This window comes from Euphorbia lathyris, chromosome 4, assembly GCF_963576675.1.
Source record: "Euphorbia lathyris chromosome 4, ddEupLath1.1, whole genome shotgun sequence".
Classification (NCBI taxonomy): domain Eukaryota; kingdom Viridiplantae; phylum Streptophyta; class Magnoliopsida; order Malpighiales; family Euphorbiaceae; genus Euphorbia; species Euphorbia lathyris.
In genome coordinates, this window is record NC_088913.1 from 22,885,947 (window position 1) to 22,958,035 (window position 72,089).

Consider the following 72,089-nt stretch of genomic DNA (forward strand, 5'->3'; position numbering starts at 1 on the left):
CTCTGGGATTTACGAGTCGAGCATGACCACCGATGTGGTGAAGATGATGAAAGGAGGTTTCATCCCGGGAATGGGCTTAGGAGCACACCATCAAGGGTTGTCGGAGTTTCCGGATTTTAAGAGTCAGAAAACCCGGAGGGGTTTGGGATATGAGCAGGGGAGTCCATCCAACATGAGTGCAGAAGGAAAAATAGGCTTGAGGAAGCATTTTGTAAGCGAGGGGCATGGAAGGCCATATTCGGGAACGTCTGAGTCGTGGACTAGCACGGAAGGAAAGATTCTGCCAGGGTTTGAAATCTTCAATGATGTCGCCGACTGGGGAAAGGAAAGGCAAGCTGCTTTGTCGAGGAGATCATGATGCTGGATTCAAATGCCGAGGAGCAGGTCATTACCATTGAAGCGGCTACAGGAGCTGAAATTGAGCCTAGTACCTCGAGAGTATATGAGAAGTCCGAAGATATTGAGGATGAAAATTGTATTACTGCTTTGTTTGAGTCTGATGATGTAATCACCCACGCTATCAATGAAATGAATTCTGATTTTGCTTACTTGCTTGATGTTGATCATGATCATTCCATGCATTCTCATTCATATAACATGCCTACATTTGAAATCAATACAATAGAAATGTCAACTTTCAATCTTGGTACGGATGAAAATCCTAAACTTATACAAATTGCTCAAGAATTAACTATTGAAGAGAGAAAAGAATTTGAGAGAATAATTAAAAAATACGAAATTGTATTCGCGTGGACATACGAAGACATGCCTGGAATCGATCAATCAATCGTAACTCACCGTATTCCAACATATCCCGAGGCGAGGCCCGTAAAGCAGAAGCTCTGACGTATGAGACCCGAATGGGCAGATAAGATCAGAGAGGAGGTGAAGAAGCAGTTAGAAGCAGGATTCATCGAAGTGATCGACTATCCCCCTTGGGTCGCAAATGTAGTGCCCATCGCGAAAAAGGATGGCAAAGTGAGGATGTGCGTGGATTACAGAGATCTTAACAAGGCATGCCCCAAGGATGAGTTTGCCTTGCCTCATATCGATGTATTGATCGACAGTGCAGCATCAAGCGTCTTACACACAAATGTGGATGGTTTCATGGGCTACATGCAAGTTCAGATGGCCGAAAAGCACAAAGCGAAAACGTCGTTCACAACAGAGTGGGGAACATACTATTATAGAGTGATGCCGTTTGGTTTGAAAAATGCCGGGGCAACCTACCAGCGAATGGCCACAGCCCTGTTCACATAAGCACTCTTCAAAACCCCAACATGGCCTTGAGTTGAATATGTCCGGACCTCACTATACCTCACGCCATCAATCTGGATGCTAGGCTCAACCTCCACTCGCTCATAGCCAACCTCAAATGACATGTCCCGGTGCCATATATCAACCCAAATTGGAGCGATCCTTTGAGTACTCTTCACAACCCAAACATGATTTTGAATTGAATATGTTCGGCCTTCGCTTTCATTCATACCACTAACCCGGCTACCGTGCTCAATCTCTCCTTGCCCATAGCCCATATCAAACGGAATATCCCGGTGACACTTGTCAACCTACTTCATAGTGAACTCAAGCCCACTTAGATTAGCTCCTCCCCCACCTTAGGTTAACAATCCCGGAACTTCAAGACTTGCCACTTTACTAACTTGGACATTATTCCCTAAGTCTTGAATTTCTTCTATCTTCCCAACATCTCTCGGGCGGCCATCCCCATTCATCAATGACTTCATAAATCCCACTCTCTTCACCACAAGATCGCTTCTCATTGACTCCTTATAGGGTTGATGCTTCCTCAACAAGCACAACATATACCCCTACACATACATGTCAATAAAGCACAAAGTAATGAGTTCCGAATTTACTAAGTCTTGACTTCCTTCCATCTTCTCTATATTCCCCGGGAAGCCATTCCCCTTCAATAAACGACCAAAGCCCACAACAAGATCACCCTCATAGGCCCATCACATGAAATGTTCTCCATCAACATAAAGCTCACATTCCTCACAACAAGATCACCTCTCATGGGCTCATCATAGGAAAGGTCCTCCCTCAACATCCGCCTAAACTGGGAAAGCCACTTCTCCTCTATGTAGCAATTGAGGAGCGATCTATCGGAGCAATGTTAGCTCAAGAGGGAGACACCGGTGTGGAACACGCGGTGTATTATTTGAGTAAGAAGTTCCTAGAGTATGAGCTCAAATACAACATGATCGAAAAGACATGTGTGGCAGTGGTGTGGTTGAGGAAGAAACTGCGGCACTATTTCCAATCGTATAAAGTGATCATTATTTCTCGGATGGATCCCGTAAAGTATCTATACCGAACTCCATCCTTGACGGGGAAGTTAGCCAGATGGTTGTTGCTTTTGTCCGAGTTTGACATTGAATAAGTGACAAAGAAGGTTATCAAAGGAAGAGCCGTGGCAGAATTTTTGGCTAACCAACCCCTGAATACAGAAGAAGAAGAGATAAGCTATGATTTCCCCGATGAACATTTGAATGCAATCGAAGTTATACCGTGGAAAATGTTCTTCGACGGAGCAGTTAATTCGAATGGAGCCGGAGTAGGAGTACTACTTATCTCCCCAGAAGGAGAAAGAATCCCGATGGCGAAGAAGTTATCCTTCCCCCTTACCAACAATATGGCCGAATACGAAGCATGCATTTATGGTTTGGAGTCCTTAGCAGCACTGGGAGCGTCATATGTCGAAGTTTGGGGTGACTCCAAGTTGATCATCGAACAGGCACAAGGAAACTGGGAAGTGAGAGAAGAAAGGCTACGTCCGTATCTAGATCAGCTAGAAGGGTTGGCATTGAGATTCCAAGAATGTCGCTTCTATCACATTCCTCGAGCTCAGAATCAGGCCGCGGATGCCTTGGCCACTTTGGTGTCAGTTTGGGACAATCCCCGAAACCTTGCTTCGAAACCATTGGTATTGAGAAGATCTCACAAACCGTGCTACGAAGACGTAATGCTGTTAGGGGCAGATGAAAAACCGTGGTATTTCGATATCGTGAACTTCATGAAAGATGGAACATATCCGGCAGAGTCAGAACCTAGGGATCAAGCTTTGATTAGAAGGCTAGCTCGTCAGTTCGTCATCCATAACGACTTGCTTTACAAAAGGCACATTGACGGATTACAACTAAGATGCTTGGATGCGGGGGAAGCCCGCGAGGCGATGGAATCAGTACATTCGGGAATTTGTGGAGCCCATATGGGAGGAGCAGTACTAGCTAAGAAACTTATCAGACAAGGCTTCTATTGGCTCACCATGGAAAAAGATTGTAACGAGTATGCGAAGAAATGTCACGATTGTCAAATCCACGGCGATTGCAGTCATCTTCCGGCCATGGAACTACATGTGCTAGCACCTATTTGGCCATTCGCTGCCTGGGGCATTGACATCATCGGTGAAGTAAGGCCTAATGCTTCAAATGGACATAAGTTTATTGCAGTCGCCATCGATTATTTCACCAAGTGGGTAGAAGCAGAGTCGTTTAGCAAACTGGGATCCAAGCAGATGAGAAAGTTCATTGAAAAACACTTGATCACCAGGTTCGGAGTGCCTCATCACATGATCACGGATAACGGAGTCCAGTTTCAGGGGGAAGTAAGGAATCTTTTCCAAGAATATGGCATTGAACATCACAGGTCTTCTCCGTGCCGTCCACAGGCTAATGGGGCAGTAGAAGCAGCTAATAAGAACCTTAAAAGGATCCTCGTAAAGACGGTAGAATCACATCGGAACTGGCATGAGCACCTCCCACTCGCGTTGTGGGCTTATCGCACGACAGTCAGAACCTCGACTGGGGCAACACGATTCTCTTTGGTGTATGGCACAGAAGCAGTTTTGCCGATTGAGATCGAAAAGCGATCGTTGAGAATCGCAGTAGAAGCAGAAATTCCCGAAACAGAATGGGTGAAGAGGCGATGTGAGCAGTTGGCTTTAGTTGATGAAAAAAGGATGGAAGCCCTTTACCATGTACAGTTATATCAAAGAAGGATGGCTCGGGCTTTCAATAAAAAAGTCAAGACCAGCCCTATCAAAGAAGGAGATTTGGTGCTGAAACAGATCCGTGTGACGCACACCGACCCGAGGGGGAAGTTCAGGCCTAACTGGGAAGGACCATTCGTCGTAAAGAAGATACTAAGCAAAGGAGCGGTGAGGTTAACCACAATGGACGGCATGGAGTTCTCCGAACCTACCAATCTGGATAGGCTTAAGAAATACTTTTCGTAAAAAAAAAAAAAAAAAAAAAAGAGAGAAAAAAAAAATAATAAAGAAAAATTCCGGGATCCGAAAACCGAAAGGCGGGTCCTGGTAACAATAGTTATAACTTGAGCAATTACAAAAACAATGTATAAGAGACTAAGTATTTATGTTGTTTGTAAATAAATAAAGGCATGAATATATTTGACGAGAATGATTGGAATCATCATAATCTACTGAATGCATGGTAATATGAATCACGAGTTATACATTTCCTATCCTACTTTTCACAAAAAGCCTACCTACTATCCACCCCACTCCCTATACATCAGCTATACATCGGAGAAACCCTAATAAAAGCTACAAAGCAACAATGAAAGCTACGAGCCTAATACGGAGGGAAGTCCCAATAGTTCTCAAAATCTCTCAGGTGAGATGCCCGCTCCGCAGATAGAGTCTCCTCGGCAGCACGCGCTCTCTCATCAGAAGCTCGCGCTCTCTCATCAGAAGCTCGCGCTCTCTCATCAGCAGCTCGTGCTCTCTCCTCCGCAGCAAGGCGTCTGATCGACTCATCACGCGCCCTCTCCTCGACGGCAAGGCGACCCTCAGTCTCCCGTCGCATCACCCCCGACCAGTGGTCGTTCCTCTTTTGATACACACGACCAACTCGGGCATCAGCTTCCCGCACTAGCTCACTCTGTCTTCGCTCATGGGCATGAAGATCACTCTACAAAAAAAAAAAGATAAGAGGCAGCATAGGCAAAAACATAAATCATACATACATGCATACATTTCACTACACTAAAGTACAATGATGATACATACCAGGTGGTCGGTGCAGCGCAAGCTGAGGCAATCTCGTAGGAAGCCGGATAGATCCACGTAGTCTGTACAGGTCTCCTTAGTGGTCAGTGAGAAGATAGGAGGGGCCACCTCAAATCCCGCATAAGGTTTCCCAGACTCGTCATAGCGGATCGTAGCATAATCCCTCCCGTAGCCTGGTATAGGCACGCCTATGGACGATCTCTCCGGTCGGGCTGCGCTGGAGGACTCGCCGACGAAGTAGGGCTGCTCGCGCGCTGGTGTCTGAGTCTGAGTGCCATCGAAAAAATCAGATAAGTGGGCACTCCTCCAAGATCCCTCCTGCAAAAAAAACACACAATAAAACCTCCGAGCATATCATGAATAAAATGAAAAGAGGGCGGAATCACTGACCGGAACCTCCGCCTGACCAAAGACGGCCTCGACCGCCTCTCTCGAAAACACGTCCGCCACTGGATCTACCTCCATCGCTCCCGCCGGGGCATCCCTCGCGCTCAGTAAAGTAGACAAATAAGGCTCGCGGCCCCCGGCATGAATCCAGACCACTCTACCAATAAAATGGCGGGTCAGATCTCGACGAATAGTCGATAAGGGCAGAGTCCGTACAGGAAACATGGAAACGGGAATCTCCCCCGGCGTCCAGTGAACATCACTCACTCCGATGATGCCTCGATCTCCCAAATACCATGCCCGCACACAAGGGCCGGTGAGCACGCACTGCTGCTCCTGGATCATCGATGCGTATGCATAATCAGGGCCGAAGTCAAGATCATCCCACCTGAACTTAATCTAAAGAAAAATGCACAAGGAGAAAGTCAGAGGGACTCAAACAAAAATCTAGCTTGATTAGGCAAAATCTACCTGTCCCAGGGTCAGTGAGTCGATCCAATCCAGAAGTCGTGATACTATCCGACTCCTCTCAGCGCTCAAGTCGAAGTCCCTCCATCGAGTCATAAATGGCGGCCTCGGCACTCTCGGTCGAGGTCGAGACCGGCTAGGAAGGATGTGTCTCTCGTATGCCCACACCTGCGATAAAAACAAGGACTAGGAGTGTGAAAAATGCGAAAAAGATAAGACGGATAAGTCGAGAAGGCGCCACGTACCAACAGGGCAAAGGTATAACCGCCGAAGTCCTTGCGCTTCCGGCAAGTCAGATCCAAGAATTTGTAAAGAAAGGCTAAGCCTGCCCCTGCCCAATCATAAGAAGCCGCTGCATCCAGATCGCTAAGTGCCTGAATGAGACCTGCGTGTACCTTCCCGCCCTTCGTGCGAAAAATCGTCTCACTCAGAGCATACACTAAGAAACTACGAACCGCCAGGTCGGTAGCGTCAGTCTCGCAGAAATCGCGTCTACTCAAGAGGCTCGCGATAGAGACAAACTTCACCGGAGTAGACTTGGCGCATAAACGAACTCCCGGTCCAATCAAGGCGGCAAGCCTAGCAGGGTCGACCCGTGGTCGCATCATACCAAAGTGGAAAGGGACGGGATTGTTGCTCCCTCGCAATCCTGTCAACAGCGAAAAATCTCGAGGCGAGATGGTCATCTCCCCAAAGGAAAGGTGGAAGGTGTGGGTCGAGTCAACCCACCGCTCGCATAAGGCCCGTAGGCCAAAAGGATCACACACCCCGTTGGTGCGGGGCAGCGCTGCAATAAAGGGCTCGAAGCCCAACTCGCGCACGCGGGCTCTCGCCGCGGCACCTAGCCTATCATACCATGAGAGAACCTCGGCGGTGGTCCCCGAAATCTCAATGAACTAAAAAGGAACAAGACAAGAAAATTTAAATACAACTCCTAAAGCCGGCAATTGAAAAGAACGCGTTAAGACTAGGTATTCTTCCATTATCTAACCTAGAGACATCCGGTCAGTTAGGACCAATTTTCGGTAAAAATCTCTCCTGTAGGGTCATTCACGTAAGGTTTAGTCAATTCTTTAATCCACCCTCGTCTGCGGTAACGAGGAGCGTAGATTAAGTTTTTACTATTCACGTTTTTACTATTCACGTGCACTATTCACGTCGTTTTTCACTATTCACATGCATTAGCTAAGTTTTTACTATTCACGTTTTTACTATTCACGTCGTTTTCACTATTCACGTGCATTAGCTAAGTTTTTACTATTCACGTGCACTATTCACGTTCTACTATTCACGTGCATTAGCTAAGTTTTTACTATTCACGTGTCACTATTCACGTGCACTATTCACGTCCTACTATGCACGTGCATTAGCTAAGTTTTTACTGTTGACATTGTCACTATTCACGTTTTACTATTCACGTGCACTATTCACGTTTTTACTATTCACGTGCACTATTCATGTTTTTACTATTCACATTGTTTTTACTGTTAACATGCATAAATTCGTAGTGTACTATTCACACGCATATAGCGCGCATTCTTACAAAAACAAACAAGTGTTACGTGTAAATAAAGGAATTCACGTTTTCTAGCTAAAGTCCTCTAAGGCAGTCTAAGAGTTAGCATGCAAATCATGTTCGTATAGGAATGCTAAAGTCTAGAGTTCAAATCCAATAAAAGTGAGAAACCACTTACCTCGTTGCAGCGTGTCCTGCTCAAATGTGTCGTAGGGTCGTGGAAGGTATCCACTCTATCCAGGTTCACATAAACCTCGTCCATGCCTCTGGTGCCATCCCATTCGTCTAAATCCATCCCGAGAATAATCCAAATTGAAGTCTAGTGAGAGAAAGAGGAGAGAGAAGGTGTGGGGTTGAAATGAAACCCCACCACCTTATATAGGAAAAGGGAATGGCATTCCCGTAAATAGGAAAAAAGTACGATTTGACATAAAGGTAAAAAGTAAATAATTAATTACCAGGTGCACAGACCTCCGATTTGCAGTCCGTTTCAGCCTGCATCTCTCCCAGACAGCGACTAACATTGTCAAAACAACAATTCCAGACAACAGCTAATTTTTACAGAACAGTGACACCAGTCAAAATACAGACGACAGTCAATAGAAAAACAATTAGTAGTCTATTTCGTTTCGGACTCAGACGTGTGCCCATCGAATCGTCGAGATGATGGCTCTAGTGAGAAAATACAGACAACCGTGTGGTAAGAAAATCCAGAAACAGAACCCGCTTTTGAGCCATTTGACTCTCGGTCGCAGACCGGAGTTGCTTTTGAGCCATTTGACTCTCGGTCGCAGACCGGAGTTGCTTTTGAGCCATTTGACTCTCGGTCGCAGACCGGAGTTGCTTTTGAGCCATTTGACTCTCGGTCGCAGACCGGAGTTGCTTTTGAGCCATTTGACTCTCGGTCGCAGACCGGAGTTGCTTTTGAGCCATTTGACTCTCGGTCGCAGGCCGAAGTTGCTTGTTAGCCATTTGACTCTCGGTCGCAGGCCGAAGTTGCTTGTTAGCCATTTGACTCTCGGTCGTGGACCAAAATTGCTTTTGAGCCATCTTCACCGCAATTTTGAAATAAGGTAGCTGTTTAGCCATTATCCCCGTAATCTTGAAATAGGGTAGCTGTTTAGCCATTATCCCCGCGATCTTGAAATAGGGTAGCTGTTTAGCCATCATCCCCGCAGTCGTAAACCAGGATAGCTGTTTAGCCATCATCCCCGTGGTCTTGAAATAGGGTAGCTATTTAGCCATTATCCCCGTGATCTTGAAATAGGATAGCTGTTTAGCCATTATCCCCGCAATCTTGAAATAGGGTAGCTGTTTAGCCATTATCCCCGTAATCTTGAAATAGGGTAGCTGTTTAGCCATTATCCCCGTGATCTTGAAATAGGGTAGCTGTTTAGCCATTATCCCCGCAACCTTGAAACCAGGGTAGCTGTTTAGCCATCATCCCCGCAGTCGTACACCAGGGTAGCTGTTTAGCCATCATCCCCGCGATCTTGAAATAGGGTAGCTTTTTAGCCATTATCCCCGCGATCTTGAAATAGGATAGCTGTTTAGCCATTATCCCAGCAGTCGTAAATCAGGGTAGCTATTTAGCCATTATCCCCGCAATCTTGAAATAGGGTAGCTGTTTAGCCATTATCCCCGCGGTCGTAAACTAGGGTAGCTATTTAGCCATTATCCCCGAGGTCGTGAACTAGGGTGCAGCCCGAAGCAGAGTCTGATGCAGTCAGAGAGCAACGCCGGAACGTGCAGCGCAAAGGTCAGGTATGTTTCCTCCTACTCGTTACGTGTCTTTTACTTTTATATATTTTACATTGCATGTGTTACGTTAGCAAAAACGTTTTCGAACCACACATATCACTGTCAAAATAGAAAAGTAGGGGCAACTGTAGACACCGAGTCGGAGGACCTGTGACGAAAACCTGAAACAAGACGGTCGAAACGATTGATTCCGGAAGTTTTGAAAAATATATAGAAAATAATAAGCTGAGGAAAATTAACGGCACGGCGCGGGCACACAACGGCATCCCGCAGGCGGACGACGATGGTCGAACGCCCGCTTGACGGCTCGAGACGTGCGCGCAGCGTCCGTCGGACGCACCGCGAGTGGCACAGTCTCGACGCCCGAGCAATGCCTGGGACCGCTGGCGGTGCGCGCCCTCGTGGGCCGTTGAGCACACGTGCCTAGCAGCGCGGAGTGCGCGTTCGGCGGCCGCGACGTGCGAGCGTCTAGCTGCGCAGAACGCGCGCTCGGTGGCCACGGTGTGCACGCGTCCGACGGCGCGGGGCACGCCCCGATGGTCGCCGGGCGGGCACCCAACCGCGTCGGGCGAACGCCCAACGCATCGGGCGGACGCCCGACGAGGGTTGGGCGCGGGCGCCCAACCCCGCGTTGGGCGCTCGCCCAACGAAAGTTGGGCGATCGCCCAACATTGTTGGGCGGCCGCCCAACTATTGTTGGGCGGTAGCCCAACACTAGGTTGGGCGACCGCCCAACCACAATGGGCGACGCCCAAATTTTTTTGGGCGTCGCCCATTGTTCCGGGATCCGTTTCCCTATATAAGGGCACGGATCCCAAGGCAAAAAAAAAGAGGGTGGAGGAGAGAGGAAGAGGAGGCATTTTGGGAAAACTTTCTCACTCTTTTAGAGAGAGAGAGTGGATTTTTTTGAGAAAAATATTTTTTTCTCTCAAAAATTCTAAATTTCCTAAGTTCAATTTTTTACTAAATTTTCATTAAAAACGGAAGCTCGCGGTTCGTGGAATCAATCGGCTTCGACTGTCAGATACCGAATTAAAGGTATTATCCGAGGACTAGACTCTTTATTTTATTTAATTTATTTCTCTCCTTCTATTTATTTATTTTTTTTTATGCTATAGTTTTTATTCCTTTAGTCATTTATTTATTTTGTCACGTTTTATTTAGTTAGTATTTATTTAATTTTCGTTTCGCGTTAGATAAAATTCGGTTTTGTTTTAAAATAAAAAAAACCTCGTCTTGATATCCCAATACGAACCGTGATCCGATAAAAAGGTAGTTCGGGTGTCGAAAACGTTGTAATTATAAGTTTCTAATTTAAAAAATATTTCCAAATAACGTTTTAAAATAAAAACATCGTTTTAGGAACTTCCTTTTTCGACTATGATCCATTTTTGGTAGTTCGGAAGTCCAAAACGATTGAATTAGATTTAATTTAAAGCTTTTGAACAAATCTGGAAAATATTGGAGTGCTGCTGTAATTTGCCAATTCTGTCACTAAAGGCTGTTTACCGACGGATTTTCCGTCGGTAAATCTGCCAAAATGTAAAAAATGTCACTTCGGTCCCTTTTTCTTAACTTTTAGACTTTCAATCCTTAGTATATATATATATAATTATGTAATATATTCTTTTCAAATTATTTTAGAATTTTAGCATCTATAATTATTTTAGGATATGTGTATATTATTATTTGTCCCATTTCACAATATAAATATAAGTATATATATGTATTCTTTTTATTAATTTGGATTATGTTTTAAATATTAGTTATTTAGTATTTTGGGGGAAATAATTAATATATATTAGCATATGGTATTTGTGGTATTTAAAACTATATTAGTTGTGTATATGTATAGTTTTGAAACATTTGGGTTATTTTGGTGATTATTGAATAAAACTATTTTTGGTTAAGAATTATTTCATTAATTATAGGATTTGTTTCCTATTTCCCTATTTTTAAAGTATATATATATATTGTACTCGTTATTTTTATATACATATAGTCCATTTTGTATTAGCTTTTATTCTCATATTCTATTTTTGATTTTAAATGTATATATGTATGCATAAATTACTTTCTTTATTCTTTTGGGCCTAATCTTATGTCCATATTTCAAGTGGGCTTTGTTTGAATGTGGGTGGTGGTTTAAATGGGTTGTTAATATAATTATGATAGTTAGAGAGTCCGTTAAATAAGTGGGGAAAATAAATCACAAAAAGAGAGTTTTCAATTAAATTATTTAAGCTAATGAGCTTTCTTAGATTTCTAATGTAGGTAAATGGAGTCATTTTTGTTGATATTTCCAAATCGTCTTCAAAACACCACGTTTTAAAACCTTAGTCCGTTCCAACGACGGATTAAGCGAACATTGTAATCAAAATCGTTTTCTTTGTTAATAATAAGAGTTTTGAACCATTTTCTTAAAGAATTTTTACAAAATAAAATTGACTTGTATGTTTAACCATGTTTTCTTATTAAAAGGCTTTTACTTTAACGTTTTCAATTACTCGAGTCGTTCCAACGGCGATTCGGGTAAGCTTCATCGAACGGGGTTTTAAAACGCACCTAAATCGTTCCAACGGCGATTAAGGTGCGAACCATGTAATAAACATGGTTTTGGAGAAATAAGTTAATGTAGAATAGACACACAACATAACATTTAAAAACGGTTGTAAATAAATTACTTCTTTCTTCCCCCTCTCTGTGTATGTATAAACATAAATGGGTGATTCTTTACTGATGTGGCTTTTCAATATCATATACTCAAAATGATTTCCAAAAAGAAAAAAAAAGGGTTTCAAACGAATTTTAAACTTAAAGAAGTATACGATTAGTCCGTTATCGCCTAACATGCTGAGTAGGAGGCCGGTGGTTCATAACCGGGCGATGTCGGGGTGCCTAGTAGCCTTTCTCCGGAAAGGAGCTAGCCTTCTCGGCTCGTACCTAAGTTTCCCGAACCCACACCGGTCTCCCGCAAGGGATCGGTGTTCATTTTTCCATTCGTGGGTGGCGACTCTTCCATATCTCCGAGCTCCGGTCCTGCCGAGCAGCTTGATTCCACGATTGGTTGCTTTCGGCGCCAATCACCGCTTACGTCGCCATGAGGTTGTCCACCCCCCGGTCCGCCCGGGAGATTAGGCCGCGGCACCTCGTCTAACAGCCCCACTATATCAATCCCCCATGTTGCGAATGGCCACGCCGTCATTATAGTTACTTGTTCGGCTCCTGGGACATGCTTTTCATTAGCATGGATTTGACAGCTGTGACATTCCGCTACCATTTTCTGGGAATCTTCCACCACCTTCGGCTAATAATATCCCATCAACTTGACTTTTCTTGCCAACGCCGCGGATGCTTCATGCGCACCACAACTTCCTTCATGGAGTTCTCTCAGCACGTAATCTCCTTCATTGCGGCTAATACATTTTAACCATGGACATGTATATGACTTCCTGTATAAAGTCCCATCCCGAATTGAGTATCTCGCTGACTGCCCGATTAGCTTTCTGGCTAAACTTTTATCAACCGGCAAATCTCCATGTTCCAGATATTGGCGGATGGGCATCCGCCAATCTTCATCATCTTCTAGCTCTTCGATGACCATAATCTGATCGGCTTCGAATGCTGGTGACGACCTTATTTCCAAATTACATGCTTTTTGACTCCATGGGTCTCTACTCATCGCTGCTTTTGCCAACTCATCAGCCTTTGTGTTCTGGCCTCTTGGAACATGCACCATCTCCCAGACGATTCCTTTATGTGTTAACTCCTGCGTCAATCTACCGACAACCTGATGGTATTTGACCAGATCTTCCTGTTTCACCAGATAATTTTTTGTGATCTGATTTATCATGAGTTTAGAATCGCTGTAGATTACCACTCTTTCTAGCATAAGTTCATTAAGCAACTTCAATCCGCATATCATTGCTTCATATTCCGCGGCATTGTTGGTAGTTTTGAATGTTAACTTTTCCGCATAGTACAGGCGAATAACATCCGGACCCTTGATGACGACTCCCAGTCCAGCTCCATCTGTGGATAATGCCCCATCTGTGAACATACTCCATTCTTCTTTTTGTGCTTTTGGACATTCGTCTTCATCCCACGTGAACTCATTCACGAAATCGGCAAGTACTTGACTTTTTAGAGCTGGTCTTCCTTCGTAACGAATATCGAACTCTCCCAAGCGAATTGACCATTCCATCAATCGCCCGGATGCATCAGGTTTCTGCAGTACCTTTCGCATTGGAATTCCAGTTCTCACAATGATAGTATGCGCCTGGAAGTATGGCTTCAACCTAGCCGCCGTGGTTATCACCGCGAGGGCCATTTTATCTAACCTCGAATATCGAAGTTCTGCATCCTTTAAGACTTTACTCACGTAGTACACCGGATATTGTTGCCCTTCTTCTTCCCGCACCATTACAGTGCATATCGCCGTGGTGGTGACGGAGACATAAAGAAATAAATCTTCTCCATCCTCTGGCCTGCTCATTAAGGGCGGATAACATAGTAATCGCTTTATCCCCTCGAATGCTTCTTGACAATCTGGTGTCCATTCAAAGGACTTAGATTTTTTGATGGCATTATAGAAAGGTAGACATCTCCTAGCTGAGCATGATATGAATCGCCCTAATGCCACCAACCGCCCATTGAGTCTATGTACTTCTCTTATGCTCCTTGGCGTCTTCATCTCCATCACTGCTTTAACCTTCTCAGGATTCGCCTCAACTCCTTTGCCACTAACAATGAAACCCAGGAACTTCCCTGCTCTCGCTCCAAACGTGCATTTCTCCGGATTCAATTTGAGGCCATATTTGATCAGCACTTCCAGGATTTCTTTAATATCCTGCGGATGGTCTTGCATCTTCTTGCTTTTAATGATCATGTCGTCTACATAGATCGAGAAGTTCTCGCCTGATTTGTCTGAAAATATCTTGTTCATCATCCGTTGATATGTTGCTCCCGTATTTTTCAGTCCAAAGGGCATCACCTTGAAGCAATAAGTTGCCTGATGAGTTATGAATGATGTCTTGATCTCGTCCGCCTTCTCCATTGGTATCTGGTGGTAACTGGATTTCACATCGGTGAATGATAAAGCTTCAAATCCCGCAGTCCCATCTACCAATATGTCAATGTTAGGTAACGGATACATATCCTTCGGACAAGCTTTATTTAGATCTTTGAAGTCTACGCATATTCTGTACGTTCCATTCGGCTTTTTGACTAGCACCACATTGGCTAGCCATTCCAGATAAGTGACCTCTCGAATTGCATCTGATTTTAGCAAATCCGCCACTGCTTTTTCAATCGCCTTCTGCCGCTCTGGGGCATGTCCTCTCTTTTTCTGTCGCACTGGGGTTGCACTTTTGTCCACATTCAAACGATGTGTTGCTATTTCTGGACTTATCCCTTTCAGCACTTCATCTAGAGCGGCGAATGCCGACTCGCATTGGATCAACACCTCGATAATGGCTTTCTTCGTTTCCTCTGGAAGTCCTGCCGCTATCCTTACTTTCTTGTCATTTGAAATGGCGAATAGTTCTGTTTCTCCTAACGCTTCAGCCGGCAACTTCTCATCAACTTTATCTTCTTCATCTGGCTTTGTTTCAAGTGACAATGTATAAGCTTGTTGAGATATAAGTTGATCACCCTCAACAATGACTCGCCCTTGGTGTGTTGGCAAATGCAATGTCAAATGCTTCATTGAAATGAGCGACTCCGTTTCCGACAGGAACGGACGCCCCAGAATTATATTATAGGCCAATGGGAGATCAACAATTGCGAATTCTAGATCACCTCTCCATTTTAGATTCTTATCGCCCATTTCTGTCTCCAACACCACCTGTCCACTTGTTTGAGATGATTGGCCTCCAAAACCAGTTACATCCATGAACGTATGTTCTACTCGCTCGTCGTTAATGCCCAACTGGTTGAATGCAGTTCGAGTAATAACATTGCAAGAACTGCCTGTATCAATAAGGACCCGCTTGACGTCCCATCCTTCAATGGCCACCGTAATCACCAATGCATCCGCATGCGGCTCCGTGATTCGCGCAAATGAATAATTGAGGGCATCCCCCCTACTCGTGTTGCTTTTTCGCTGTTCACGGCGAGCCCTTTTTGTTGGAGGCTCATAGATCCCGCCTGCTATTACGTTAATCACTCCTTTTTTCTGCTTTTTTTCTGGCCTTGCTTCTATCTCACGCGGGAGTGTTGCTTTTTCATCAATTGTTTCTTTTCTAACGAATTGACTCAGTTTTCCTCTCTCAATCAGCTTTTCAATCTCCCTCTTCAATTCGTAGCAATCATTCGTGTCATGGCCGTTCAATCTGTGGAACATGCAGTATTTGTTAGGATATCGTCCCAAACTGGTTCGACCTTTCGCCTCAGGAAACTGCACATCCTTCTTCAGGGGGTTTTTTTCAATTCAAAGTAACACCTCATGGCGAGTCGCGTTCAATGGTGTTTGATATCCCCCCCTTGAAAGGAGCGATCGCCTTTGCGAACAAAATTACCCTTAGATTGGGGTTTGATTTTGATGGCGCCGATTGTCCGAAGTGGATCTAGCCGCATCTCGTTCTCGCCGGGTTTGAGCTCTATGTTCCCTGTTAACATCATCCACTTCCATGAATTCCTCTGCTATCTTCATGAGTTCGGCCACTGTGCGTGGCTTGTTGCGGATGATTTCCTCCCGCATGCTCCAATCTGTGGTTCCATCCGCCATTATGTTGCGAATGCTCACGATATCTGGGTTCTGCAACCGCACCAGAATATCATTGAATGCTACAGCAAATTCCCTTAGGGAATTGTAATTTCTCTGTTTGATCTCTTTCAGCTGCCTATCCGTCACATCTGCCGCTTTACAGCCCACGAACTTTGCACAGAAATCACGATTGTACTGAGTCCAGTTGTGAATAGATTCAGTAGGTAGAGACCGAAACCAATCGGATGCTGCTCCGCCCAAAGTGGTCGAGAACAATCGACAAATTATGCTTTCGCTTGCTCCTGCAACATCCATTAACTCTCTATAGTTCCTGACATGCGCCTCAGGGTCAGAATTTGGATCCCCATAGTATTTAGGTATCGCTGGTGCTTTTATTCTGTGATCTGGAATAAATTCCCTCAACGATGGGGCAAAAGGCGAATCACTCTGCACCACTGCTCTCGCCCTAGGGGCGTATCCCATTCGCTCCATCATGCTTCGCAGTTGATCTTCCAATTCAGTATTGGGTTCCCGTCGAACTTCTTCCATCCGCTGCTGGTGGATTCTGGGTGATATCCACCTGCCATACTGTGTCGACACTTATTCTCGCTGTGGGTCTAACCGCTGTCCAGTCATAGGATCAAAATTCCAAGTGTGCTCCCGCCCAGACACATTCGCTCCAGATGTCATCAACTCTGAATGTCTGTGGACAAAAGGCTCCGTTTGTTGTAGCGGAAAAATTCCTTGCATTCCTGACATCGGTTGGGATGTTTGCCAGGTCGGATGGACCGTTATATTAGGATCTTGGTGCGAGTAGTTTCCTGGATGGCTATGTGGTGTCATGCAACTACTCTGACCCACCCGATTCGTCTCTCGAGATGACTGCGGAAGCGTAGATACGGCAGAAATAGTTGATGGTTGTGTCGAAGTGACAATGGGTTCTTGTGGGGCAGCTGCTACAGCGGTATTGTGATCTGCGATTGCAGTTAATAAACTAATCATTCGATCTCCAGCCGCTTGGCTCATATTCGTAGCCAAGACCTGTCCTTCCGTTTGCACAAACTCACTATTCGACATCTCCATCTCAGTTTGCACTTGGACCTCCAATAATGGACTCAACTGTCCTGAAGGATTCGTCGAGCTGGGTATCACAGGCTGTGTACTCGCAGGCTGCGAACTCACAGTCCGTGGACCTCTTGAGTTCATACTAGTTGATCTGGTTGTAACTCCGGTTGTTCGTGATGGCTCTGACATGTTCTTGGTGTACCTTTAACCAGATGTTGGTAAAAAAGGTCCACGATCACCTCACCAATTGATAACTTGCCGGATTTGATTTGATGATCCACGTCGTAGTTACCTGCAAAACAAAACCGGAGACAGGATCTCCGGGAAAACTCTCCGACGATCAAGTCAGTTTTGTGTGGAATTTAGTAGATCGATAATCGTATTGAGAAAAAGATGTGAACTTACCCCTCCCTTGGCTTTCTTATTTCTTTTATAAGTCTTTCTAGGTAACCGCCGGGGGCGGTTACTCTTTCTGTGCCACGTCCTCCACGTAGTCACAAACGTGGTCCCGTTTCTCTGAGTGGGTGGTTTAGTGTCTTGTTGGGATTTCGGGGCGGTTAGCCCTTTCCCTTATTAGGAGCCCATTTAATCTTGAACCGTGGGCTTAAGTTTGGGATGGGCCCGTGCTTATGATTCAGCTCAGTTGGTTTCACGAATCATCAATTATCTATTGGCCCTGTTTGGGAATTAGCTGTTAGCTGATTACATTAGCTGATTTGACTAGCTGATTTGATTAGCTGTTTGTGTAGACCTGTTTGGTAAAAATTAGCTGATTGATAATAGCGGTTTGTGCAAAAAGACGAATAAGGGCATTAATTTTGGCGCAGTAGAAGAGGGAATCTATCTATTAGGGTTAAAGAAGTCCATTAATTTTAATATTGCAAAACGCTAATTGAAAAAGCTCCTTTTAAGAGCTTTTTCTAAATTAGCGTTTTCATCCCAAAACTCTCTCCCAAACCTCTCTCCACCAAACACTTCAATTAGCGGTTTCAGTGGTCAAACCTCTAAAGTTTGTCAAAACCGCTCTTTTTATCCCAAAACGCTATTTACCAAATAGGGTCATTATCTATTATCTATATAAAAGCTGGAAATAAAACTACACTTGTGGTTTTAGTTGATGTGTCTCAATAACATAGATTCTACTGATGTGTAATTCTTAAAAATTTTAAGAGATTATTAATTTAATAAAATTATGATTTTTCTAAAAGAGAGCTGATAAACAAGGATTAGAACTCTATGGAGAGATCAACAAGATGATCTCATTAATAAATATAGGCCTAATATTTTTCCAGCCCCCTTAATTTATCCAAATTGATCATTTTACCCCTTCAACTTATCCAATGTTCTATTTACCCATTTAACTCCATAAAATTGGTATTTCTCACCTCCTCAACTTGTCCATTTATCCCCCCAACTCATAGAATATCTCATTTATCTCATTAACTCCATAAAAGTGGCATTTCTCACCCCCTCAACTTGTCCATTTACCCCCTCCCTAACTCATAGAATGTCCTATTTACCCCCTTTAACTCCATAAAAGTGGTATTTCTCACCCCTTACAATCCGTCATCGAGGCCTAAACTGATACATTTTTTAAACGTTAAACCTATATTAGTGCTATTTTGTACGTGGAACCTAAATTGATACTTTCCCAAAATCATAGGCCTATTTTGGTACCTTTTCCTTACATATAATGTTTTTAACTTGTTTATATTAATTTTTATAATAAAAAAAAATGCTCTTGTGATTTGTATCTTTTATTCATTCTTTCTCTTTTCAACTTTGTTTGCTAGTTAATTTTGATTATCTAATTATTGTAATACAATATTATAATAAACACATGACGGATCAATATAATTATCAAATTAAAAACAAAATAAAAAGTTGATATTAAAAATATATATTTTCAAACTCATTTGAATAAGTGCTATTAATTTTGCACTATAAAAGGGTAAGAAATATCACTTTTATGGAGTTAAGGGGGTAAATATGATCATAAGGGGTGAGAAATGCAACTTTTATGGAGTTAAGGGGGTAAATAAGATATTCGATGAGTTGGGGAGGGGAGGGGTAAAATGACTAATTTGGATAAGTTAAGGAGTGGAAAATACCATTTCTATGAAGTTAAGGGGGTAAATAGGACATTCGATGAGTTGGAGAGGTAAAATGACCAATTTGAATAAGTTAAGGGGGCTGGAGGAGTATTAGGTCATAAATATATATAATAAAATTGAAATATTTTTGCAAATGGAAATATAATCAAATCGACTAAATTACACAAATATTTTTATTTTTTTTTATTTTGTTCATATTTATTTCATGTTTATCAAATTTATTACTGCATGATCTTCGAAACCAAATTGCTAATGGATAAAGCATGTGCTGCTCATGCTGATTAAAATTGTTTCTTCCATCTTTGCTATTTTCTTTTTTTAATTTTCATGGGTTAAACTAAAGCGAACTGTTAGTTAAATTGATTCGTAGAAATTGAACAACCTGAACTTTTGGGTATCTGTTTATTAGTTTTATCACTCATGTTTTTTTTATTGGAATTATAGAATTTTAATTTAAAAATAAGCATATAAGGTAATAATCCTTCATTATCAAGTACGTTTCTATTGATGATAATGTCAAGATAAGCACGCTCTGTTTCAATTTCCTTCTCTACGATTTCTTCATCAACTAGAACTCTAACTCCTCATCTTTTAATTCTTCTATGTGGCTCACGGTCCCTTTATTATCAGTGTAACAATCAATCTATGGCTGACCGTCTCTTTCATGTAAATTATAGGCTTTCTCTCGCCCTCTCTTTTATGGTTTGGAGAAGTATATGGGAGGGTCTTAGCATATTGAGAACTAAATGGAGAGTGGAAAATGGCAGGTCTATTAGAGTTTGGGAGGATGCATGGGTACCCAATTTAGAGGGTTTTTGTATAAATTCGTTCATGGTCTCTGGAATGGAGAATTTGACTGTGGCTGATCTATTACTTGAGAATGGGAGAGGGTGGGACATGCAGAGACTAAATGGGTGTTTTAGTGAAACCGAGGTGCAGGCTATTAGCAATATTATTTTGCCATATCATGTAGGAGAAGATATGAGAATCTGGCACTGGTCAATGGATGGTCATTATAATGTGCATTCTGGCTACTTGACTGGCATGGGTGAGGTTGAAAGTAGTAGAGCTCAGGAAGGCTGCAGAAGGTTGTGGAAGTTGATGATTCCCCCTAAACTCAAACAATTTAATTGGCGCCTTTGCTCGAGATGTTTACCTACTAGAGCTCGGCTGGCTCAAAGGAGAGTTCTCATTTCCACCAAATGTCCAGTGTGTGTGGAGCAGGAGGAGACAGATAACCATTTATTTGTTAATTGCTGTTTTGCAGGTGACATTTGGCGAATAGCAGGGATTCCTACCCCGCTGGTTGACAGTGTGAATTTTGTTGATTGGCTCTTACAAGCCTTATGTGGCTCAAATCAAAATATGATTGTCAGATTATGTTGTGCACTAAAAGCAATTTGGAACCATAGAAACTGAGTACTTTGGCACATGAGATGGTGGCCGGCAGATACTAGTTGGCGGAGCAGTCTGGAAGCAACTCAGTGTTGAAACACCTTTCCACATGATTTTGATTTGACAAAATTATTTAAGTAAAATTAAATATATTCTAAACACACTAAGTTTAAATGCTTTGATTTATTTAACTAATGTGTTTGTTCAATATTGAGTTAAATTGTTTATAAGACATAAAGACTAAAAGGCTTAAAGCCCAAATACGGAAGTCAAAGCCCAAGTCAAACAGATCAAGACAACTCGGCCCGCGTATGCAAAACGTTATCGTTATGTACAAAACGCAGCTCAGCGGAAGAAGGATCGAGAAGACCTTTGATGAACAACTTCGTAACGAAGCTGCTGAGTTGAATCGACAAAGAGTACAAGATAGCAGCTGAGCAAGAACAACTTCCAGACAAAGTGTTTTCACTTTGGGTAAAGTTCAGAAGACACAGAACGCTATCTAGTTGACCTTACCATAAATGGAGAGACATTCTGCCGAGCTGACTAAAAGCTGCTCAACACTGACAAAGGACAGAAGATACTCAAATCTGATTGGCCGAGAGCTCTGAGCAAGACTGAGTGACAACGACAGGAAGTCGTTTCCCTCCAACGGTTATTTCGAAATTCGAAATGACTGGTGTCTCAGACGTCTCTATAAATAGGGCCTTTCAATGCTTCATTAGAATAGAACTTTATCAAGCCATTACGCTCACCAAAATTCTACTCAAAGTTCTGCGGAAAAAAAAGCAAATCAAATACTTACACCAAATTCTATATCTTTCGTGTAAAAGTCTAGAGTGATTATTCAATCATCTAAAGTGTCTTAGCAATTGTTGTTTAGGACAAATCCTTATCATTTCTAGAGATTAGAAAGGAGAGGCTGAGTACTCGGTTATAGTACTCAGCGTGAGATTAGGAGTGAGTAGAGGTATAGAGGAATGTACTCTTGTTATACTCAGCTTCTAAGTTGTAAAAGGTTTGATGCTCTACCGTTAAAGAGCTCAGTAGAGAATTCGAAAGCTCGGAACGTGTTCCGGGGACAGGACGTAGCCTTAAACTCCTTAATATATATATTGCTTGCTTAAACAAAACTGACCAAGTAAAGAGGTCACGCTGAGTTGTGTGTATTGAGTATCTGAGTTCAGGAATAGACTCAAAGTGCTATCTCCTGACTCAACGAAAGAAGCTGACTTAGTCACCAGTTGACTAAGCTAGTGTCTTATTTACTCAACGCGCTGTGTAATCCTTTTTCAAAGAAAAAGAAGTCAGCCTTAATGTACTTAAATTATAAATAGTTCCTATCCCCCCCCTTGGAACTAACTTGTTACGTTATAAGGGACCAACAAGTGGTATCAGATCTCTAAGAGCTCATTGTGAAAGGTTTAACTACCTTGAGCTGATCCCCACTATGGCTAAAAACAGCACTCGGTTTCTCCCAGGAAACGAGACAACTCGGATTTTACCTGAGGGGTTGTCCATTACTCGGCCTCCCCTATTCTTCGGGTCTAACTACACCTTCTGGAAGAATAGGATGAAAAACTTTATTCAGGCAACAAATATGAGTGCATGGCTTTCAATAGTCCAAGGCCCATTTGTTCCTGTTGAAGTTGTGGCTGGCCAAACAGTTGTCAAAGCTGAGGCCAAATGGACAGAGGATGATCTCAAGAAGCTACAAAATCACGCTTCGGCTATAAATATGCTTCACTGTGCGCTTGATGCTGCAGAATATAATAAGATATCAGGTTGTGAGTCAGCACAAGAGATCTGGAAAAAGCTGGAGGTCACCTACGAAGGAACCAACAAAGTGAAGGAGTCCAAGGTGAACCAGCAAATGAGACTATACGAGCTGTTCGAAATGAACGATGATGAAGGAATATCTGACATGAATGCAAGGTTTACAAACATCATCAACGAGCTCAAGAGACTTGGGAAGATCTTCACTGAGGAAGAACAAGTCAAGAAGATTCTTAGGAGTCTTCCTAAAAACTGGCAAGCAAAGAAGACTGTTGTTGAGGAAGCTCAAGACTTAACCACCTATAAATATGATGAACTCATCGGCTCACTGCTGACCCATGAGATCTCGATGAAGAATTTCGAGGTGAAGGAAAATTCTGAAGACAAGAAGCAAAAGTCTCTTGTCATGAAAGTTGACTCCACTGATGAGAGCTCAACAGATGATGAGGAGATGGCTATGTTCACCAGGAAGATGAAAATGATGTTCAAAAAGAATGACAAATATTCTAAGAAGCCTTACAGAAAGTTTGATAAGTATAAAGCTGAGTCCAGCGACAGCAAATACAAGAAGGACAACACAAAGCCCATGTTAGGCATGAAATTGACTAAATTTAACATAGTATTTATAAGGGAATTTGGGTGTTTTATTATGTCATTTGGTAAGAAATAAGGGCTAATTACTGTCCTTGTGCAGATAAGCAAAGAGAAATGCTAAACTCGCTGGAAACAGCTTGTTTTCCTAAAGCCAAGTGGAGCTTTACTTGTATCCAGCGGTCAAACGTCGGATTTTCCAATGACGGACAGCGACAGATCATGGTGGCAGTGGCAGGGAAAGCGGCAGAGCGGCAAGTGAAAGTGTGTGGCGATGGGATTGCCTAAAGAAGCAAGATGACTTGAAGTATCACCCCCTTGAGTGTTCAAGGGTTAATCGAAAAGTTAATCATTTTAGTTTATTTTTAATCATAGTTGGTAGTTGACTTATTTTGTAGAAAGGGTACGAAAGTTGTACCGATTTTGGCCTCTGTCTTTCCCTTTAAGTAGGTAGAGCAGAGATAAGTTTAGAAGTTCGGATTTTTAGTATTTTTTTAGTAACATATAATAGAAAAAAAGAGGAGAGCTCCCATGGAGTCTCAAGCTGTATCAAGAACCATCGTTTGCTCACTGCTCGATATGAGTGAGTAGTCCATTTTGAACGGGCACGGCCTGGCCGACCCGGTGATGTAAGTGTTACAATGTTTTTATGAATATTTCGTATTTTGCCAATGTTGTGGTCAATGAGGGTTTAACTTTCTTACTTAAGCATGTATGTATGTGTTAGATGAATGATAAGACACTGCTTTCATCTTCACTGATATCTCTATTGATCTCCCAACTTCGAAGCTGACAAGTTAGAAGGTTGTGTCAAGGGTTTTCTCATCTAGAAATGCAGTTTTGTTCTTAATGCTAGAAAGAACGTATCTTTAGGATGCTAAAGGTGTTAGTAAATCTTAGGAGTTTAAGAACACACGAAAGTTGACTCAAACTCACTTCAAACTGAAACTTTGGCTTCATTGGCATTGTCTTGTATTCATGGAATGTTGTAAAACGTAGCACACCGTGTTCGGCTATGTCGAGCCTGTTCTATTCTCTAAAATCTTTGCAAAGTTATTTCATTTTCTTGTTTCATCAGTCTGCCTGAATTGTTAAGTAACCAACATCAAACAATCAACGATAAAAGAAGACACTGTTGTGACACACACTGTTTAGCAACGATTTCTAATATTGATTTAAATCACAATCCCTGTGGAGACGATACTCACTTATCACTTTATTACTTGTATCTAGTGCACTTGCTAGAGTCTAATCTGAGGACAACAGCCCATTACATGCTTTGAATGTCATCAAACTGGCCATATTAAGTCAAGTTGCCCCACGCTGAGGAAAGAAAGGAAGAATGGCAAAAAGGCAATGGTGGCAACATGGAGCGACAGTGATGAGTCTTCATCATCAGAAGCTGATGCCACTGAGTCAGCAAAGATCTGTTTTATGGCTGATGAACTTGCTGAGCCGTGCGTCTCTAAGCATGCTGACCCCTCCATTGCATCTGACTATGAGGAGCAATCAAATAAGGTAATATCACTTCCCCAGCTCAGAAATGAAATGGTTAATGCCCTGAGTGACCTCTACACACTTGTCAAAAAGTGTAATAAGAAAATTAGAGCACTCAGCAGGCGATGTGACGAGGTTGAGGAGGTCAAACTGAGTGACCTTCGATATCTTCTTCAGGACAACTCAGATTTGCATAGTAACATCGGAATTATGCAAAAGTTTGTCTCTGAGGTCCAATCAGATTCTAAGAAACTGAGAAAGGACGTCACATCCATTCAGAACCAATTAAAGGTTCCAAACAAAAGAAATATTCCTCTGAATGCTCAGTACCGAAGTACTGGTCAGCAGAGATGGAATCCCTAGAGGAATGTCCAGTGTGACTTCTGTGGGAAGAAAGGACACACCACAAAGGTGTGCTGGCATGCTCAGCATTGGGGTGCTGACCAGTCAGTGAAAAATCCTAAATGGAAGGTCAGCTGTGACTTCTGTGGAAAGAATGGCCATACTGTCCAAGTATGCCGCCATAAAATAAAATATGATGCTTTACCTGTTGAACCTAACAAGCAAGGATCCAAAAAGAATTGGGTACCTAAAAGTAACTAGTTACATTGCAGGTAAGCCTGAGATGTGCTGAGAAGTCAAAGATGTGGTATATTGACAGCGCATGCTCAAGGCATATGACTGGTGATGAAACTCAGTTCATCACATTCGAGCGTAAACGAGGAGGAAGCGTAAGTTTTCGAGAAAACAAAAAGGGTAAGATAGTAGGGTCAGGAACCATTGGAGGTAATCCTACTATTGAGTCAGTCTCCCTAGTCAGCGGACTCAAATATAACTTACTCAGCATAGCTCAGCTATGTGACAATGGGAGAAAAGTTATATTTGATGACACTGGATGTAAAATATTCGAAGGTAAAACTAATGAGTTAATTTTAACTGCCCCTCGCATTGATAATGTCTTCATGCTGAACTTAGAGAAAAAGTTTTCAAAAACTGTATGCTTAGTTTCAAAGGAAGAAAATTCCTGGCTATGGCACATGAGACTTGGTCATGTAAGCATGGACCTCCTGGCCAAATTAGCAAGAAAGCAATTGGTTGAGGGACTGCCAGAACTTAAATTTGAAAAAGATCAACTATGCCACGCTTGCCAAGCTGGAAAACAAACCAAACAATCTTTTCATAGCAAAAATATTGTCTCAACTAAGCGTCTGTTAGAGTTACTACCCTTGGATCTCTTCGGTCCAGTCCAGCCGCTGAGTCTGGGTGGAAGAAGATTTTCCTTGGTCATTGTAGATGACTTTTCTCGGTACACTTGGGTCATTTTGCTGAGTAACAAGGATGAGACCTTTGAGACATTTTCAAATTTGGTTAGAAAACTTGAAAATGATAAAGACCTAAAATTGGCTCACATCCGAAGCGATAATGGTGGAGAATTCAAAAATCAACAGTTTGTTGAATTCTGTGAAGCCAGCGGCATTGACCATAATTTTTCTGCTCCCAGGACGCCTCAACAAAATGGGGTTGTTGAAAGGAAGAACAGAACCTTGGTTGAAATAGCCAGGACAATGCTGAGTGAGCATAGGCTTCCAAAGTACTTTTGGGGTGAAGCTGTTAACACATCGTGCTATATTCTTAATAGGGCTCTTGTTAGACCTATACTAAAGAAAACCCCCTACGAACTTTGGAAAGGACGAAAGTCCAACATTGGATACTTTTGTGCCTTTGGCTGTAAATGTTTTATTTTAAACACCAAAGATAGCCTAGCTAAGTTTGACTCAAAAGCTGATGAAGCTATCTTTTTGGGCTACTCAACAAACAGCAAAGCATACAGAGTTTTCAATAAACGAACTCAAGTTTTAGAAGAGTCAGTACATGTTGAGTTCGATGAAACTAACCCTGCAGGAAGATATCTGCCGCTGACCGAGGATGATCCACACTCAGTACCCGCTGATCAAGATACAGCCGCTGAGTCATTCCCTCAAGGGCTGACCAAAGGTAAAAGTGAACCTCAAATTGTTTTCACTGACCAGTCTACACCTACAGACATTGTTGAAACACAGACAGCACAAGACATCAATCTACCAAAGGAGATAAAGATACCAAGAGGACACTCAGAGAGTGCTATTCTTGATGCCGCTGAGAATACCCTGATGACAAGAAATCAACTCAGGAGATACCTCAGCAACGTAGCCTTCATCTCAGTTCAGGAACCAAAGAACTTCGATGATGCTGAGGAAGATGAATTCTGGATGAGCGCAATGCAAGAGGAACTTGACCAATTCAGAAGAAACGATGTATGGGAATTAGTACCACATCCAAGAAGTCAGAAGACCATTGGAACAAGATGGGTCTTCCGCAATAAGCTGGATGAGCAAGGAAATGTAGTCAAGAACAAAGCAAGGCTTGTAGCTCAGGGCTACAGTCAGCAAGAAGGTATTGACTACGGTGAGACCTTTGCCCCAGTGGCAAGGCTAGAGGCTATTAGAATTTTATGCGCTTATGCAAGTTATATGAATTTTAAACTGTTTCAAATGGATGTTAAGAGTGCATTCCTTAATGGAGTTATAAACGAGGAAGTTTATGTTAATCAACCTCCAGGGTTTGAGGATCCTAAATTCCCAAACCACGTTTATAAACTCAAAAAGGCTCTGTACGGCCTCAAGCAAGCACCACGTGCTTGGTATGAGAGGCTGACCAGTTTCCTGCTGACTAGAAACTATGTCAGGGGCAAAGCTGATACAACCTTATTCATTAAGAGAAAGGGTAAAGATACCCTGCTGGCTCAAATATATGTTGATGATATTATTTTCGGTGCTACTAATGAGTCAATGTGCAAGGAATTTAGCAAGCAAATGCAGACTGAGTTTGAAATGTCTATGATGGGAGAACTCTACTTCTTCCTTTGACTTCAAATCAAACAAGGGAAAAATGGCATCTTCATCAGTCAAGCTAAATATGCCAAGGAGATATTGAAGAAATATGATCTTGAAAATTGCAAGCCAATATCCACTCCTATGGGCACTGACACTGTCCTCTGCGCTGACGAGAATGGTAAGTCGGTAGACAGCAAATTGTATCGAGGTATGATAGGCTCTCTACTTTACTTAACAGCAAGTTGAACGGACATTCAGTTCTCAGTATGCTACTGTGCTAGATATCAATCTAACCCTAAGGAATCTCATTACATAGCTGTAAAAAGAATCCTTAGATATTTGCAAAGCTCAGTGAACGCAGGTTTATGGTATCCCAACACTCATGGTTTTACACTCGTTGGATACACTGACGCTGACTATGGACGAGACAAGCTAGAACGGAAAAGCACCTCTGGAGGATGTCATTTCTTAGAAAGCTGTCTTGTATCTTGGTTCAGCAAGAAGCAGGCGTCAGTAGCCTTGTCTACCACTGAAGCTGAGTACATTGCTGCTGGACACTGTGTTGCTCAAGTCCTATGGATTAAGCAACAGCTTGAAGACTATGGTGTTCAAACAAAGACAATTGAGGTCAAATGTGACAACAAAAGTGCAATTGATCTATCCAAGAACCCAATTCAACACAGCAGGATGAAGCATGTCAGCATAAGACATCACTTCATTAGAGACCATGTACTCAAGGGTGAGATAAAGCTGACCTACGTCCCAACGGATGAGCAGCTTGCGGATATCTTCACAAAGCCACTGGCTCGTGAGCAGTTCAGCATACTGAGAGAAGCCATTGGTATGTTTAATCCTCTTCAGTAAATTCCAGCTCTTAATATAGATTCATCCTGAGTGAATTAACATGATGAATGATCTATTATTTGCTGAGTGAATAGATGTATGCTGAGTGTTTAATGCTAAATGAATGAATATCACATACTAAGCAAACATTGGCACCGAGTAGTTATCTCAAACTGAGAAATCATCCGTTTGTATAAAACTGACCACTCAGAATATAAAACGCTTAGTATTCTAAACGCTGAGTATAAGATCCGTTGCATTTAATGCTAGAGCACGCGAATAGCCACCTTGGATGACGTATGCGCCGAATGTGTCATAAAAGCCAGGATCATTGTCGGTTGACAATCCCAAGGCAAAACTGACACATAGATTCGATAAGATCCACTTTTCACCGCTATAAATAATGGGCAAATCCCCATTGTTATCTCTTTACACTTACCAAATTCTCTGGCATAAGCATTCTCTCCCTAAAAACTCTCAAAACTTCCTAATCTCTCTCTGAAACTATGACTAAGGTTTCCGTGAACATCTCCGGTGCCGGTCACCCTAAGACCAGTTCCGATGAACCATCCAGGCAAACTACTTCGCCTGAAACGACTAAGGCCACTACACCGAGCAAAGGCAAAACCGGCCAAGCCACCTCCTCTAAGGGAAAACCGACCAAAGTCAGAATCTACACTAAGGTTTTCGCAGACGTAAGAGAATGCAAGATAGACTTCTCAAGATGGTTCTCTGAGGCTTTTGTAACAACCGAGCAACCATTCTGTGAATGGATATCGAAGAATGGCTGGACCGAAATGTTCTCCATTAGAGATCCCACTTACCCTGACCTTGTAAGGGAATTCTACCATAACTTGCGGGTTGCTGACGATAACCAGGACTACCTAGTAACTGTGGTAAAAGAGAAGACCATCTTTATCAACCCTACCTACCTTGCCAACTTGCTAAAACTGAAGAATGAGGGAACCAAGATGAGGAGAACTGGTGATCATGAAGGAACTGGGTATGTAGCCACCTTCTGCAAACCCCCTGGCCATTCTGGAGAAATCTCAAGTTCATCAATGGGCCAGCACCAAAAGATGGCACACTATCTGCTGACCAATTACATCTGCCCCAAGATTAATTGCACCAGCTCAGCGATAAATTTCGAGCAATGCTTCATATGGCATATGCTGACCTTCAAACCCATCAATATGCCAGTTTTCTTAATTGCTGGCTTCCAAAGGAGCACTGGAACTCTTAGGCTGGGCTCACTCATAACCAGAATCCTCAAAGACCATCAGATTGACCTATTCGAGGAAACTGAGGCCCAAGGCTCTGAGATCACAGCTGCTGCGCTGCGTGCCTTAAAATATGACCAACCGATTAAGAAAGGCAAAAATGCTGATGAGGCTGATGAGGAGACAACTATCCCAAAGAAGGGCAAAAGGACAAAGGCTCCAGCTGCTCGAAAAAGGAAAGCTGTTGGGACTCCTTCAAAGAACGCTGAGTCTCAGGCCAAGAAGCTGAAGTCAGCTGCTCAAAAAGGTCAGGAGAGACCTAAGTCAGCTCAAAAGAGAAGCAGGCAAGATGAGCCTGATACAGAGGAAAGAACAGATGCTGATGAGCAACCTCTGAAGAAGAAGTCTTCAGAACTGGCCCCTATTGATGCCATCCCCACTGACTTCATCAATCCCAGTGACTCTCACTTCACACAGTGTCAGGGAACTGAAACTGAGCATCAAGAAGATGATGTACAACTGGATGATCACTTCATCACTCGGGTGGAAGAAGAATTAGATAACGAAGATCAGGATGATGAGGAAGCAGAAGAAGAAGAAGAAAGCGGTCAGGATGACGCTGAGGAGACAGCTAGTGAAGAGGAAGCTGCTGAGCCAACTAATACTGAGTTGGCTGTAGATAAGGAACAAGAACAAGCTGACCAGCTCAATGTTGATCAAGAAGAAACTTCTCCTTCTCACTCAGGAGAGTCTATCCAAGCTGACACTCCTCCTCCTCGCAGAAGAAGATTAGTAAAGGCAAGTCAGAAAACTGTCATTGACCTTCCTGTTCAAAAGCCGACTAAAGATCCTTCTTCTCTTAAGCTGAAGTTTTTCAATAAGCAAACCCCCTCTTCTCAACAAGCTTCTGTTGAAAAGCAAGCCTCTGTTTCTTCACAAAAGGAACAAGCCGACTTGAATGCTTCCGCCAACTCTACTAGCCAAACCGAGCAAGTTCTCGTCAATGCTGTTGCTCCAAGCATTGTGCTGACTCAGAACATTCCTGCCCCAGTCAGCACTGACTCCATTCGAATTATTTCTTCACCGACCATCACTACTGCCGATCAATCCTCTCTTCCAGAAAACCAAGTGCAGATTGACAACCCTCTTCCAGTCACTGACCATATCATCATTAAGAAAAATTTGCCTCCTCCATCAACTGGTCACACTGAGGAAACTAGGCAACATGATGAAGGATCTCTCAGCTATCTGCATGCCACCGAGTCTGGTAGACAACTAATCAACTCGGTGCAGTCATTAATCAAGGATCTTCATCAACATGCTGAACCTACTGCTGGGTCTACTAGCACTACATCAGCTCAGCTGTCCCAAGTTACTCTGCTTCTAAATGAAGTTAAGGGACTGAAGGGTCTGCTAAGTGATATGATCTCAATTCAATCACATCAGCCCAAGCAGGACTCAATATCGAAGCTGGCTGAGCTTCAACTGACAACGGTTCAACATCTTAACACTCTTCAAGGCCAATTCCAGACCTTGTCAGCTGCGAACACTCACTATGCAACTTCAGATGAAGTTAAGATGCTCTTTGCCCAGCTTCACACTGAGCAAACCAAGACCAACCATCAGCTGGCTTCCTACTCTCAATGCTCGGTGGAGCAAATTAGCGAAGCAATTCGTTTGCTGAACCTGAATAAGCAAGAGATAGACACTGACCAAATGAAGCAAAATGAAATATTGGTCAATTCCCAAAGAATCTTCACCCATGTTCGTCATAACAATATCCAGCGTCAATATTATGACTCAGCCTTGCTGAAGACCTTTCACCAAGTTTTTGCTGCACTGTCAGATACAATTACTTGGGTAGGTAAGTCTCAAGCCTACATACTGAGTCTGCTCAGTGCCGCTGAACTCGGTATACCTAAAGAGGTCTTGGATGAAAGCGTTGTTGTCTTCGACGGCATCAATGAAAGTGCCGACAAACTTAAGGAGCTATCCGCCGTACTGACTGCCGCGGTCTTAACCGACTCTTTTAGAATTCCTCCTCCTCCCGATGCTGACAAAACGGGGGAGAAAGAACAAGCTAGAACTCAGCAGGAGGCTCCTAAAAGTAGTCAGTCTAAGCAAAAGAAGAAGAAGTAGAAATAGGCTAGGCTTAGTTTGTTACTTAGTCTGTAGTCTCTATGTTCACTTATGCTCATCTTTTGCTATGTATGCTGACCACTTTACTTCAATACAATACTTGCATCTTTTATCCAAACTTGAGTTATTTCATACGATGCTGAGTATTATGCTATTATGTATCTTCAAATACATCAACTATGTTTAATGCTTATAATACTTGTTGATTGTATCCAATGTTGATAATATGTTTGACACTGTCTTGTATGTTTATAAAGCACTGTCTCATAAGATCCATTGAACAAAATGATTACTCAGTGCTCTCTATGTTACACCTTCCGCTTAATACTGAGTAAAATAGAATATGTTCCATGAGCTGACCTATATCTGAAAACTGACCTTAGACTTACTCAATTAAACCTTAAAATGTTTGGAGTAAAACTAAGTCAGCAGCTCAACCCTGACGGGGGAGTTTGCTAAGTAATAATAGGTCAACTATCATGGGGGAGCTCAACACTGAGTTCCTCGCTGAATAGTTTTGCCAACATCAAAATGGGGGAGTTTGTTGAAACACCTTTCCACATGATTTTGATTTGACAAAATTATTTAAGTAAAATTAAATATATTCTAAACACACTAAGTTTAAATGCTTTGATTTATTTAACTAATGTGTTTGTTCAATGTTGAGTTAAATTGTTTATAAGACATAAAGACTAAAAGGCTTAAAGCCCAAATACGGAAGTCAAAGCCCAAGTCAAACAGATCAAGACAACTCGGCCCGCGTATGCAAAACGCTGTCGGTATGTACAAAACGCAGCTCAGTGGAAGAAGGATCGAGAAGACCTTCGATGAACAACTTCGTAACGAAGCTGCTGAGTTGAATCGACAAAGAGTACAAGATAGCAGCTGCACAAGAACAACTTCCAGATAAAGTGTTTCCACTTTGGGTAAAGTTCAGAAGACACAGAACGCTGTCTAGTTGACCTTACCATAAATGGAGAGACATTCTGCCGAGCTGACTAAAAGCTGCTCAACACTGACCAAGGACAGAAGATACTCAAATCTGATTGGCCGAGAGCTCTGAGCAAGACAGAGTGACAACGACAGGAAGCCGTTTCCCTCCAACGGTTATTTCGAAATTCGAAATGACTGATGTCTCAGACGTCTCTATAAATAGGGCCTTTCAATGCTTCATTAGAATAGAACTTTATCAAGACATTACGCTGACCAAAATTCTACTCAAAATTCTGCGAAAAAAAAGCAAAGCAAATACTTACACCAAATTCTATATCTTTCGTGTAAAAGTCTAGAGTGATTATTCAATCATCTAAAGTGTCTTAGCAATTGTTGTTTAGGACAAATCCTTATCATTTCTAGAGATTAGAAAGGAGAGGCTGAGTAATCGGTTATAGTACTCAGCGTGAGATTAGGAGTGAGTAGAGGTATAGAGGAAGGTACTCTTGTTATACTCAGCTTCTAAGTTGTAAAAGGTTTGATGCTCTACCGTTAAAGAGCTCAGTAGAGAATTCGAAAGCTCGGAACGTATTCCGGGGACAGGACGTAGGCTTAGAGGCCGAACCTGGATAAATCTGCTGAGTAACATCTTTCTAACCTTAAACTCCTTAATATATATATTGCTTGCTTAAACAAAACTGACCAAGTAAAGAGGTCACGCTGAGTTGTGTGTATTGAGTATCTGAGTTCAGGAATAGACTCAAAGTGTTATCTCCTGACTCAACGAAAGAAGCTGACTTAGTCACCAGTTGACTAAGCTAGTGTCTTATTTACTCAGCGCGCTGTATAATCCTTTTTCAAAGAAAAAGAATTCAGCCTTAACGTACTTAAATTATAAATAGTTCCTACCACCCCCCTTTGGAACTAACTTGTTACGTTATAAGGGACCAACACTCAGGACTGGAGAGCTTGTCAAAAGAAGGCGTCACCCTTAGGCAACAGGAGGATGGAGTTGAGCGATCTTCAATCAGCCATGGCAGTAGCCGCTGTCACCAGGGCGCCATCAGCAGACAGCTCGGAGGGACAGCAGTATCACAGCACTGCGCGCAACAATCCTGAGATTGCGCATAATTTTGGCTTGAGACAGCACGCGACGATTCAGAAATGGAGCACACCTAGCCCAGGCTATGTCAAATGCAACATCGACGGGGCAATCTTTAAAGAATTGAGAAGCAGTGGTATGGGAGCGGTTATCAGAGACGAAAGAGGAGCCTTTTTATTGTGCAGTAGCAGCTTTATCCCAGGTATCAAAGAGCCAAGTGTTATAGAAGCTCTTGCTATTCGTACGAGTTTGATATGGCTATCTAATATGGGATTTACAGCTGTTGAATTTGAATCTGATGCTAAACTAGTGGTAGATGCTATTCACTCTGGAAAACAGGATATCTCTGAATTCGGAATGATACTAGAGGACTATCGAGTAGTTCTAAGATACAATCCGACTTTTAAATTAGTTTTTATTCCTCGCTTAGCGAACAGTGCAGCTCATTTGGTAGCTAGGCTTGCCTGTTCCAATGCTAGCGATTTCTTTTCAACTGTGGTGCCGGAATGGCTTGTGAACACTATTGTTATGGATGCAAATCTATCATTTATTTGATCTTCTCTTTCTGGTTCAAAAAAAAATATCTATAACTTTATCAAAAAATAATTTGAATTTTATCAAATTAAAAAAACTGTCATTTTTTTAAAACAAATCACGTTATCAATCCCAAAAGGTAGGAAATTCATAATTATGTAATTGTGACATTTTTCAAATAAATTTAATATTTTTGATATATTATTAATTAAATTGTCCATATTAATCAAAGTATAAATATAATTACTATTCATGTGTTTTTATGTAAAAGACTCTTATAAAAATTATGATCATGTATATTTTTTTTGGTTGGGGGGTGGGGGGGGGAGGAGGAAGGCTAAACGCCCAAGAAACAAACAAACAAAGAGAAAGAAAAGAAACTAAACACAAAACTAAGAACTAAATTAGATAGGTATCATTCTTCTAGATGTTCAGCCTTGCCGATCCTCAAAAAGAATGCACTGGAACTAAATTATGATCATGTATTATTTTATAGGCTTCAATTTTTAATTTAGCAGGTGATATGAAAACCTCTCAAGATATTATTTTCAATATTTATAATAAGTTAAAGGAATATTGGAGAAGTCGATCTACTTTTAATAATTTGAATTTGTATTGAGATAACAACTTTTAATAATTTATTTTATTATGATAATAAATAAAAATTAGGGAATTATCGTTTTAAAATGTATGACTATTTATCACAACGACATACAGTAAAACCTCTATAAATTAATAATGTTGGGACCATGGAATTTTATTAATTTATAGAGTTATTAATTAATCAATAAATTAATAATTATTAATTTATAGAGTGATTTTAAATTTTTTAAAAATAAATTTTAAATTACTAATTTAAATAAAGTTTTTGTCTAAAATCAATGAACAAATAAAATTAAATGTGCATTATATAAATTAATTGAACTTGAAAGTTCATTGTATTTATGTTAAAAATATTCAATGTATCATAGTTAATGAATTACTATATAAATTTATATGGATGTGTTGTTTCAAATCATACCAAAAATGAGGATGAAGCTGGGGATAATTCGGTACTTTTGAAACCAGTCAAAGAAAATGAAGTAATTATAGCATCATCCACTCTTTACAATTTTTTGTTACAATTTGATAAGGATACACCAGAACTTTTGAATGTATTGAGAATGGTTAGAGATGAAATTCAACTAGATTTAAATTTCAAGAAAAAACAAAATACTATAGATTCGTATTTTGCTAAATTATCATAAGTATGTATATCTATATATATTTCGCATATGTATTTAAGAAATTATTAATTTATAGAGGTAATAATACAATGTATTTATAAAGGGTTGTTCTGGAAAATTATTATATTATTAATTTATTAAAATTGGTCATTTGTTGAACTGACCCAAGTCGGGACCAGAAGAAATTATTATTTTAAAGAGTTTATTAATTTATCGAGTATTAATTTACAGAGGTTTTACTGTATATAATTGCATTCAAAATGTAGTATATAAAACACAGTGATGTGTTTAATTATATTATATTAATTAAATATACTTTACAATAGGATTCAAATAAGAAGCAACTTTTTTTATTTACTGACCACTAAAATTTAAGCCATAATATCTATTTGTCTCTTCAAACCAAGGCTTTAAAGTCAATTAGGACCTTAAACTATCGAAATCATCAATCAAATTTTTAAACTAAGAAAAAATTATCAATTGAGTCTCTATTCTAAACAAAAATCATCAATTAAAACCTCATCGAAATTCATTCGGTTGAAAGGTTTTAGAATCCAAATACATTTTGAACCAACAAGGAGATTATTATAGTCTATATCAAATAGTCATAGTTTTTTAGTTTAGGATATGATGGAGACTCAATTGTTGATTTTTGCTTAGTTCATGTACTTGATTGATGATTTTGATAGTTTAAGGTCCTAATTGACTTTAAAGCTTTAGTTTAGGAATCCAAATGAGTGTAATGTCAAAATGTAATTATATTTTTTTTCCAGCAAAACATACGATTTGTATATCCTGTGCAATGCAAATTAGATATGAAAGCATATATTATCTAATATTAGATATTCTGTACTAACGCATAAAGTAATGCGTTGAAACCAAAACATTATGCGGTTGAGTAGAATATAATAATTTTTTAAGTATAAAAATAAGTTTCAAGTATCAAAATGTAAGCATGATAAAGTTCAGGTATAATTGTTAATATCTTACAAGTTTTTTTATAATTGTATTAATAACACATTATATGTTTTAAACATAATTAATATTTGGAAAGTCCGATATAACTATTAAATAATGATCAAATTAGTATTTTCGAATTTTTTATAATAATAGACTAAACGAAATTATTGAAAAATAATAAATTAATTTCAAAATTATAAGGAAAAATCACGTAATCCGTGCATTACACGGGCCTAAATCTAGTTTTAATATATATATATATTTAATCTAATATAAATCTTAACATAATCTTTAACATACACTAAGGATAAAACCATCCCTTCACTTCGGGAGCATTTAATTTTTTTTAATCTTAGATACGTGAAGCCAAAACAATATATATTTAATAGGGTAAAATCAAAAAAAAAAATTGTCCTTTTGTAGATACCCATTTTTGTCCGGGACATTTTTTGAACCTTAACTGATTATATTTGGAATTCTAACAAATTCGTGAATTATATTAGAAATGCAAACTTTCTATTACAAGTATAATTTATTAAGAAAATTATATTTTATACCAATTTTTTATATCTCGGTATAATTACTAAATTATATTAGAGATGTGATTTATTGGAATAGAAATATTTTTTAGGTCATAAATTATATTTGAAATATAATTTGTTGTATCCTAAATATGATTTTTGAAATGGTTATATTTCAAATTCATTAGTTAAATTCAACTTGTATCTAATTGGTTAGAATAATTTTCCAATTTTAATTCAGTATATTGGAAATCCTTATATTCTAAATATGAAGCTATGACAAAATTAATTCTTAAAGTTATCCATAATTACTTTTTAAGATAATTTTGGTTTGCAAGTCATATTTAGGATATAATTTCCAAAATTAGCTCATAAAAATGAATTAATAAATTGAACTATTGAAAAATGATGGAACAAAAATAAAATGAAGTGCTCTTATTAAGAAAATAAAAATTTACATTGACAAATGCTAATTTGTATCTTCATGTTACAGATTTCTCTATCCAAATCCAGCTATTACAAAAACAAGCAGGGAAATACATTCAACAAGGTCAACTTCAGCTTTGATTCAGGAATTCAAAATGAGAAAATGACAAATTCACAACTCTTGAAAATGGGCATTGTCACAAGGGACAAAGGCACTGCACCTTGAAACCAGCCTTGCATCTTGAAAAGAGGCAATTGTCAAGAAAGACAAGTGCACTGCACCTTGAAACCAGCCACTGTCTAATGCAGTAGAACACATCCACTACACAGCCACTGCACAATGCAGAAGACAAGACAGTTCATCACAAAGAGATAAACACAAGACAACCTTTCTCAATCACAGGATACCCTGGGCAGCTATAAATGGATGAAACTGGACCTGGAAAAAGGGGGGAGAAGCAAGAGAAAGGAGAAGAAAAACATTAGAGCAAAAGAAAAGAGGGGCAAGAATATTAGAACGGAAAACGAAAAACACAGCAAAAGAAAAGAGCAGAAACATAAAAAGGAAGAAGCAGAAAAAGCAAAAAAGAGAGGCAAAATCAATTAAAATTGTAGTAGAGAGAGTTCTAGCTTTAGGTGATCTGGTCTGTTCTATTTGTAATTGGAAAGCAATACTCCTGTTAAGGAGTTCCAAACTCGAAGTTGGTACCGCTTTGTAAGGTTGGCAATGTAATACAATTCCGCTTTTGCAGTTTCATTTTCATTTTTAAGTTGCAGTACATTTTGAATGTTTAGCCTATTTATCATGTTTCCTGTCTAAAGGCTTTGTCATCTGTACAATATTTGATTTAAATCTTTACTAGCTCCCATTTATTTATTTGCTCGGAGTTTAAATCATCCTAGGATTGAAAAAATGTAGTCTTATATACTGGCATCGTTTAGAATCCCAGCTAGTAAGAACACCAAGTAAAGTCACCAATCCTAAAATGAAAACCTGCTGAATATGCCTATTGAGAAGGTTAGGACCTAAAAAATGGTAAGGATCCCTCAACCACAACCTCAACCTTAGCAATACCTTTCCCCTGTTAAATGCATTCCAATCCATAAGACAATCGAAATACCCAAAAAACACAAAAACCAAGGAACCACAGCCATGTACATACAATTCCAGAAAAACAAGTATAAACATGCCCAAAATCACAGTCAGTAGATCAAGTTTGGCTAGGAATCATTAGAAAAAATAAAATAATATATGATATGCCTATAATCCGCATTAAACCTCTGAACCAAAAAAGACCTTAATTTAGACCTCGCACGAAATCAAACGAAGTAAGTAAAGTTACAACAGAGAAAGGGAATGCAGAAACTCACCCATAAAGAAACGGAATAAGAAATCCTGCCGGAATCAATCTGACGCTGGTCTGATGCGGCGGACACTGTTCACTCCCTCCGTTCGATCTAGAGGAACATCCCTCATCTTCAGAAATAAAACCGATCGGGGCAAGCTTCTCCTCTCCGTCGTTCCTCGGACGGAACCATCGCCAGCCGACTCCGAGGAGGGACCCTGCTGCTCCGACTCATAACCAGCCGCCGGTGAGAAAGTGGTAAAGGCAGGAGAAAGAAAGAAAGCGGAGTGTCGAGAGAGAGATCAGGGATCCCTAATTCTAAAATGGGGAGTTTTGAACCGGGTCAGGGGCTTTGATCCGAATCCAACCCAAGGCAGACCCATCCTTGTTTAAAATAAAGCCCATCTTCTTTCTTATCCAATAATAAGTTTCATTTATCCATTTTAACTACCTAGCTGTAATTGATGAAGTTTAATTCTAGTTTCATTTAACTTAATATAGTTTACTAGTTGTTAGTTAATTAATTATTTGAATTTATTTCTTTCCCTTTTAATTTAAATTAATTTTAAATGTTTATAGCTTAAATTAGTTTATAAATAAATCCCTTCCGTAGACCCGTTAACTTAAGTTTGTAATTTAGCCCGAATATCCTTTTAGCTTCTCAAATGTCAGCTTAAAATTAACGACGACATGATTCGAACTCCTAAAACGATATATGTCACTCACGAACTCCAATTACTTCTATTACCCAATGCATAGGGTTATGTCATAATCATATGTGTGGTAAATGTAAAACGATAAAACGTGCACGAATAATAGTAACATCTCCTATTACCCAATGCATAAGGTTATGTCATAACCGTATGCATGGTAAATGTGAAATGATAAAAACGTGCATTGATAGTAACATCTTCTATTACCCAACACATAGGGTTATGTAATAATCATATGCATGGTAAATATGAAATAATAAAATCACATAAAAATAATAGTAATATCCTCCAAATATATTAAACCCGCTATATAAGGTTATGTCATAACCATATGTATGGTATATAGAAAACGACGAATCGTTCAGAGATAATGTCAATATACCGCAAAAATATTAAGCTCCCTGCATAAGGTTATGTTATAATCATATGCATTACTATATAGCGTACGAAAAGGTTTAATAGTTACGTAACCCCTAACGTCCCATTCTACCCTACTCAAACCTAACACTATGATTATACTATAACCATGCTTTCGAAGACCTAAAGGATCTTCCAAAATACGAAACCTAATGTTTATAGTTTCAAATCCCCTATACAAGGTTATGTCATAACTGTGTATACGATTGACGAATTCAAGGCGCGACGAGGAAGGCAACATTATCGCATTACAACCTCCTTAGCTCAATCGGGTAGGGTTATGTTATAACTCTACAAATCTAGAAGACTTCATGAATATCGAAGGAATGCCTAAACGAACGTAATTATTAACCAAAGCAATACCGAACACGAACACATAAAACAAGCATGCAGAAATATAACAGTACCGATTTTATCGGGCGGGGTAGGGTGAGATTACGTCTCTTCCCTACACGTAACCGGAAACCGAACTTAGAATCATCGCAGACCATTACCTTATCTGAACTTACCCGAAAGGGTCAATTTGGAATCAAATCGGTGTCCAATCAAACCGTCAAACTGATTGGTGGCGACTCAAAAACCCATTGAACCAGTCTCCTTGGAGGGACTGTCTATCATCGTTAACAAACCAGTAGAGCGGGAGACATAATCGAAGATTAACAGTTCGTGATCTGCGGGCCCGGGCGCGACACCTTTCACATATTGTCAAACTGATACTTAAAAAGTCTAAACGATGACTGAACTTTTTCGTTTTGCTAAAAATAAAGATCTTTTAGCTTGATACTATAAAAAAATGATTATTAACAAGCTCAAAATGGAAAATTTCAAGAATTAAAGTTGTTTAGTATCACATTTACTATGGAACCAAATTTTATATTTTTCAAAATCATCATTTTTAGAGCTTTCTTTCTGTAAAACGTTCATTTTCTCTCTCCTCCCAAACAATACCTAAATGACCTCAAAATAAAAAAAATTAAAAAATTAAAATTGCTTAGAATATCATCATGTCATTAAATTTTTCAATTTTCATGTCGTCAACTCTCTTTTTAATTTTAAGATCCTTGTTTTTAGTAAAACGAAAAACCTTAATCATCTCCTTTAGCAAAACGAAAAAGTTCAGTCACCGTTTGGACAATAATTTTCAAGTACCAATTCGACAATACATGAAAGTACAAGGATTTTTTTTTTTACTTTAACCTATTTATTGTTATATTGAAAAGCAAAGTTATTACATATTTAAATTAATGACGGGATAATAAAATGTTAGTTTAACAAAATGTTTTATTCTTTCATACAAAATCTCTAGCCTTGTTATGAATTTAACTTCATGAACCGTGATTTCAAAAAATGATAAAATGATAGTGACTCAATAGGCTTTGATATGATCCACCAATTATAGTCATATAATTCATGGATAGTTGTTGATGGATTTGACTTACCATCATAAGTTTAACATGGTTGACAAGCTAATACTTAATGTCGGTTTTAACCAATGCTAAAGGTGGTCATTGGAATCGATTGTTAGAACAACCAACTCCAATACTTAGGTATTAGAGTCGGTTGTTGGCTAACAATCGACCCTAATGATGTTATTAGGATCCGTTGTTTGCAACAACCGACTTTAATACATAGTTATTTGAGTCGGTTCTAATAACCAAAATTAATCCAATTGTCGCATTAAAATTATTATAATGATTTAGATTTTTTTTTAGTGAAACTGAGTTTCAATGAGGGAAGAAAGAAGGTTAATCTCAACTAGGTTGGCACCAACCAAGCAACTAAATCCCGACCAAGTAACCAAAAAACTTTATTAAAAAGAAAAAAAAAAGAAAAGTACAATACAATCAAGGCAAAGGCCTACTTAACAAAGCGAAAATACTCTGTCCTATTTGCATCTCTAAACACGGTATTAGAGCAAAAATAAGGAAAAGAGTTCCACCAACAGTCAGAGGTAGCTGTGACAGCAAACTTGGAAAGACAATCTGCAACTGCATTCCCCTCCCTAAACACATGAGAAATTCGAACTGCACGAGTACGAATAATGTCAAGACAAATCAATCAATCCGAAAGAAGGCTCCAATGAATATTTTTCGATCTCGATTTCAGTAACTTAATCGCATAGATTGAGTTACTCTCAACGCACAGAGAAAACCAATTCCGTTCAGCTGCTTTGAGGATAACAATGGTCATCGCTTTCAACTCAGCCATAAAAGCTTGTTGTTGCCCCAAAGGATGCGCAAAACAAGCTAAAGGAAAATCACGGCAAGTCCGAAAAATTCTACCGGCGCCCGCTCCCGTCAAGCCTGCTGCCCCGTCGGTGTTAACTTTAACACACCACTGAGGAGGGGGCTGCCATTTCAGAGAGAAAACAGTAAGAACCAACCGAGCAATGCCCTTGACTCCGAAATTGTCCAAGATTTTCTTATCAAGAATGATATTATGCATATACCCCTTCATCTCAATGCTAGCCTCCTTCACACACTTCCAAATAGTCTTCAATGTGAAAATAATAGAAGGTTTAACGTCATTAAAGACGCTATCATTTCTAACCTTCCAAAGAGTCCAAAAACCACTAACAATGGCCGAATTCCATAATTGAAAAATTTGACTGCTGAAATTTGCTAGGTGCAATCAACAGAGGTCCCAAAAGAAACCCCGATACTACGCCAAACCTGTGAAGAAAACGGGCAATGAAGAAAAATATGAGCAATAGATTCCTCACTCCTTTCGCATAGAGGGCAATGCGAAGCTATTATGAGACCTTTTTCGCGTAATAAATCCATGGTGCTAAGCTTCCCTAAAATCGCCTTCCAACAAACAATAGATCTTGAAGGTGGCAAAAATTCTTTCCAAAGGAAACGCGTCCAATCAACTGAACAGGAAGGACGGATGATAGACATAGCAGATTTCACTGTAAAAATCTCATTTGGAGTTTTAAGTGTGAAGAGGGATAGGGTAGATACCATCAATTAAATTCAATTTGAGTAAAAGAAAATTATATAAAAAAATTATGCAATTAAAAAAAAAGGAGAATGATATGAAAATTTATATTTTTGTGTCTTAGTTGTTTTGTTAGAAATTGTATGCTCCATCAAAATTAAGCTTCGTTATTTGCCCATTTAAACTCGAACTTGAATTTGGTATAACAACTAGTTTTAGTGTAAGACACAAGCAATATTATTTGTACACTCTAGGATTGTATTAAGTTTACTTAGTGATAATTAGCTTATATTTAATTCTTTAGTTCATAGGTTAATCATTAAAGATATATACAACCGAACTTGAACTTTTAGAGAAATTTGAAAACATAAAATAACCTAAATATCGTATGAGCTATTTTGGAGCCTAAAAAGCAAAGCTCTAATTTTCTTGATATTTTGTGTGCTTTTGCTAACTCCGAGTCATAAATTATGCACTAAATACCGAGTTAAATCTGTACTTTTGATTAGAAGTAATAGATGATAAAATAAATGCCTTTAGAATTAACTTTTTACTTTTCATAACCACTAGGAGACCATACTTTACAATAAGCCAAGTAGGATGATGATCAAATACAAAGTTTGAATACTACCACTCAGCTCTAGGGATGGCAACGGGTAGGTATCCGTGGGTAGTACTCATCCCAAATCCTTACCCGTCCCGTACCCGTCTCATTACCCTAACAGGTATACTTTTTACATCTCATACTCGTCCCATTTAATTCACAGGTACCCACTAGTACCCTTACCCGTTAAGAATCAATAAATAAAACAACAAATATTACAAAGTATAAATTTAATAAATCATCCATCTAAAATTGAACAAATTAAATATTAATCAATAAGAATAAAGTAGTATAGTGGTATCACTCAATGGTTGAAGAACAAAAGATTGGGGTTCAAATCTCATACCTGTCCCATTACCCTAATGGATAATGGTTTTGATCTCATACTCTTATACAAGGTACGGGTAGTCCCATAAAAATCGGGTAGTGCCGGATACCCATTGCCATCCCAGCTCATAGTAATACTTCCATTATCAAAGGAAAGCTCTTAAAACTAGTATGAACAAATACAAAGTCTGAAGAATACACCCAACACTTTCATCAACTACAACTTTAAAGAACGAACTTAATTGAAGGAAGTTCTTGATGACAAATTGTGTATAAAAGGGCGGCTCGGTGCATTACGTGTCTCCGCTGAGCGAGGGTCCGGGGAGGAGTCCCACCACAAGGGTGTATTGGGGGCAAGCCTTCCCCTGCTAATTTATTTAGCAAGAGGCCACTCCTAAGACTCGAACCCGTGACCTCTTGATCACATGACAAATTGTGTATACACTAATAAATTAATATCTTTTCACCAGGTAAGTTGCTGCCTACATCTTTACTAAGACAATCAACTACCTTCATAGCTTAGTTAAAACCATTTGTCCTAGTTTCAGCTTTATGCTCTGAATCATATTTATCTAGACAAGGTGATGATCCAGCTTCTTCTTTTTTTTTTTTTTTTAATATAAATAATCTTTAAATATATTTACATCATTTTATACTCACAATGCTGAAAACTCAACTTCTTGAGTACAAGGCCGATATGCTACAAAAGTGTTGTCATTTGAGAAGGATCCAGGGTTGAAACAAGTGATTCCTGTGTAATTGAATGCCTTTTGCTCACTTGTATCACCTAAGACAATCTGTAAATGTGCACAAAAAATGTTTTAAAATTTCATGGAGTATCATCCTGTTCCAAAATACAAGGAGAAATTTGCTAAATACATCCATTCAATGTATAATATCAAATAGATCGAAACATAAACCTCAACTATTCATAAAGTTTCAATTTTATTAATCTTAGATTGAATAGGAATTGCAAAATAGAAAGTTTAAACTTCTAGAATTTTAATCGAAATAGGTAGAGAAAACCGTTTAAAAACTGAGAGACGCGTTTCATATTTTGGATAATTACGGAAACGTGCCTGGAAAGGTTTCATATAAGTTTCCGTCTCCCACATCTGCTGGAAACAAGGAAACGTGTGTCTTGAAGAGTTTCCATACATCATAGGTGACAACTAAAGCATATGGTATTTTATCTTAACCATACTTGATTTTTAATGGAAAATAAATGTCAATATAGCTTTACACATACACACGAAACTTGTATACACAAGGGATCAAGAAAAGTACTGTATTTGGAGATGGATATAGATGGAGACAGTGATCGTAATTCCAGATAATTGGCTGAACAATAAGAGGCAGTGGGCAGAGATGACTTTGATGGGTTATGGTAGCAACCAGCTGTAAAAGAAATCAGAACTGACTAGTTAATAACCTCGAGTAATGAAACGCATCAACAAATTGCTTTAAAAAAAGAGCAATAGGGGAGAGAGAGAGAGAGAGAGAGAGAGAGAGAGAGATGGAAACATGTTCAAAGGGATCTGTCGTCTCCTCTGTAGAGGGAGGCATCAAGCATGAGCGCTGCATCCTATACAGCAAATTGTAACGGAAAAATACAATTTCTTGAGTGTAATACCTGACCCTGCATTTGAATGAGAAGTAAGCATACACCAAAAGCCTAAATGTCTCTGTATATCGAGTGGTAAAATTGTTTTCACAAGAATTCATTGTTTAAGCTGTCATCTTAAGACCAGCATTTCCTATATGCAATTCGAAAAAGCCAATACAATTATCATTGCTTTAATTAGTATTAACAGACAGATTCACCTGCAAGGATTGCTCGAAAATATGACATTTGGTATGTGCTTCTGCAGCTCTTCAGTTAGATACTTTGGTAAAGCACACCTGGGTAGAACTGTTGATGGACCTGTAGCCAAAGTGATGATTATCAATGTGAATCTATTTATGGAAAAGTTCAAAGCCCATATAACAAAATCATTTCATATACCTGCATCATCCGGACCTGGAATGAAGAGAAATCAACTGTGCTCTTTGAGCCTTGGATAAAAAAGGGCGGCCCGGTCGCACTACGCGTCCCCGCTGAGCGAGGGTCCGGGGAGGGGTCCCACCACAAGGGTGTACTGGGGGCAAGTCTTCCCCTGCCAATTTATTTGGCAAGAGGCCGCTCCTAAGACTCGAACCCGTGACCTCTTGGTCACACGACAACAACGTTTACCGTTGAGCCTTGGATGCGCTGCAATAATTTTCCCTAGCTTCCCAAACTGTAATCTACATGGGCAAATAGTACATTTGTATATTAAATCGATAAATCGATTCATGCCACTATGTTGAGAACAATATAGATAGTAATCGTGTAAATGAAGGTCCCTGACCTGAGACTTGAAAATGAATGGAATGAAAGATTGCACGGACGAGAACAAAAATTGCCCATGAAAACAAACAAACAAGGAACAACATCTTGAATCTCAAAGCCATCAAGTACTGTCTCCAGCTTTACCATAACCTTTTCTCATGAAGAAAAAACAGTATAAATTAGTAAGCTACTCATCAGAACTAAACCGCCCACACCCAAATACAACTACACGAACACAAACTTCAAAGACTTCAAATCACCTCTTCATTGTCTAGCCAAATGTCTGAGAGTATGACAAACATGTCATTAACAGCTCTCTTTTCAAGCTCAGCAAGTCTCAGCTATTAACGTATATAGGAAGACATTTTAAATTCAAAGAAATTTGAACAGTAATTATATTCATCCCTAATTTGCTATTCTGATTCAACATAGCATAAAAGGATACAGTTTCCTCTTTTGTTAAATTACCACCACCAAAGAAATCATATTGTGAGAGTAATTGCAGTGATTTGTCTCTGTCCTCTAATGGAGGAAACCCGCATGTAAAAATACCTGCGTGGAAAAATAGTAACCACCATTTCTGGAAACTTTATTTGTAATTTTTCAAGCTGATATTTGACATGCAGCATGAGAAAGAATACCTAGTCCTTAAGAAAATAAATGTATCCAATAATCTACAAGGTGGATACAGTAAATCAGAAGAAACAGAAAGTATACCAATATCACAGCACAAAGTGCTCTAAATATCCAAACCTAGCAGTTGTTTATGGAATGAACAAAAGTATGAGGAGCTTTGGGACCAAAGACTTGCATCCCCCAATGTCTGTGAAGCATATGAAAGTCAAAAAAGGGCTTTGAAACCAATCATTTCAATAAATATGCAGAATTATAAATTGTTTGCTTGATGACAGAACTATCTTGTTTGTTTATTTCTGCAGTTTTTGGAAATAAAATCCTCTTTATCAACCAAACAAACAATGAAACAAACAAGATTGTGCATTTTATTCAATAAATTTTCATTAAAATTATTTCACTATAATATACTTCTTGGCAAGAAAAAAATAAAAATGAAAATAGCATTTGGAAGTTAAAACAGAGATAAGTTAGTAATTCACTGTTTGTCTAGCGTCACTCTAAATTCCGGATTATCCATAAAGTGGATGCTGCATGAAACTGTTTTTTTCATAGAGCCAAACCTCTTCCAAACATTTAGGTTTTTTGACAACATTTAAACGTCAATCTCATGATAATGAACATGAAAGGATGTTTTGTTTTCAAAATACCATTTTTCTCACACTATTTCCACCTATCATAATTGTTGATTCGAAATTTATAATAATATTATGCATAGTATGTGCAATTCTGATTACATTTCAAGTTTGCATCATTAGAATCATGGGTGGGAAGGGTAAGGTCGACTACATTAACGGCCATGTAGCATAATCTGAATTACAATTTAATTTATCAAACACTCATCAGGTGGCTTCAAAGCAACATCTAAATTGCACGTTGTGGAATCAAAGTATACTAGATTGAATCAGAGTAAATCAATCAGCAATGCAAACCTCTCCAAACAGGTAGAAAGGCTTCTTACAATTTTTGCTTCATTGTTATATATCCAAAGTATTCTAGATATTTCAAATAACTAATGAAGACAATGATAATTATTTCTTTTACTAGTATTACAAAACTACACAAGACTGATATTAAGCTTTCTTTGTTCATAATAAAAATTAAATTAAGATATCAAACTTAGGACTTTAATTCTAAACATATGGTCCGAAACTCTTAATTTCTATTTGCTACAAGTCAACCAGTTTTGAAACCCCAGCATACAGGAACCTATAATTGAGAAGACATTCCTTCTACATGCTTCTTTTGCTTGATACTCCTATGATCTTATAAAGCATATGTTTGTATAAGTATCTGAAGCTACATCAGTATCAGTAAGCTTTCTCATCAATTTAGTTTTTTCTTTTCTTTTCTTTTTTCTCTTAGTCCATAATTTTTTTACTATTTGATTAGTATACATAATATATGTGTATGGCATATTAAGTTCCTAAGAAAAATACATAGCCATCTTTATTTCAGAAGTAGACTGATCTGTCCAACCTCAATACTCATGATAATTATTCACCAGTCACAGTCATAAGCATATACAATCCAGAATAACAGTGCTGCTCCATTTAAACACAAAGGAAGGCTTAACAAGACATCAAAAATCGTGAAGATGTTATTACATGCAATAGCATCAAGAAGCACCCCAGAAAGAAAATATTGCCATGAACACCGGATGCAAACAATACTAGTCATTAAACCATGTTTTGAATAGATTACTACTCCCTGATAGTGACCATGACTATATGTATGCTAACTAACTAAAACAAAAGGCATGAATAGGCAAAAAGGAAGAAAAAATCAACTAACCTCAAAAATACCATCCAAAAGCATCTCACCTTCTGCAACAACAATTGTATTTTCTGATAAAAATCCTGTGGTAATTTTGTAATACTTGTAAAGGAAAACATTACATCCAGCAATTATATATAAGAAAATATAACTGTGATAACTTCCCAAAAAATCTCATATTATCCATAATCTTTTGGTCAGCCAGCCTAGGAAGTTAGGAGAAGCACTAAATAAATAGAAAGGAAAGGAAACAGATACAAGGTTCATGTCAAACTTAAAATTCTGGAGAAACCATAAAATCGCACTTCTAAAAAGGATGAATATTACTGTAAATGTTTAAGAGGATATTGCTTTAGATAAACTAATTTCCACTGATGCCGTAAGATCTTCCAAGTAGAAATGGCCATCCTCCAACTGAGATATCACACCCATGACCCATTGTCTTCCTGTTTGCCCAACCAGAGACTGAATTGGAGCTATCTGTGGAGGTATACCACATACAAATATGACAACAATACATATTGTAGCAAAAGAGCCAAATAGTTCTACTTGGACGTCAGTTTTTAAGCACATTTTAGCAGACTATAGATAGAGAGAGAGACACCTCACAGCTTCCATAATGGGAAATGTCCGAGTCAAATGCAGGCTTGGAAAAATGCTGATCACGAGAAATTCTCTGGAGGAGTAACAAATATCTGTCCTTGTACAGACCAGCTTTTGCAGAAGAATCGCCATGAATAGGTAGACAGGTATGCCTTGATAGATTTATAACAATTACCATTAGACGTAACATAAATAAGAATTACTCAGCCCCTCCACAAGGAAAGAGAGAGAGAGAGAGAGAAATTTATAGCTGAGAAAACACGGAAACAGAAAGACAAATAAATATTAATAACACAAAATTTTAAGTCAGATTCAGTAATCATGTTTTTTTTTTTTTGGAGAATCAATAGTATACTAACATAATGTTTATACGATATACCAATCCATCATTGGATGGATAGCATGAGCTGCATTAAACAGCCACATGTGCTGGGTTACACACATAGATATGTTTTTTAACACAAAGAAGAAGAAGAGTATGATTTAATTATTTCATAACATCTCTTGTTGGATTTAATAATGGTTTGATTATGTAAACTAAATCGACCAACACAAAAATCTCAAAACAACTTATTATGATTTAAAAACCTTAAACAAACCATATTTTTGCTATCAAAAACTTCAATTAAAGCAACCACCAAGAACAAATAACCTTTTCCAAAGGAGACTGACTACACAGGGAAATAATAGCTCACCTCAATATGAATTGAGTATCTTTTTATGTCAATGTGAACAAAGTTTTCAAACAACTATCTGATATAGAAACTGATAAGGAAAAGGAAAAAGTTGGGTAAAAGAAAAGAAATAAATGAACTCACTCATAAAATTGATTCTTTATGGAACTGAATCGAAATTTGGGGACTGAGAAAGCATCAATGACACGAAAAGCAGAAGAATGAGATGAAAAGGTATCAGTTGGGGCTTGCTCAGCTGCATCATCAGCTTCCAGTATACCACTTATAACTCGATGTATTATATCCTTGTCGATGATGGAAGATTTCACCCCTACTTTCTCTATTATTCAAGCATTGAATTCAACACGTGAAGCAGTTAATGAATATTAATATAGGAACAGAAGAAAAACTAACAAGGGAGGGGTTTACACGTACCGGATTCAGAATGAAGGTTGTCAAGGAGGAGATCAATGGCTTCACCTTCAGCGCCTCGGAAACGGTTGACAAAGGAAAGTATCTCATCAAGAGCATCCACTTTGAGCCCATAGCCTATGATTTTGAATTTCTTCTGTATCTTTCTCCTAATTGTTAAGTCACTCATTTTCTTCCGGCTAAAACCGCAGATGAAGACCACCAGGGCTGAAAACTGATTAAACAAAAATTCATCAATACTTCGATGGATTCCGAACTAGATAGGCTTAACCCTCTTCTTCTTCTCAAATCTAAGCCAAATAACTCTCATCTCCATTCACATTGAAAATAGAGTTTAGAATTCAAGTTAAATGCTAATCAGAATTATTTAACTCTTTAGAATTCGAATCCATCAATAACAATAACCAATTTTTTCTCATAAAAATAAACAAAAATAAAAGGAAACAAAGAAAAAGATTGACAAACCAACTAACAGTGTGAGAGTCAAATTAGCTTTTCAGTTTTCACATAATCAACAATGGGAATCCTTGTGTTTTCAGTACAAATGTCGGCTGAATCTGAGATACAGGGTCGTTGAATTGAAAGAGGAGGATAAGAAGCGCGCCAGAAACCAAAAGGAAAATATGAAAAAAAGAAATAGTGGGAAAAATAGGAAGACACGAAGAGAGAGCCAAAAACCAAGAGACCACTTCCACTTAAATTTGGGTATGGGTTAGCTTAGACCTGTTTGCCAGTTCAGCCCGTCCAAACCCATTCTTCATGAGTTGAGTTTGCATATACACATTTCATGTTTAGTCCGGTCCAAGTCTGGACATAAAATGGATTGACTTGTTATTTATCTTAAAAACCCAAATCAGTCTGGCCTGGCCCGACTTTATACTAAATATATTTTTTAACTAAAAAATATATGTAATTAATTGATCAATTAAGCGTATTGATTTACGACCTTCTCTCTAGGTTTTTCCTTGCACACTTCTTTTTTCTTCTTTCTTTTTTCTTTCTTCTTTCTACTTCCAAAACTTGATTCTTTTGTAACTTGAAAGCTTAATCAGGGCTAGATCTATTTAGAGGAGGGAGAATGAAGGTTGTCTTCCTCCTTCCTCCATTTTTTAGTTTTATCTGTGTTTTCCTTTTGTTTGAGTTGAAATACATACCTTTCATCGGATTTTCTCCGTCTGATTCGCACTTGTCCGTCATAACTCTTTCATTTACGCTTTTTTCGGGTTTAGCAAGAGCGGAAACGTATTATCTTATATGTAGATCTACAGATCTATGGGGTTGCACCAGTAGAAATGGCTTAGATCTGATTGGTCAGAAGAAACTAAATGATGACGATTGGTTTGCAGTCGCTTTCATGCAGAGTTGGATTCGTGAGAAGTATGTGATTTGTCGTTAGTTGTACCTTTTATGGCTATTTTTGCTCTTTGTAGTCTTTTTATTTCATTTATGGATCTTGTATTGGGCATTAGCATATACTTGTATAAGGTTTTAGGGTTAATCCCCTAAATGGGGTTAATTGAGAAAATAATTCCCCATTTAGGAAGAGTTAAGAATTATTTCTTCATAAGGGGCTGTTTTTAACCCATAGTTAAAAATGGTCCCACAAAATTTATTATTATTTTTTATATATAAAAAATCTAATATATTAAATAAATTAAAAAATGTTTATCTATATATTTTATTAGTATTTATTTTTATTTAAAAAAAAAGTATTTATTTGTATTTTTTTATCAGCGAAGTATTTATTGTGTTATTAATATAGCTACAAAAAATATACGAAACTGCTTCAATTTATCAACAAAATTATTTGGAAGACCAAGTGTGACAGTTAAATAACAGTGAAATCAGTCTTTCTTTTATCCAACTCGTACAAAGTACATTATAATTTTACCTCTAATATTGACAATCAAGAGCAATTTTATACATGACGTCTAAAATTATACAATTTTATCCTAATGTTGACAGTCAAGAGCAATTTTACTCCTAATATTAATAGTAAAGAGCAATTTTACACCTAACGTCTAAAATGGTGCAATTTTATCTCTAACGTTGACAGTCAGGAACAATTTTACTCCAAACATTAAAAAGTCTGTGTTTCTTAATTATATCCGAAATTGACCAAACTTACCAACGTTAGGGGTAATATTACTCTTGGCTGTCAATATTAGGAATAAAATTACACCATTTTAAATATTATGGGAAAATTGCTCTTGATTATAAACAGGGGCGGAACTAGGGGGGTTGTCCGGGGCTCGAGCCCAGGCTGGCCGCCCGAGAATTGAGAAAAAAAAAATTTAGTAACGGTATCTCGTAATATGTTGGAGAGAATTATATTGACTCTATGTATTATTATTTCAATATATAAAAGTAGATGAGATGGTTAAGTATGCTTGCTTTTATTTAAGAGGTCATGTGTTCGATTCCTTTCAGTCTCATTTTTCTTTAAAAAAATGTATTTATTTTAATTTTATTTTTCAATAATTATAAAAACATGTTACCATTATTAATTTAAATGAACTCTTTATTTTTATTTTTATTTTCATAACACTTTTGAATTCATTTTTAATATGTCTTTACAAAAAAAATAAACATATTTAATATTCATTTTTATTATGTCATTACTATTTAAAAAAGTAAACATGTTTAATTGTCTATTAGTTCAATGTTAGTTTCTAAAAAAAATGATAACATTTTTACAGTTTTAATGCGTTGGAGGCTAAAAAAATTTTGACGAGCCCTAACGGGCTGGACTTTGAAAATTTACCGTCAATTGCACAGTTAATTTTGATTTTTTTTTTACGTTTTGAAATTTTTTTTATTGATATGGTTGAGCCCCGGGTCATCCGGGGTCCTGGTTCCGCCACTGATTATAAACGTTAAATGTATACATTATCCCTCAACAAAATAAACTCAAATAAAATTTCACCATTTTAGTTAAATTAATATATTAAATTTTGATATAAATTATTTTACATATAATAAAATAGGAGAGTTGGCAGTGGCTTGAAGCCACTGCCATGCCCATCGTTGCAGGAATCCTTTCAGGATTCCTGTCAACAAGCTTGGCCTCATTACGGCATTGTATGCGCGGTAATGGGGTTAGGCAAATTACCATTTCTCTCCATTCCGGTGGTCGAAGCACGGTAATGGAACTATTTTTAACTAGGGTTAAAAAATAGCCCTTCATAAGGAAATAATTTTTAACTATTCCTGAATTAAGAATTATTTCTATAAATAACTTCATTTGGGTGTTTAATCCAAGGTTTTATCCCTTACTATATTTTCATGATGTATTTGAAATGATTAAGCATTATTATATATAAAAAAGTTCATTGATTTACTTAAAAGATAAGTTATTTTATCTAATAAAACAAAAAGTTAATAATTAAGTATAACAAGATAATAATAAGGCACAAAGGTCATTTGGCCCCTAAACTATAGAGACAAAGTCAATTAGCCCCTAATACTCTTTAAATCACCAATTTAGTCCATATACTACTTTTAGATGGTTAATCAACCCCTTCTCTTAGTTACTCTATTATGCCTTCTTCCCTATTAACTTCTCCTATTGTCTTTATACTCTTTCCAGAGGCTTTCTCTCTTTTTTTTTCCCATTTCAAAGTAACAATTTGTAATGATAGCCAAATTCATTTCTTTTAACTATCTACTGGTCGATTAACTGGAAATTTTTGATTCAGAACGAAGGCAGAAGAGACAAAAGTTGGCAATGAAAAACAACTTAAGGTTCGATTTTTGCATACTCGTTCTGTTTGTCGAGTTTAATGAAGATGAAAGTTGAAGACTGAACTTAAAATTTAGACAAGTATGAAGGTGTTTAATATGTGCATAAAATGAAAATGCAGAATTCTAGAATTGCAGCAAAAGCTAACAATATTTGCGATAGAAATATAAGTAAAAGAAGTGTTGCATATTCATGGAATAAGAGCTTTTTGGTTTCAATCTAGATTTTCTATGCAAGGTATTCATGTTTATCTGCTATGTAACAAAGCTTCACTGAGATCATTATCATGTTGCACTTTTCATATTCAAGAATATAATAAAGGAAAAAGAATGTTGGGTTTTGATGCATTATAAGTTGGAGAAGCCAAGGGAGAAGAATGAAGGACAAAGCAGCTAAGACAAGGCCTGATTAACCAACTTAAAGTAAAATAGGGACTTAATTGGTGATTTGAGGAGTATAAGGGGCTAATTGATTTTGACTCTATAGTTTAGGGATCCAAATGGACTTTATGCCTAATAATAATCATATAATTAACTAATTAATTAAAATGATGGTTAAATAATTGAGAAGAGTTCGATGGGCATATACTTAATATGCACTGAAATATTATCCCAACACGTCAATCTACTTTTAATCCAAGAAATAAAAGAAGAAAACACAAATAAGAGGGTTCTGTGTTTAGGGATTAAGAAGTTGCTCGTGGAGGCTGACAATCTCGAAGCAGTTAATATGATTTCTGATAAGAGGGCTCTGTGTTTAGGGATCCAGAATCTGATTAAAGCCATTCGTAGGACTTGCTCCTCCTTCGAGTCTATCAACTTTGGCCATGTCTATAGAGAGCAGAATCGGGTGGCAGATCGTCTGGCTGCTGAAGGTCATGAGAAGGTTGTGGGCGTCTCTATCTTTTCTTCTCCCCCTGAGTTCCTTGGGTCTTTACTGTCTGAAGATAATGTGGGGGCTAGCTTTCCTAGGCTAATCCCGGGTTAGTTTTTCGTGGGTTTTTTTTTTTGTTTTGTTTTCTTTCTTTCTTGTTTCTACCAAAAAAAAAAAGGTTCAAGCAAACACAAGCATAATAGATTACTTATATCGTATTATTAGAGGCTTACATAGTAATAATTGATTTTTATTTTACTTTTACTTTTAATTTTAATTTTTTATATATAAATATATTAGTTGGACGCTTGGGTCGGGCTAGGCTTGTGAATTAGTTTTCGTAGCATAGCACAGCCCGGCCCGAACCTGATGTAAATAGTGTACGGGTTGGGATGGGCTTGGACAAGGTAATTACGTAGCAAACCCGGTTAGGCCCGACTCGAACCGGATGTAAATATTATACTGGTTAAGATGGGTTTGGATAAGGTAATTATGTAGCAAATCTAGTTAGGTCTGGTCCAACCCATGAACAAGTCTAGATTAGCTGCACATGGACCGCCATTCAAAAAATTAATAATATATATCTATACTCTAAATAATATACTATAAATAATACCGGAAGCGGAGAGAAATGAGGAAAAGTGTTCTAAAACCTTTTTTGATAGTTGTCGAATATTTAAAAATCAAAATTAAAAAAAATATTTAAATAAATAAAATAATAGAATTAATAACAAAATAGAAAAACGTGATAGTGTGTATTAATTATCATTATGTGGGTATAAATTAACATTATATTATCATTATATGAAATGAAGTGGTTAAAATAAGTATTAATTAACATTATAAAACGTGATAGTTATAGTGTGGTGTTAATTTGGTATTAATTGACATTATAAAACGTGATAGTTATTATTTTTTTTTTTTTGAAACCAAAAAAACGTGATAGTTATAGTGTGGTATTAATTAATATTACAATTTTTTTGGATGAAAAATTAACATTATAAAACGTGATAGTGTGGTTTAAATAAATAAAATAACATGATATTGTGTATTAATTATCATTATATCAAATAGTTAAAATAGGAAGGTATTATATTAATTAAATGTTATAACAATAAATTATTAATGAAGTATGTGATGAGGTATTACATTAATTAAGATATAATAACACATTAATAAATTGTATTTAATAGGTATTATTATTTACAACAGTTACAATTTATTGTATTATATAATGTAAGAAGGTTGTGATTTTTTTCTTCACAAATTTAGATCCTCACAAACTAAAAGCTTGAGGTACGGCTATGTTGGATTTTGTTAAATTATATGATTCTTTTTAATTGTTTTATGTTGTACATTGTTATTTGAAAAAATCGTTTATTGGTTTAAATTATGATTAAGTTGTTATACATTTATTACAAATTTGAACTCTTAAATAATGTACTTAACTTTATTTTTTGTATTTTTGTGTGTTGTTTTAATGAATTTATTTTCATGCAGTGTGGCAATGTTGTAAATGAAAAGTCGATTAAACCAAATTAATCACCTCTCTGTCGAAAAAGACACTTGGAGAATAAGAGTCGGACTAATTAGGTCATGAAGAGCACTTAACACAAAAGATAATAATTATATAATGAGTTTGGATATATATTGCTAGATGAATAGGTATTTATTTCACATTTTTATATATTCATTAAAACTGTAAATATATTGATATAATTTTTATTGCAAAACATGGTAGCACCATTCATGGAAGCATCTGTAAAGCTCAAATTGATAAATTTCGAAGCAAATTACATGTAAGGGAAATTTTATTTATTGAGAACTTCAAATTTCTGCTAGCTTTACAAAGCCACATGTCTATTCCTAATGAACATAAGATTATCTTATTTCTAACAACTAAAGTAACACAAGTTGGTGAAATTGATTGTAAAATTTTGTACAAAAGTTTGCGTTTGTTACTTTTAATAAGCTTAAAACCATTTAGTTTTAACTGGTGAAATATTTCAAATATAGTTTTAGGGTTTCATTCAGTTTCAAAGTAAATGTTAATTTTAATTGATCTTACAATGTTAATTTTGCAGATGATGTTGGAAGAATCACAACAATAAGTTCGACCAATGAAATTGATGTGGTATTAATTAACATTATAAAACGTGATAGTTATAATGTGGTATTGATTAACATTATAATTTTTTTGGATAAAAAATTAACATTATAATTAATATTATAAAACGTGATAGTGTGGTTTTAAAAAATAAAATAATGTGATAGTGTATATTAATTATCATTATATCAAATAGTTAAAATGGGGAGGTATTATATTAATTAATGTTATAACAACAAATTATTAATAAAGTAGGTGAAGAGGTATTGTATTAATTAAGATATAATAACACATTAATAATTTGTATTTAATAGGTATTATTATTTACAACATCAGTTACAATTTATTGTATTATATAATGTAAGTAGTTTGTAATTGTTTTCTTCACAAAATTAGATCCTCACAAACTAAAAACTTGAGGTACGACTATGTTGGATTTTGTTAGAGTTATATGATTCCTTTTAATTGTTTTATGTTGTACATTGTTATTTAAAAAATCGTTTATTGGTTTAAGTTATGATTAAGTTGTTATACATTTTTCTTACAAAATTGAACTCTTAAATAATGTACAAATTAACATTATTATTTTTTGTATTTTGATGTTTTTTTTAATGAATTTGTTTTCATGTAGTATGTCAATGTTGCAAATGAAATCTCGCTTCAACCAAATTAATCACCTCTCTCCCGAAAAAGATACTTGGAGAATAAGAGTCAGACTGATTAGGTCATAGGAAGCACTTAACACAAAAGATAATAATATCATAATGAGTTTGGATATAATATTGCTAGATGAAGAGATATTTATTTCACATTTTTATATATTCATTAAAACTGTAAATATATTGATATAATTTTTATTGCAAAACATGGTAGCACCATTCATGGAAGCATCCGTAAAGTCCAAATTGATGAATTTCGAAGCAAATTACATGTAAGGGAAAATTTATTTATTGAGAACTTCAAAATTATGTCAGCTTTACAAAGTTACAGGCATATTCCTAATGAACGTAAAATTGTCTTCTTTCTAACAATCCAAGTAACACAAGTTGATGAGATTGATTGTAAAATTGTTGTACAAAAGTTTGAGTTTGTTACTTTTAACAAGTTTATTGACATATGTGAAAACCATTTAGTTCTAACTGCTGAGATATTTCAAATATAGTTTTTGGATTTCATTCAATTTCAAAATAATGTTAATTTTAATTGATCTTACAATATTAATTTTGCAGATGTTGTCAGAAGAACCACAACAATAAACTCGATTAATGAAATAGATTTGGAGATGAAGCTTGAATTGATTATTGAAATCAACATTATAAAAGGTTTTTTACTGGTTTTAAATACACTAGTATTGTTCCCGCGCATTGTACGGGCTCACTAAATTAACATCAATTTCATTGATCGGGCTTATTGTAGTGATTATTCCAACAACATCTGCAAAATTAACATTAGAAGATCAATTAAAATTAACATTTACTTTGAAACTAAATGAAATCCTAAAACTATATTTGAAATATCCCATTAGAACTAAATGGTTTTCATATTTATCAATAAGCTTGTTAAAAATAACAAATTCAAATTTTGACCACAATTTTGCAATCAATTTCATCAACATGTTTTACTTTAGTTGTTAGAAAGAAGACAATCTTATGTTCATTAGGAATAGGTTTGTAGCTTTGTAAAGCTGACATAATTTTGAAGTTCTCAATAACATTAATTTTCTCTTCATTTAATTTGTTTCAAAATTTATCAATTTGGGCTTTGTGGATGATTTCATGAGAGGTGCTACCCTGTTTTGCAATAAAAATTATATCAATATATTTACAGTTTTAATGAATATATAAAAATGTGAAATAAATGTCTCTTCATCTAGCAATATCATATCCAAACTCATTATGGAATTATTATCTTTTTGAGTTAAGTGCTTCCCATAACCTAATTAGTCTAACTTTCTCCAGGTGTCTTTTCGGCATAGAGGTGATTAATTTGGTGCATGAAAACAAATTCATTAAAAAAACAAACCAAAATACATCAAATAAAGTTAATTTGTACATTATTTAAGAGTTCAATTTTGTAAGAAATGTATAACAACTTTATCATAACTTAAACCAATAAACGATTTTTTCAAATAACAATGTAAATATAAAACAATTAAAAAGAACCATACAACTCTAACAAAATCCAACAAAGTCGTACCTCAAATTTTTTAGTTTGCGAGGATGTAAATTTGTGAAGAAAAAATCACAAACTCCTAACATTATATAATATAATAAATTGTAAATGATGTTGTAAATAATAATACCTATTTAATATAAATTATTAATGTGTTATTACATCTTCACCTACTTCATTAATAATTTGTTGTTATAACATTAATTAATATAATACCTCCTCATTTTAACTATTTGATACGATGATAATTAACACACACTATCACGTTATTTTAGTTATTTAAACCACACTATCATGTTTTATAATGTTAATTTTTCATCCAAAAAAATTATAATGTTAATCAATACAAAATTAATACCACACTATGACTATCATGTTTTATAATGTTAATTAATACTAGGTTTAAGACTAAGAATTCCACGACTTCATATATGCTACTTTGCTTCATCGGAAGAAAGAAGAATATGATGATATTATTTGCCTAGTGAGATAAGCCTCCATGTGACTTTAAACCCCAATGAGAAGTTAGGTTTCCCGAAGTTCCTCCAATTTCCATGGACGGTCTCCCTTTTTTAGGTTAGCCTCCCAATTAGTGAATGATTATAAAACCGAACACGTTTGTTAAAAGCCTCTTGATTAATTTTCATGAATTTGTATTCTCCATATTAAAGTTGCTTAGAATCAAGTCTTTGAATTTTCAATTTTGAAGTCGACAACACTCATTTTAATTTTGGAGTACTTGTTTCCAGTAAAACCAAAAACTTCAATCATCTTGTGGTCGCAAACACTCAGAGATAAATGAGGTATAAAGATATTAAATAGGGATTTACTGTGGGAGAAGGGATAAGTGAAAATATAAAAAAAAAATGGGAATCTCCTAAATACAAATATATTCAACTGTCTCCTAAAATTGGATTCAGTTTAATTGGCTTACATTACAGTAGCCAGCCAGTAGGTTTAGAAGCTAAACTAGTTTTTGACCAGTGTGATGCACGGATTCATCTTAATATATAAATATTAACAAAAAATATAATTTAATAATTTCAATTAATGATACAAAGGTGCTATATAAATTAAATATTATTATTTTATTTTCACATTTAATTTAAATAATCTTTTTATAGATAAATATAATAATATAATTAAAATTAAGGATAAAGTACGAAAAAATGCTCGTGGTTTACCTTATTTACAAATAGAGGTCTGTGGTTTAAAAGTTTGCAAATAGAGGTATGTAGTATGTTTTTTTACAAAATAAAGTATTTAAAATTAAACTTTTAAGTAATTGATGATAATAAGAGCATTTTAAAAAAAAAAAATCAATTATATTTATATATTGACAAAACACGGATTCCAAATTTAAATTGAAACGGTGTAAAATGAATTTAAATATCAATTTAGTTCATAAACCGTCAGATTCGTAAAAAACGTAAAATTTCCCCATATTATTTATTGTTTCAATTTAGGAATTTATTTTTTCGGGGGTTATGTTTTGCTGATATGTAAGAATATTTTTTTTAAGATAAAAATGTATTTAGTTGTAATAAGAACTTAATTGTGTAATTGTAATACTTCGTTTTGTAAATAAAACATACCACATACCTTTATTAGTAAACTTTTAAACCACATACCTCTGTTTGCAAAATGGGCAAACCATAAGCATTTTTTTGTACTTTTCCCTAAAATTAATATATTATATATTATATTAAATTTTTTATGAGCAAAAAATAATGAAGTGACACCTCAGGTTCATCGTTACTGTTTTATATTATATATATAGATATGCAGAGAATTAGAGAGATTTTGGGAATTAATTTAAATTAGGTAGAACTTTTAGATAGATATGCAGAGAATTAGAGAGATTTTAGAGATTAATTTAAATTCTGTAGAACTCTTAGATATAGTATATAAATTAAATATTATTATTTTATTTTCACATTTAATTTAAATAATCTTTTTATAGATAAATATAATAATATAATTAAAATTAATATATTATATATATTATATTTTATATTTTTTATCAGTAAAAAATAATGAAGTGACACCTCACCTCCATCGTTACTGTTTTATATTATATATAGATATGCAGAGAATTAGAGAGATTTTAGGGATTAATTTAAATTATATAGAACTTTTAGATATAGATATACAGAGAATTAAAGAGATTTTAGAGATTAATTTAAATTCTGTAGAATTCTTAAATATAGTACGGATAAAATAATCTTTTTATAAATAAATATAATAATACAACTAAAGTTAATATATTATATTTTATATTATATTTTTTATCAGTAAACTTCTTCGTACTGTTTTATATATATATATATATATATATATATATATAGATTAAATAAAAATCTAATTGGATAATCCCAGTCAGCATCAAGATGTGCCACGTGGACAATAAACTAGCTTCCCAGTTCAGAAAAAAAAGGTGATTATCCTGAAAAGTTAAGAAGTTGTGTTCCACAAAAGAAATTGAAGAAAAATAAGGAACACCAGTTTCCTGTTCTTGAATTGGTGGCGAGGCGTGGTCCTTTCCCTTCTGGTCCCTCCATATATATACAGACTTGATAAGCCATTTCAAAACAATCTAAACCTCAAACATCTTCTCTTTGAACCTTTTCAAAACCATCAAATGCATCCTTTCTTCTTGCTCTTATGAGTTTCACTGCTATGTTGGACTTCATCGCTTCTCCACAACTTCCAAAGGTACCATCTTTACTTTTAAATTTCATCTCACTTCAATAATTCAACTGTACTTAATTATGGAAGTCTCTTGTGGACAGTTGTAATTTATTGATCGTTTTAGGGTAGTTTTGTTGGGTCCATTAAGTGTTGGGAAAACTCAAGTATTTAATGCTCTGAAATACCCTTGAATTTTAAGTTTTTAAACTTTGAAAAGAAAGAATGACATGTAATTCTGTCCCAAATTGTGAAGATTTTAGTTTCTTCTTCTTCGGTTCAGAAAAACATCTCCTTGGACATTAAATTTGTGTTTTTTTCGCATGGATTCATATATGCACTAAGGGAACTTTGCCTCCCAACTTTTTGAATTAAGCTTAAGATTGAACTTCATTTTGGGCCGAGATTGTATTGACCTTGACTGAAGTGGCTGGCACCGGGTAGAAAGCCTCAGCAAGGAGTAGCCCAGGACGGTAAAGGGCGGTCCGGTGCACTACGCGTCCCGCTAAGTGAGGGTGCGGGGAGGGGTCCACCACAAGGGTGTATTGGGGGCAAGCCTTCCCCTACCAATTTTTTTGGCAAGAGGCAGCTCCTAAGACTCGAACCCATGACTTCTCAGTCACACGACAACAACGTTTACCGTTATGCCAAGGTCCGCCCTCAAGTAGCCCAGGACGGTGATGGTATAAAAATGAATGGAGTCACACACTTTGGAAATGGAGAGAGAGTTATTAGGGTATATTAGTATGGCTTGTTTTCAATATATGTAGATGTACTTAAAGACGTGAGACGCAAGAAGTTGGACTTTGGGCAAAGTGGACAATATCTAGGTGATATTGGGTTAGTACAGTGTGTTGGTTCATGTCAGCTATTAATATGAAGTGGACCTTTAACTATCAGCTCGAGCTTTGCAGGACATGGTAATATGGGCCTGTGTTGTCACGTTTCATGCCCTAAGTGTGCTTTCGCGTGTGGGGGTGTGTCAGCTATTAATATGATATTGGGCTAGGCTATTACAGAAATGTGGTATAATTTTGCAAATAATCAATCGCATGCTTTCTGGAATGCTACTTAGACAGTGAACAATTAAATGTTTTATGACAGTTTCTGTAATTTGATAGATTAATCTATCATATTTTAATGATTTGGTACTAATTTATGTTTATTGGCTTGTAGACTGTGAACCTGTGTCTTAATTTGATATCATATTCTTTGAAATGATAATTATTTCTATTGCTAATCTATTTTTGATACCTTGCAGGGGCATGGGCATGATATCTTCAGACAACCAAGTCCAAATGGGGCATGTTTATATGATAAATCACATCATCATGTGCATTGTTTTAGAACTTCAAATGCCTCAAAGAAGCAAATGTATATGCCTTTGCAGGCCTTAAGTTACAGGACTAGTCATTGCTCGTATTTGTCAGGAAATGTCTGTGAAGGCACACCTTTGTTAACTTCCTCAATTCCTAGTTGGAGAGGGATATATATCCCTAAGTGCAGATTCGAACATTCAAAGAGATATCGAATATGTGCATCAGTAGATGTTGCTAGTGCTGTAGATGTCGTCAATGATCTTGGATTGGATACTTTGACATTCTTAGCTGTGACTGTTGTGGTTGTTCCAGTGTTCAAGTTCATAAAAGCTAGCCCAGTAAGCGTTTCGTTTATATTTCATCTATTAGTTAAATATGTGTGATCAGCAAGTTCTCTTTAATTTGATAATCATAAGATATATGACTTGCTAGTTCATTGGAATTTGTTCAAAATGAAGTCGTTCCTTTCCGCGCTGTTACCTGGGCCATTGCACCCTGCTGGGACATTTGCCTGCTCATAGTAAATTCTTTTTTATTGCATGGACTTGTTTGGGTTAAAAAATTGCAACCTTGCAGCCATGCCAGCAATTCCATTACTGTTGAACCCAAGAGCTTCTAATGATTTTTTATGCACATGAGTATGTAGCTGCTGCATGTATATCCTTATGTGTGCTGATGGGAGCGTCGTGTAAATACTCATGCTTGCATATCGTAGGTTTTGACTAGTCGTTATATTATATTTTATATGATAATTAACAATTCTGGTTGTTTTCAGATCCTTGGTTTCTTCTTTGCTGGAGTTGTGCTCAATCAATTTGGTGTAATTAGAAATCTCACAGATGTTAAAATCCTATCTGAATGGGGAATCCTTTTCTTGGTAAGTACAGTGACATAACAGCTTATTGCAACTTTTCTACTGATGTTCTTCTGCTGTCATCTGAATCTTTATCGTCATTCATTGTAATTCCATTGGTGCTCTCTAGTGTTCATAGTGAATAAAAATGATTTACTCTAGTTATAATTACATCTTCATGTGCTCTTGAAGACCACCTTATGATTAAATTCCTCTTATGATCCAGAAAGTATTCTCACCACTTATAAGTGCATGTTTTGTTTTAAGCAGTTAATGTTTCGAAGTTCATATTTATTTGTATTAAGGGTGCACTAACCATACATGTTCCTTGCAGCTGTTTGAGATGGGTTTGGAGCTTTCACTTGCACGTTTAAAAGCTCTAGCAAAATTTGCCTTTGGCATGGGTTTAACTCAGGTATAATATTTCAAACACTATAACCTGGTTACAGTAAGAATATTTTCCTTAGAAAGTGGGATGGCAATGCATGGGATTGTTGCGTTTTATAAGAGATGAACTTAAACGATATCCGTGTACAGAATTATGTTTTGCTGAACTGTGTATAACATTGTTGCAATGTTAAGGATATTTCTGACTTCTGTTGCGCTGCAATGGTTTCTTAAACTTTTGGCTTAATATGAAGTCATAAGTTCATTCAAAATTATGAGTTTTGACTTCTAGTAGTTGCTACTTCTAGTAGTCTGACATGCCTAACTTTCATGATTGCAATCTTGCTTTCATTTACTTTCAGATTTCGAGAGACGAGAAGTATTGCATTCTATAAATAAGTTCTGCATAAATTTATCAACTTCTTATGTTTTTAACACGTTTTTCCTCCCTGTTTTGAAGGTTGTGTTATCCACTCTTGCTTTCACAGCATTTGAACTTCCACCTAATGGGGCAATTGGAACAAAGATTTTGCAGTTCCTTTTCAACTCCAGGCCTGATTTGGTGAGTACTATGCCGTGCAGAAATCTAGAACCTTCTTTAATTATGGTCAATCGGATTTCTTAACTATTATAATTCTCCATCATGTAAGCCCATTTAAAGTCAAAAATTTGCAACTCCTAGGAAATACTATAATTTTCCATCTGAATATTTAGAATGGTGTTTCGTGTGGATTTCTTAACTATTGTAATTCTCCAATTCCAGTTTCTATGTTTCAATAGAGAAATTCTGATTGAACTTTTCTTACACTTTTTCTGCATGAATCCATGAAATATTTCTTGTTCATTCATGTCTTCATTTAACGAATTCCAGGTCAACATTAGAAGCATTGATGAGGCTATTGTTATCGGTGCTGCTCTTTCTCTATCCTCTTCGGCATTTGTTCTCCAGGTACTCTAATTTTATATTTTTATCAATAATTTTATAAGTCTGTTTCTGTTATCAGCTTTTTGGATTAGATTAATGTCATTGACCTTTTACCTTTTAATATCCTTGCTGAAACTGAATGTCTCCTGGTATTTTTACTTGATATGATTGATTGTTTTAGAGGGCTCAGAATGAAGGTTTATTGCCGCAGGAAGATTAGACCTAAAAAAGTGTAAGGTTTTGGTTTCCGAAACAAAGTAACCTTAAATTAGTTGTCAATCTAATTGAAGAATAATTGTAAAGAAGATTTCCATGAACTAGCCTATCGATTCTACTTAAATTTGGATTGAAGTTTAGTAGTTTTGAATTAAGTCTCTTCTCCATCCATTTTTTAAGCTTCTTGCCCTTCCACCATCTCTTGAAAGTTCTTCCGAGTCCTATAGTAGTACTTTTGGAAGGAATTCTGAGAGAGAAATCAAAATGAATACACCTAATTTTCCTTCTTCAATCCATGATGTGTAGGTGTTTTTTTTTTCATGAGGATTTTGAACTGGATATAGCATCTTGGAGCTCATCAAATATAATTTATAGCTTCTTGCAGAGAAAGGTGAGCTCCCAACAAGACTTGGGTCAGCGACTTTAGGAATTCTTCTTCTTCAGGTATTCACTTACCTCATACTTGGGTTCCGGTTTTCCCTTCAATTTAACAATACATGTTTGATTTTCTATTACTTTTTTCTTGGATCTTCATGTAAATGAGAGGTAAAAAATGGATTCAATACTCCTTTTAGTACCTCAATTTTTGGTATTTTGCAGGACATAGCAGTTGTTCCTCTTTTAGTCATACTCCCTGTGCTAGAGAGCCAGGTACCTCAATACTTAATTTTCGTTATATTTCTGAAAGAAACTGGATATATTTTAGCAATTCTCTTTTCTTGTTTTTTTTTGAGTAAAATACAAGGTTTTGTTATGCTTAGATTGAGTGCAACTGTTGATTAACTTTTGGGTGCAGTTTTTTTTTTTTTTGCTTTAATCTGTGCTTATGGTAGAGCGCTTGATGCGCCGGTTAGGAGAACCGAAGAGTGGCAAAGGGATGTAGTGGTGAGGGGTAGGGGAAGACCTAAGCAAACTTGGAGGAGGGTGATCGAGAGTGATATGAGTTTACTGGGAATTGAGGAAAATATGGTAGTGGATAGGACGGAGTGGAGGGAGCGAATTTGTGTCGCGGACACGACTTGATTTCACGGTTATATATGATGGTTCATGTTAGCCGACCCCGTATCATTTCGGGACTAAGGCTTTGTTGTTGTTGTTGTTGTAATCTGTGCTTATGGTTTGATTATCCTCCTTTAGGATGCATCTTTTGTTAATTTCAATTTCATGTTTTTTCTTTCTACAAACAAATGGAAGACCTGAACATTTTCTAGTTTCTAATTCGAAGACTTAAATTCACTTCGCGTTTGAGATAAAAGTGCGGCTGAGAATGCCATGTGAAATGAAAGAAACATGTACATTCTATTTTGTTAACTTGCTAGAATTTTTTTTATCTTTCACATTTTGTTCTTTTAAAGTTGTAAGTGGGTAAATTGGGTAGGTGACCTTCCTTTAACATTAATTTCTTTTCTCATTTGTGTTTCGTTTTTCTTTCTTTCTTCAGAATCTGGTTCAAGAAAGTATCTTGCCAATGCTTGCTAAAGAAAGTTTAAAGGCGTTAGGTGGATTAGGATTGCTTTCTCTTGGTGGAAAATACATTTTAAGGCGAGTTTTTGAGGTATTCGGGCTTTTTAGTTCTTATAAGAGTTCCAAAGCACTATACATGCTTGCACATAGTATTGCAGTTTGCAGACTTTAATTCAATTTATTCAGGTTGTTGCAGAAGCAAGGAGCTCTGAAGCTTTCATTGCTCTATGTCTGCTGACTGTTACTGGGACTTCACTTGCAACACAGAAGTTGGGCTTTAGTGACACGGTTTCAACCACTCTTGCCAATAATAGAACATGTATAGTGATGATATTCGAATCCCGAGATTATTGAATTGGATTCCATTTTGCAGCTTGGAGCATTTTTAGCTGGGGCATTATTGGCAGAAACAAATTTTCGGACACAAATTGAAGCTGATATAAGGCCATTTAGAGGCTTACTTCTTGGGTTATTTTTTGTGACTACAGGAACATCTATTGACATGCAGGTAAAAGTTTAAATATACACATTTTATGTGGAGAAAAGAATGGAGGATACGATATTTTTATTGATTTTGACTTTCCATATCTTTATCGAATGAGGAATTATCGGCTTTGCCTTTTGCTACGATGATACTTTTAATGTATTATATTTTGAGCAGCATGGTTGCTAATAATTCAAGCCTGAAAATTGTTGTATGAAAATACTTTTTGGTGCCTTCCGCAGGTACTTCTGAGAGAGTGGCCAAATGTACTGTCGCTCTTGGCAGGTTTAATCACCATCAAGACACTGATTATAACTGCAATAGGTCCCCGTGTTGGACTCACTTTAAAAGAAAGTGTTAGAATAGGATTTCTACTGTCACAAGGAGGCGAGTTTGCATTTGTTGTTTTTTCTCTAGCAAACAGGTTTGGAATTTATTTTCACATTGTTGCAGCCACATTGTTTAGAAGCATTCTGTATTAGCTTCTCTTTGCACTTCTATTCCCTGATCTTCGGGAACACAGGCTTGGTGTGCTTCCACTCGAGCTTAATAAGCTGCTCATTATCGTTGTTGTTTTGTCAATGGCATTAACCCCATTGCTTAATGATGTTGGAAGAAGAGCTGCAGATTTCATTGGCGAAAAATATGAACCTGAAGACGTATGTTTCTACTCTTTTATTTTGGAATTTTAATACTTAAATTACTCGCAGATGCATTCCACACCGTACCATTAGTATGTTTGGTGCTTAATTATAAACATCTCACTGGTTTAATCAGATGTTAGTTGTCATACTTTGTATTGTTACAAGTGCTTAGAAGTTAGATCAGTATCCGCTTCTGATACCAGTGCCTAATATTACCACAAATCTGGGATATTTCAGAAACCTGCTGAGCTGCCGAACTTCGATAGCAGTGAACCTGTTGTAATCCTTGGATTTGGACAAATGGGTCAGGTACATTATTCTTTTATGAAGATAGCTGTCAGTTTGGCTGCAATATAACTTAATTGCCTCCAATTTTTCATCTGTTGCATTCAGGTCCTGGCCAATTTTTTGTCTGCCCCATTAACTGCTGGAGTAGATGCGGATCTTTCCGGATGGCCTTATGTGGCTTTTGATTTGAATCCATCTGTGGTGAAGGTCAGGAAAATTTTACTATCAAACTTCAAGTTCTTCAGAATTCTGCACCCTATATGGCTTATCATATCAAACTTTTAAGTTCTTCAGAATTCTGCACAAACATGTATCTTCAACAAATGAGGCGTTATCAAAATTCAGGAACAAGTTGAACTTTCTTGATAATATTATTTAATTTGTACAATCAATTAAATATCGAATATGGCTATTAATGAACTCAAGTGAAGCTCCCTGCAGTATGAAGAAGAATAAGTTTGTTGTTTGTTTGGCACAATAAATGAGAATAAGAATAAGTTTACGCTCATTTTGCGAATGAGTTATCTTCTTCTGTACTTTCCATTTAGAGCTACTTCTAAAGTATTTCAATAGTTAAACTAATTATATATTATTTTCACAGGAATCTCGGGAACTTGGTTTTCCAGTCCTGTATGGAGATGGATCACGGACAGAAGTATTGGAAACTGCTGGAATTTCTTCTCCAAAGGCTTTCATGATCATGTACACGGGGAAGAAAAAGACAATAGATGCTGTTCAAGGGCTTCGGCTTGCATTTCCTGCAGTAATTCTCTCTCTTTCTTCATGCTCATATGTCTGTCAGATGCAGTATTAGTTCAGAACCATTTATAAGTGCTGCAAAAAGTAGATAGATAAGCTTAGATGTGGGTTACTAGGAGGTACACAAATCAATCAGAAATTTTTAAAGCTTTGATTTGGTCATTTGATTAGCCTTCCTTCCGAACACCAAAAATATTCTTGTCGATTTTGGCTTGTTATCCACGATAAATGAGGCCATACTTTTCCCTTTTCTAAGTCTGTATTTCCACTTTATGGGCTCCATTCAACTTGCCAGACCCCAATTTATGCTAGAGCTCAAGATCTTGTGCATCTTCTGGATTTGAAGAAAGCAGGAGTAACAGATGCTATTCTGGAGACTGCAGAGGTACATGATTTTATTACTGATGTAGACCTGGGACTCGTGTTATTTATGATCCACCGTTTAAGGATCGTATCAATTACCAGATGAATCTACACAACCTTGTATTGATCCTGGTTTATTGTTCCATATATTTGCAGACAAGTTTACAGCTTGGCTCCAAGCTTTTGAAAAAGCTAGGCGTCATGTCTGATGATGTAGACTTTTTGAGTCAGCTTGTTCGAAGTTCCATGGAGTTACAAGCTCAAGAAGCAGTCAACAAATCTGAAGATCGAGATATTAATGTTATGGAACCATTTCAGGTATGACAAAAAAAGTTAAACCATAAGAAAACTTATAAGTTGTTTGATTGATAATCAGATTGGTGCGGCAAAAAACATTTTTATAGCATATACAACATCGTTAACCTTCCTGAAACAGCACGGAGACTCGAGCAGAACCTTATATTTTCTCTTATCATTTTGTTTATGTGTACTGTGGGAAGAATGCTGAAGTATTGATCTTTTGTTCTAAGGTAAGAGTAGCTAACCCACTTGTGGCCGAAGAAGTACCTATAAAACCGACTGCACCTGAAGAAGATTTGATAAGAATAAAACAGCTTGCCGTAACTCAAGTCATGAGGTCCCAAGATGATGGGAAATCTAGTAATGGCGCAGCGCGTAATAGCAACCAACAACAATTAGATGATGTGCAGGGAAAGGGTGTTTTCTATTGTGAACTAAGTACACAAGATAGTGATGATCTTCCAAGTATAGATGCTGCAGCAGAAGAAAATAGATTAGACCCATCAGCTCCTTGCATGACAACTGCTGAAGAAAATTGACGATGCATAATCGATTTGACTCGTGTTCTTCTTCCTAAGAATATTTGCATCTGTGGATTCATCAAAGATTTATCGGGCTCTACTCTACGAGGAGATCAATTTTTTTGCTGGGACTAACATCAGAGACAAGAAAGAAACTAAAAGGGAAAGTTTGTCTTGATTAGCTGTTCTTGTTGAGGTTTATGTCCTGCTCTAAATAAGGTTTGCATTTTTCAAAAAACCACACAATGTATATATAGTTGATTGATATTGATATTCTTCACATACAGCAAATGTCACAGCTGAAATTACATGTCTGATTTAAGAGCTATTTATTTCAGAAAATGAGAAACTGAACTGACTGTTCATATTATTTGGTTGTGCTTCATTGTAATTATTGTACATGTTCTACTATTTGAACTTTATTGTAATGGTATTAATCCTCAAATTAGACAATTACACTTCAGAAGACCATTCCTCACTCCTATATACATGATGAGAGGATTTGGAATACGTTCTTGAGAATGGAGTTCTGAGCGTAGGAAGGACCGGATATTCGAGATAGTTTGTCTTTCTTACATAAGACCTGCAAAACATATCTTGGTAAGATCTCTAGCGAGATATTCCGACGTTAAAGTTAGTTCTGGTCTAATAAAGAAAGTAAGAAAGAGAGCAATCTCTACGCAAAGAGATTATACATCATATATTAATGAAAGGAGTTTGACGTTTTTATATAGGACTTGACGTTCATAGTTTAAATAGGAGAAAAATGACACTATCTATATGCACCCTATAAACTCCTAATTATGAGAGAGTTCCTTATTTTAACTAGATAGAGGAAGAGGCTTCTGGAAGTCCATATAGATTTTCGTTCAACATGTGGGAGGAGCATATGGTAAGTTTAAGACCGAATCTTGAGTATTCGTTCATGTTATCAGAAGCGCCATGTTAGACGAGTCTAGCGTTTTAAGGCTAGAGCAAACGCCTTATATTTCCCAGGGGATTTGGTTGTCTCGAAGCTGCATATGTATTGGGTTCACCATTGTGGAATTTGTTATTAGTCGTTTTCTTCCCAGAATAAGAAGCGTTGCCATTAACAATTTTGCAATGGCAAGGCAAACGCAGATTGGGGATGACTATTATGCACATTTAAAGAAAGAAAAATGTCATTAGAGTCTATATAAAGGAAAGAAACTCTTGAGCATAATTTCATCATTTGTTGTCTACAATCCAGTATCTGCTTGCAGAAATTCTTAGCAAGTGTTCATTTCTCTTGTTAAATGATGCACATGAGATGTGGTTTTCCCCGGTACACCCAGTGTACGATCAGATTCCCACGTCCTGAAGACACTCTCTGCAAGTCACACAATTTTAAGATCACACAATGGTTAAGCTCTTTCTCTTACTTCCTTGGTTGGATCTATCGATCAGGGTTTCATATTCAAGGAGGCCATGTACGTATCTTGTAGAATGAATTGTTTACCCAGCGCAACAACCATGTCTTTTGTTGTAAGTATTTTCCAAGCCAAATGATAGAAGTATAGAGCTCCACTGGATCAGATAGCAGTGGCCTTCTCACAATGGCATTGTAGGGAAGGACTATTAGGAACTTTGTTTCAATACACCACTTCGCTCGGCCATCCTCAATTGCGACCTTCATTCTCATGCTTCCCAGTAATGGTATTGTGTGTCCGCCAATTTCCACTAGCGGAAACAGTGTTGGCATCGATCGTTCGGGATTCAACTGGAGGGCCTCGAAGGCTTTCCTAGTGATGATGTTTACCGAGCTACAAATATATACAAACGCTATTCAAACTTTGAAGTCCTCAATCAAGATTTCAAAACTAAGGCCTCTTCGTGGGATTATCTTAAAAGGTTCTTCAGACCTCTCAATGAGAATTTGGTGTTGTACCATTCTTTGTCATCTAAGATAGAAAAATTATCAAAGAGAGACCAGAGAGCAATGACTCTACTCTCATGCTTAAGTCAATGAGAGAAAGATATTAAGTAGTATAAAGCTTATGTGAGCAACATGGACAAATTTA

The 72,089-nt window shown here is 37.2% G+C and overlaps 1 protein-coding gene, 1 long non-coding RNA gene and 1 pseudogene across 2 annotated transcripts; 1 reads left to right on the top strand and 2 right to left on the bottom strand.

The window, feature by feature from the left end:
* Positions 1–37,086: 37,086 nt before the first annotated feature.
* Positions 37,087–38,902, bottom strand: LOC136225763 (uncharacterized). Its single transcript, XR_010687292.1, has 2 exons — positions 38,478–38,902; positions 37,087–37,545 (listed from the first exon to the last, which is right to left on the bottom strand). It is a non-coding gene; the product is annotated as an uncharacterized lncRNA (long non-coding RNA).
* Positions 38,903–44,080: 5,178 nt separating this feature from the next.
* On the bottom strand, positions 44,081–50,397 carry LOC136225797 (DNA polymerase epsilon subunit B-like; annotated as a pseudogene).
* A 10,911-nt stretch (positions 50,398–61,308) lies between these two features.
* Positions 61,309–70,458, top strand: LOC136226213 (K(+) efflux antiporter 3, chloroplastic). Its single transcript, XM_066014562.1, has 19 exons — positions 61,309–61,551; positions 62,786–63,181; positions 63,619–63,720; positions 64,031–64,111; positions 64,544–64,645; positions 64,955–65,032; positions 65,600–65,668; positions 65,825–65,875; positions 66,666–66,779; positions 66,875–66,976; positions 67,062–67,196; positions 67,415–67,596; positions 67,696–67,831; positions 68,054–68,125; positions 68,210–68,311; positions 68,706–68,867; positions 69,159–69,248; positions 69,383–69,544; positions 69,757–70,458. Exons 1-19 carry the CDS (start codon positions 61,501–61,503, stop codon positions 70,063–70,065), a joined length of 2,496 nt encoding a protein of 831 aa, XP_065870634.1. The 5' UTR covers positions 61,309–61,500; the 3' UTR covers positions 70,066–70,458.
* Positions 70,459–72,089: the final 1,631 nt, after the last annotated feature.

What these genes read in the sequence shown, in the direction of transcription:
- LOC136226213 (XM_066014562.1), top strand. Translation starts at nt 61,501, where the DNA reads ATGAGTTTCACTGCTATGTTGGACTTCATCGCTTCTCCACAACTTCCA. An exon ending in GTTTTTTCTCTAGCAAACAG is followed by an intron (nt 67,597 to 67,695) that starts GTTTGGAATTTA and finishes TCGGGAACACAG; the next exon opens with GCTTGGTGTGCTTCCACTCG. An exon ending in CTATTCTGGAGACTGCAGAG is followed by an intron (nt 69,249 to 69,382) that starts GTACATGATTTT and finishes ATATATTTGCAG; the next exon opens with ACAAGTTTACAGCTTGGCTC.